The 69,763-nt window shown below is 45.3% G+C and overlaps 5 protein-coding genes and 1 pseudogene across 14 annotated transcripts; 2 read left to right on the forward strand and 4 right to left on the reverse strand.

Moving 5' to 3' along the window:
* Positions 1-2,566: 2,566 nt before the first annotated feature.
* LOC112268647 lies at positions 2,567-9,342 on the reverse strand (annotated as a pseudogene).
* Positions 9,343-19,626: 10,284 nt separating this feature from the next.
* LOC100822775 lies at positions 19,627-36,104 on the reverse strand. 7 transcript variants are annotated; one of them, XM_024455147.1, is made up of 20 exons: positions 35,957-36,104; positions 35,001-35,060; positions 34,217-34,709; positions 33,716-33,826; positions 33,460-33,589; positions 33,242-33,340; positions 32,560-33,124; positions 32,275-32,309; positions 32,054-32,192; positions 31,791-31,910; positions 31,133-31,225; positions 30,926-31,033; positions 30,693-30,848; positions 29,592-30,583; positions 29,340-29,477; positions 28,916-29,134; positions 28,492-28,762; positions 27,909-28,168; positions 27,635-27,816; positions 19,627-19,910 (listed from the first exon to the last, which is right to left on the reverse strand). In XM_024455147.1, exons 7-16 carry the CDS (start codon positions 32,793-32,795, stop codon positions 29,001-29,003), a joined length of 2,151 nt encoding a protein of 716 aa, XP_024310915.1. In that variant the 5' UTR covers positions 32,796-33,124; positions 33,242-33,340; positions 33,460-33,589; positions 33,716-33,826; positions 34,217-34,709; positions 35,001-35,060; positions 35,957-36,104; the 3' UTR covers positions 19,627-19,910; positions 27,635-27,816; positions 27,909-28,168; positions 28,492-28,762; positions 28,916-29,000. The 7 variants fall into 7 exon arrangements, with proteins under 7 accessions (XP_024310915.1, XP_014757377.1, XP_024310917.1 ...); XM_014901891.2 differs by having other exon boundaries at positions 32,054-32,170; positions 32,262-32,309; XM_024455149.1 differs by lacking the exons at positions 33,242-33,340; positions 33,460-33,589; positions 33,716-33,826; ... (1 more) ...; positions 35,001-35,060; positions 35,957-36,104 and having other exon boundaries at positions 32,262-32,309; positions 32,560-32,702.
* LOC112268887 (protein FAR1-RELATED SEQUENCE 5-like) lies at positions 23,524-25,983 on the forward strand. The gene is made up of 2 exons (XM_024455151.1): positions 23,524-23,978; positions 24,219-25,983. The coding sequence occupies exons 1-2, from the start codon at positions 23,807-23,809 to the stop codon at positions 25,187-25,189; spliced, it is 1,143 nt and encodes a 380-aa protein (XP_024310919.1). The 5' UTR covers positions 23,524-23,806; the 3' UTR covers positions 25,190-25,983.
* Positions 36,105-39,974: 3,870 nt separating the features above from the next.
* On the forward strand, positions 39,975-43,711 carry LOC100837518 (phosphoserine phosphatase, chloroplastic). Of its 2 annotated transcripts, none has more exons than XM_010239336.3 (8): positions 39,975-40,133; positions 40,780-41,014; positions 41,123-41,255; positions 41,348-41,455; positions 42,003-42,096; positions 42,475-42,624; positions 42,715-42,768; positions 43,386-43,511. In XM_010239336.3, exons 2-8 carry the CDS (start codon positions 40,786-40,788, stop codon positions 43,509-43,511), a joined length of 894 nt encoding a protein of 297 aa, XP_010237638.1. In that variant the 5' UTR covers positions 39,975-40,133; positions 40,780-40,785. The 2 variants fall into 2 exon arrangements, with proteins under 2 accessions (XP_010237638.1, XP_003577451.1); XM_003577403.4 differs by having other exon boundaries at positions 40,003-40,133; positions 40,776-41,014; positions 43,386-43,711.
* LOC100823088 (pentatricopeptide repeat-containing protein At4g14850) lies at positions 43,692-49,468 on the reverse strand. Of its 3 annotated transcripts, none has more exons than XM_024454843.1 (3): positions 47,847-49,468; positions 45,717-46,252; positions 43,692-44,957 (listed from the first exon to the last, which is right to left on the reverse strand). In XM_024454843.1, the coding sequence occupies exons 1-2, from the start codon at positions 49,448-49,450 to the stop codon at positions 45,787-45,789; spliced, it is 2,070 nt and encodes a 689-aa protein (XP_024310611.1). In that variant the 5' UTR covers positions 49,451-49,468; the 3' UTR covers positions 43,692-44,957; positions 45,717-45,786. The 3 variants fall into 3 exon arrangements, with proteins under 3 accessions (XP_024310611.1, XP_024310612.1, XP_003575959.1); XM_024454844.1 differs by having other exon boundaries at positions 43,692-44,969; XM_003575911.4 differs by having other exon boundaries at positions 44,504-45,546.
* A 3,000-nt stretch (positions 49,469-52,468) lies between these two features.
* LOC100837824 (long chain acyl-CoA synthetase 2) lies at positions 52,469-57,438 on the reverse strand. The gene is made up of 19 exons (XM_003577404.4): positions 57,148-57,438; positions 56,933-56,996; positions 56,757-56,846; positions 56,587-56,643; positions 56,436-56,484; positions 56,051-56,127; positions 55,744-55,783; positions 55,558-55,652; positions 55,266-55,430; positions 54,894-55,004; positions 54,721-54,808; positions 54,571-54,637; positions 54,408-54,483; positions 54,203-54,320; positions 53,766-54,011; positions 53,488-53,627; positions 53,206-53,388; positions 52,957-53,076; positions 52,469-52,820 (listed from the first exon to the last, which is right to left on the reverse strand). The coding sequence occupies exons 1-19, from the start codon at positions 57,297-57,299 to the stop codon at positions 52,770-52,772; spliced, it is 1,989 nt and encodes a 662-aa protein (XP_003577452.1). The 5' UTR covers positions 57,300-57,438; the 3' UTR covers positions 52,469-52,769.
* Between the last annotated feature and the right edge of the window lie 12,325 nt (positions 57,439-69,763).

Below are 69,763 nucleotides of genomic sequence, written 5' to 3' on the forward strand. Positions count from 1 at the left end.
CACCATTCAAAATAAATACGTATCCGGATTGAGACTTAAGAGTCATCTGGATCAGTGTCAAAACTAGCATCGACGTAACCCTTTACGACGAGCTGTTCGTCACCTCCATAAACGAGAAACATTTTCTTAGTCCTCTTTAGGTACTTGCTAGTCAAACTTTGATACCTGCTAGTCAAACTAAGAGCATGAGACACGTCCGGTCTAGTACACAGCATAGCATACATAATAGAGCCTATGGCTGAAGCATAGGGAATACTATTCATCTTTTCTCTATCTTCTGCCGTAGTTGGACACTGAGTCTTACTCAATATCTTACCTTGCAACATGGGCAAGAACTCTTTCTTTGTTTGATCCATTCTGAACTTTTTCAGAACTTTGTCAAGGTATGTACTTTGTGTAAGCCCTATCCGGTGTCTTGATCTATCTCTATAAATCTTGATGCCTAATATATAAGCTGCCTCACCAAGGTCTTTCATTGAAAAACTTTTATTCAAATAGTCTTTAACACTTTTAAGAAGTTCTATATCATTTCCAATCAACAATATTTCATCCACATACAGTATCAGAAATGCTACAGAGCTCCCACTCACTTTCTTGTAAATACAAGCTTCTCCATGAGTTTGGACAAATTCAAACCCTTTGATCACCTCATCAAAACTGAGATTCTAACTCCGAGATGCCTACTTCAACCCATAAATGGAACGCTAAAGTTTGCATACCTTATTAGCATCCTTAGGATCGACAAAACCTTTGGGTTGCACCACGTACAACTCTTCCTCAATGTGACCATTAAGGAACGCGGTTTTGACATCCATCTGTGAGATTTCGTAATAAAAAAATGCAGCAATTGCTAACATAATCCGAACAGACTTTAGCATCACTGCGGGTGAGAAAGTCTCATCGTAGTCAACTCCTTGAATTTGCCGAAAACCTTTTGCGACAAGTCGAGCTTTATAGACGGTAATATTACCATCAGCGTCTGTTTTCTTCTTGAAAATCCATTTGTTCTCAACGGCCTTTCGGTCATTGGGTAAGTCTACCAAAGTCCATACTTGGTTTTCGTACATGGATCCCATTTCGGATTTCATGGCGGCTAACCATTTTTCGGAGTCTAGGCTCATCATCGCTTCCTCATAATTCGTAGGTTCATCGTTGTCTAACAACATGACATTCATGACATGATCATTGTGCCACTCAGGAGTGGTACGTGTTCTTGTCGACCTGCGAAGTTCTGTAGTAGTCTCATTCGAAGCTTCATGATCATTATCATTTGCTTCCTCTCTAGCTGGCGTAGGCTGCACAGGAATAGTTTCTGGCACCGCGCTACTCTCAAATTCGAGAGAAAGTTCAAGTACCTCGTCGAGTTCTACTTTCCTCCCACTCACTTCTTTCGAAAGAAACTCCTTCTCTAGAAAGGACCCGTTCTTAGCGACAAACACTTTGCCTTCGGATCTGTGATAGAAGGTGTACCCAATTGTTTCTTTAGGGTATCCTATGAAGACGCATTTTTCCGACTTGGGTTCGAGCTTATCAGGTTGTAGCCTTTTGACATAAGCGTCGCATCCCCAAACTTTAAGAAACGACAGCTTAGGTTTCCTGCCAAACCATAATTCATACGGTGTGGTTTCAACGGATTTAGATGGAGCCCTATTTAAAGTGAATGCGGCTGTCTCTAATGCATAACCCCAAAACGACAGTGGCAAATCAGTAAGAGACATCATAAAATGTACCATATCTAATGAAGTACGATTACGATGTTTGGACACACCATTACGCTGTGGTGTTCCAGGCGGCGTGAGTTGTGAAACAATTCCACATTGTCTTAAATGCGTGCCAAACTCGTAACTCAAATATTCACCAGCACGATCTGATCGTCGAAATTTAATTTTCTTGTTACGATGGTTCTCCACATCATTTTGAAATTCCTTGAACTATTCAAAAGTTTCAGACTTGTGTTTCATTGGTGAAGATTAGGAAGTAATGATATCCACCGTGCGTTGTAATACTCATTGGTCCGCACACATCAGTATGTATGATTTCCAACAAGTCACTCGCCCGTTCCATTATGCCTGAAAACGGGGTTCTAGTCATCTTACCCATGAGGCATGGTTCACATGTATCAAATGATTCAAAATCAAGTGATTCAAGTAGTCCATCAGAATGGAGTTTCTTCATGCGTTTTATACCAATATGACCTAGACAGCAGTGCCACAAATATATGGAACTATCATTATCCACTTTGCACCTTTTTGCATTAACATTATGATGTGTATCACTACCATCGAGACTTAATAGAAATAAATCATTCCCAAGTGGTGCATGACCATAAAAGATATTACTCATATAAATCGAACAACCATTATTCTCTGATTTAAATGAATAACCGTCTTGCATTAAACAAGATCCAGATATAATGTTCATGCTCAACGCATGCACCAAATAACAATTATCGAGGTTTAAAACTAATCCCGAAGGTAGACGTAGAGGGAACGTGCCGATGGCGATCACATCAACTTTTGATCCATTCCCGACGCGCATGGTCACCTCATCTCTTGCTAGTCTCCGTTTATCCTGCAGCTCCTGTTTCGAGTTGCAAATGTTAGCAACTGAACCGGTATGAAATACCCAGGCGCTACTACGAGCACTAGTAAGGTACACATCAATAACATGTATATCAAATATACCTTTATTGAGGTTGCCGGCCTTCTTATTTGCCAAGTACTTGGGGTAGTTACGCTTCCAGTGGCCAGTTCCTTATAGTTGAAGCACTCAGTATATAGCTTAGGTCTCCGATCAATGCCTAGTTCATTAGGAATCAAAATTCCAAGATGAGCTAGGGGTTCGGTGTACCCAGACATTCTGGGCACGTGCTCGCTAACGGAGCTGTTCTCCTCCATGTTACAGTCAAAGAACTTTTCGGAGACCTTATACCTCTCCGCACGGGCTTGGGTTTGAAATATCATTTTCAGTTCCCCAATCATATCAAATGCCGTACGGTGCTCAAAACGCTTTTGGAGCTCCAGTTCCAAAATGCACAAAATGGCGCACTTTACTACAGAGTGGTCCTCAGCACGAGTCTGCCAGACGTTCCTAACATCTTCAGGCTCATCTGAGTGGGGTTGATCACCAAGCGCTGCATCAAGAACATAATCCTTCTGAGTAGTAGTGAGGATAATCCTCAGATTGCGGAACCATTTCCCAAAGTTGCTTCCATTGGACTTCAGTTTATCTTTCTCTAGGAACGTATTAAAATTGAAAATAGTGCGAGCCATTGATCTACAGCATATTTGCAAAGACAACTAGACTATGTTCATGATAATTAGTTCAATCTAATCAAATTACTAATGAACTCCCACTAAAATCAACATCCCTCGGGTTGTTTAGTGACACATGATCCAAATCCACTACACCAAGTCCGATCATTCGTGAGATGGAGTAGCTTCAATGGTGAACATCATCATGTTGATCATATCATTCATATGACTCATGTTTAACTTTTCGGTTCCTTGTGTTCCGAGGCCATGTCTGTACATCCTAGGCTCGTCAAGTTAACCAAAGTATTTCTGCATGTGTAAAACTGGCTTACACCCCTTGTATGCGAACATAGAGTTTATAACACCCGATCATCACGTGGTGCTTCAAAGCGATGAACTTTTGCAACGGTGCATACTAAGGGAGAACACATTATTATCTTGGGATCATCTTAAAATGCTACCGTCGTCAACTAAGCAAAATAAGATGCATAAAAGAGATAAACATCACATGCATAAATAATGTGACATGATATGGCATTTTCGTCATGTGCCTTTGATTTCCATCTCCAAAGCACGGGCATGATCTCCATCATCACTAGCCTGTCGCCTAGGTCCTCGGGCGTCAAGTATAGTTGCCTCCACCAACTATTGCTACTACAACTATTGCTACTACTAGCGATAAAATAAAGCAATTACATGGCGATTAAAACGTTGACACGAAGGTCATACAATAATTAATGAGACAACCATACGGCTCATGCCGGTTGCCAAACTCATTGACATGCAAGTCGTGAGATATTACAAAACATGATCATCTCATACATCAAATATATCATATCATATCTTGGCCATACCACATCACATGCCCCTGCAAAAACAAGTTAGACGCTTCTACTTTGTTGTTGCATGTTTTACGTGGCTTTAGGGGCTGCACTAAATGAACCGTTCTTAGTTACGCAAAAGCCACAATGGTGATATACAACTTGCTTATTAACCATATAGGCCTCCCATTGCAAATCAAATTTCAACTATAGTGGGAGAGACAGACACCCGCTAGCCGCATATGCAATACAAGTTGCATGTCAATTGCGGAACCGGTCTCCTGTGCGATGACAAGTAAGGTTGGTCCGAGCCGCTTCATCCCACTATCCCGCAAAATCCGAAGTGCACAAAAGAGGTAGCAACATGAACATCAACGCCCACAACCAAGTTGTGTTCTACTCGTACAAAACATCTACGCATAGATCTAACTCTGATACCACTGATGGGTTCGTTGCGTGGAAAACAAAAAATTTCCTACGAGATGTGCGGAAGAAACCCAAGATCATATCTAGTAGATGTCAGTAACGAGAGGGATAATGAGCATCATACCCTCGTAGACCACAAAGCGTTACGATCACGGGATCGTTGTTGGCATAGTGGAACTTTCGATGAGATCAATCTCAGTGTAGAAACGACGGCACCTCCTTGGTATCCACACGTTCAGCTTCACGTCATCTCCTCCTTCTTGATCAAGCAAGCAAGGGGAAGAGGTCGATGAGATCCAGCAGCACGACGGCGTGGTGCTGGCTCAGGGGAGAGAGATCCAACTGAGAGCTATGTGTGTCCTCTCCCCTTGGCCCTCCCCTCTATTTATATAGGGGGGGGGTGGCCAGGGTTTGCCCCTCCTCCAAGGAGAGTCTACGGCTGGCCAGGGGAGGGAAAGGAGTCCCGGGACTCCTTCCCACGTATGTGGTTTCCACCTCGTGGTGGAGTCCCCCACGGTTCCCTCTCCCCTAAGGCCCATTAGGGGATAATTAATTAGATTGCTCCAATTAATTCATATAGAGGCCCAATTAAATTCTCAGGAATATTCCGTAACATTTCAGAACCTTCTGAGAACTTGCGGAACCTTCTAAAATATTCCCGGTCAATACCGGAAAATATCCCGAACTTTTTCGAAACCCTGAAACAGCTTTTCCATATATAAATCTTTATTTCCGGACCATTCCGAAGCTCCTCGTGATGTACTAGATCCCATCAGAGACTCCGAATCAATATTCGATATCACCATCTATTTATCTCATCGAACCCTAGCAACATAAAGCGTTAAGTGTGTGACCCTACGGGTTCGAGAACATGTGGACATGACCGAGACACCTCTCCGATCAATAACCAATGGCGGGACCTGGATGTCCATAACGATTCCCACATATTCCACGAAGATCTCATCGGTTGAACCACGATGTCGAGGATTCAATTAATCCGGTATTCAATTCCCTTTGTCTCGCGATATATTACTTGCCCGAGATTTGATCGTCGGTATCACCATACCTAGTTCAATCTCATTACCGGCAAGTTCTCTTTACTCGTACTGCAATATAATATCCTGTGACTAAACACATTACTCACATGCTTGCAAGCTCATTAGGATGTTATATTACCGAGAGGGCCCAGAGATATCTCTCCATCACATGGAGTGACAAATCCCCCACTTGATCCATACAACCCAACAAGCACCTTCCGAGATACCTGAAGAACACCTTTATGATCACTCAGTTACAAGATGACGGTTGATGTCCACAAAGTATTCTTCCGGTACTAGGGAGTGGCATGATCTCATGGTCTAAGGAAATGATACTTGACATAATAAAAGCATTAGCAATTTAAACTTAAGTGACACGATCAAAAAGCTATGCTTATGTTTGGGTCTGTCCATCACATCATTCTCCTAATGATATGACCTCGTTATTAAATGACAACACATGTCTATGGTTAGGAAACCTTAACCATCTTTTAATCAACGAGCTAATCTAGGAGAGGCGTATTAGGGACACGGTATTTGTTTATTTATCCTCACATGTATTTTAGTTTATTGTTAATACAATTATAGCATGGATAATAAACATTTATCAAGAACAAGGAAATATGATAATAACATATTTATTATTGCCTCCAGGGCATATTTCCAACACTTCTCTTCTCATTAAACCTGAGCAATTCCTTTCAAGAGGAGGACCGCAAAGACCAATGTTGCGGTCGTACATGGACAGGTTCTCAATGTAGACCGTGTCAAGCTGACGTCCTAGTGGAATTCTTACAGTAAGATTGTTGTATGAAAGTTCCAAGGAGCTTAAATAAGTTAACTGCGACAAGCTCGGTGGGATTTCACCTGAAAGATTGTTCCATGAGAAGTCAAGCGATTCGAGAGATTTCATATCCCCAATCTTCACCGGAATTTTTCCGCTCAGGTGATTCCAAGATAGATTCAAATTCAGCAACCCGTTCAGAGAAGTTATCTCGTCCGGAATTCCACCAGTTAAGTGGTTAAGTGACGAGTCGATGCCTACCATCTCACTAACTGCAATCGCGCTATACTTAAGTTCTTGCTGCTTCATGACCACAGACAGAATATCCATGAATGGTCTATCTGCATAGTATTCGGACCAGTAAACCTGATGCCTCATAGCATGTCCTAGATTCATTGCTGCTAACTTTGACTAGGACTGAGGAATTGATCCTGATAAATTGTTGCTCGCTAAACTGAAGTGTTGAAGTAGTTTAAGATTTGTGATGTTCACAGGAATGTCCCCATAAAACATGTTATGGCTTAGCTGCAGAAATTGCAAAGACCTGAAGTCTCCAATCCACACTGGTAATGTTCCATAGAACTTGTTCATTGCAAGATCAAGGAAACTCAACATTGAACTGTTTTGGAGCGATGATGGGAAATTTCCAGAAAAGTTATTTTCACTTAAGCTTAGGAATAACATGTTTGGCATCGAAGAACACTTCGGAAATTCTCCCACAAAATGATTATGGGATAAATCCAACAAAACAAGGTTATGCATGTGACAAATATTTCTTGGAACGTGGCCACTAATATAATTGGAGGATAGAATTAGTACTTCAAGATTTGGAGTTCCGGAATCAAACGGCAATGGCCCTGAAATGCAATTCATGGAAATGTCTACTTCAGCAAGGCTTCGCGGTAAAGTTGGTATCTGGCCTGTTAATTGGTTTAAATTGAGCTCAAGTGTTTCCAAACTAGTAAAATTCCCTAACTCTGCTGGTATAGCTCCAGTAATACTGTTGTTAGAAAGGTAAAGATGTTGTAGGCTGCTCAAGTGCCCCATCATGTCTGGCAGCATTCCTGTTATATTGTTGTCACTCAAACTTAAGAACTGCAATTTTTTAGAAGAACATTGCGGCAGCTTTTTTACTATCTCTGTTATGTTTGCAAAGGCAAGACTGTTGTCAAGCCATAAGCTTTTTAATTCGCATAGATGTTTCAAGTCTACTGTCATAGTGTCATTGTGTCTAGATTACCGTTATTGTTAAATGCTAGGTTTTGAACGGATGTCATACCACCTAGCACATTAGGGAATGGACCATAAAGATAGGTTGCAAAAAGGGCTAGGTCCGTGAGGCTTGTTATGTTCCAAAACCAGCTGGTTTCAATCGGATGGCCCAGATAGTTTCTCAAGTTTTGTGAGGTTTAGGTGTCTGAGCGACTGATTTGCATTTGGAAGTGAGCAGTTGATAAGAACGATGGCCTTCAGAGATGGGATTTTGTTTGCGACAGAAAGCACATCAATGGTGCTGAGATTTATATCACTCATGTCAACATATTCCAGGAGTTGTAGGTTACTTAACCATGAGATATCTGATGTGTGTGTATCTTGCATGAAACTGAGGCCAAGGTGTCGCAAGTTTGAAAAGTTACCCAGACGAGGCGGCAGCGCTCCCGACAAGTGTGTTTCAGAGAGGTCGAGATACTCCAACTTTGAAAGGTTGGCGAGCTGAGGAGACACTCCACGAGAGAAAGACGTGAAGGAGAGATCGAGATGTCTCAAGTTTTCTAAAGAAGACAAAAACTCTAGACCATGACCATTAGGCTCAAGAAGGGATGTCCAACTGAGGTCGAGGTACTCCAATTTCGAAAGGCTGGCAAGCTGAGTAGGTACTCTACCAGAGAATTCTGTATAGGAGAGATCGAGATGTCTCAAGTTCTTTAAAGAGCCCAAGAATGCTGGGACATGACCTTTGGGTCCATATAAGTAGGTGGAGTTGAGATTTAGGTACTCCAGATGCTCGAGAGAAAGCAGGAAAGGACTTATCTGGTCCTCCAAATTTGTATTACTGAGGTCTAGCTCGATGACATGGCCGGTTATGTTGCTGCAGGTGACGCCTCTCCACCGGCAACAATGTTTGTGCCGTTTCTGCCATGATGCGAGGACGTCGACGGGGTCGCTGGTGATGCCTCGCTTGAAGTCCAGCAACGCGTCCCTCTCCCGTTGCAAGCATCTCGCACCCGCTGGCTGGAGATGCACCGCGTCGGGGACGAGAAAGAAGATGCAAGCCACGCCCGTGGTGAGGAGGAGCAAGACGAGTTCAGCAGCTGAGCGATGCATTGTTCTACAGGTTGTTTCAGGGGTTTGCGATTTCGAAGCTACAGCTCTAGCTCCTTTATTGACAGGCAGTGGGCTACCGGCAGTTGTACTTTGAACTTCAATCTCGTCCAGAACTAATCTGGAAATGTATCATCGTTTATCGAGTAAATTTCACGGAACCACAGGTTTTGGGACAAGATTTCAAAAAAACACTGATCTAGAGGTTTGTAACAGTTATCCACATGTTTTAAGATCAATTTTTTTCACTTTACCCAAATTGCTCAGATTAGACATGACATGAAAACTGACAGATCGGACCCACCTGTAAAATCATATGCGACTATTTTTGCCTATTGCCAGCAGGCCCCTAGGCTTCTCTTAATTTATTTTCCCATCCTTCTTCTCCTCTACCGGTTGTGGTCGGAGTCGGGGAGGAGAAGCGCCACGGAGACCCTGACGGAATGACCGGCCGGGAGAGGGGCGCCAGAGAGGGACATGGCGGCACTGGGGGCGGCTCCGTGTAGTCGTAGTAGAGCGGGCGGGGGACGGAGACGAGGTCCTCGACGCAGCGGTGGATGAGGACGAAGCCGAGCAGGAGGGACGCGGCGGACAGGGCAGCGAAGGTGAGCGCATGCCGGACAAGGGACGAGGCGGCGCGGCGGAGGGCGCCGACGAGGGAGGCGCTGGGGAGGACAGGTGACCCAAGGCGGCGGAGCTCCTGCAGGGTCGTTGTTGGAAAATTAAGCAATTTCGAAAATAACAATATAATGAGTAATTCCAAAATATAGATCACGACGACAGTATCAACTAACACATGCATCTCAAAAATACTAGAAGTATTTAGCAGCCCAACGAACAACAAAAAAGAAACTCGCATATCATAGCTAAACCGTAGATCGGATCACGGATTACGTACTGTTTCGATGAAAAAGAAGAAGCCGTGATGATGATCGAGTTGACTTGACGACGTTCTTAGCGACGAAAACAGCGGCACATACCACCGCCCGACTTGGACCGTAGACGACCCGTGGTGACGGAAGCGAGCAGTCACGCGGAGCACTTCCAAAAACATTATTTTCCCTCTCCTGTACAGCATCGCAAAGGCGAAAGGTTCCGAAGACCTGCTCTCCCGTTCGTTGGTGCACGCCAGTGCTCGGGATGGAGTAGACTACGGTGATGGCGCAAAAGGAAGAGACAGACGAAACCCTAACTCGGTTGTGTTGCGTACGGATCGAGGGACAGGGCGGCTGTATACATAGTCACGCAGGTATAGGTCGGTTAGGTTTACGAAATCTGAACCGACTCCACAAAATCTGCACCCATCCGTAATAGATTCCAAAAGTACCTCGCACACGTGGCAAAAAGATAGGAAGTCCGGCCCCACACCGACATGACACGGCTCGAACTCAATCAACAAAGCGTGATGCGCGCGTCATGACGAGGCAAGGCGAGCGGAGGAAGAGGAGGAGCACGCGTGGGGATTTCCCTCGCTGACTTGCTTACTAGGTGAGAAGTAACGTCTCTTATATGTTGGTCTCACTCATTCTAAACTAGCAAGGTGGGACTGTTCACACTCCCCTCGTCCCAATTCGGACGGGCTTTTGAGATTTTCATAATTATTAAATATTAGGTCTTGTGTTGATCGGGCCACCCAAATTCTAACAGTCGCGCCGACCTCGAAGGCCACGCCGGCGAAATTGACGACGGCGATATGCTGAATTGAGGGCCGATTTTGTCTTCCCCAAACTTGATTCAGAGGGGAATTTGGTCGGGGAGGCTACCAGCGGCGTGGTCAGGACGCGAACGCGGACAGCCATGGTCGTCGGAGGAGCTCGGCCTCGCTCTCCACCAGGGCAACCGTGCCGCCATGTGGCTCGCCTGCGTCGGGAGCGTGGCTCCCAGAGCCGGGGGACGGGATGAAGGGAGGCCGACGGAGATCCTCGGTGGTGCGCGACAGCAGGAAGACGCAAGAGCGGCTGGAGCAGCGGAGAATCCTTGCCGAAGGGGAGGAGATAAGAGAAAAAAGAGAAAAGAGTGGGTTGATTGGATAAACAAGATGGGTAAAAACTGCCGCCTAGGATCTTACGGGTGGGCCTTTCTTGTCAAATTTTTCTATAATAAATGTCTAAGCCGAGCAATTTGGGTAATGTGAAAAAACAATTACCCCAAAACCACTGATTCAGTGAAATTTACCCTCTTGGATTTCTCATCTTCACAGGATCCACAAGCAAGCTTAGCGTGATATACATTTATTTAGAAATCGATCTATCTGGCAGTCATGAACTTAAAGTGAGGCCTGACTCATGTGTGGCAGACAGGAACAGTTGGATTTGCATATGTTAAAGAAAATAGACTTTTGCATGAATTGATGCACGCAACCGTTTTTAGTTCAACTTTTAGCAAGTGTATTAATAAAAAAGTTTGAACTACCTCCTTGCGAAAAAAATTGAACTCCACTCAAGACTAAGGATATCTATCTTGCTTCCTTGCACTCTCTATCTTGTGCCCTTAAAATTTGGGTTTTTTATTTCTGTGTCCCTTATCCCTTAGCTGTACTCAGGAATACAACTTCCTCGCAAATGCCCTCACGGAGCACCTGCTAACGGTCAAGCCCCTTTGACCGTTTGCTTCCGACGGGTGGGCCGCGGGGAGTGCTGACAGGTGGGGCCGGAGCCGCGTTTCTGGCACGTGGGGCTGCGAGGAGACAGTGCAATCGGGCAGGTCTTAACGGGTCTGGTTACCTTACATGCGGACCACGTCCGTGCGTCCTGACAGGTGGGGCGGTCATCGTTAATGACAGGTGGGCCGAGGAAAGGTGGACCGCTGGGGCCGAGCCAGAGGATGACAGGTGGGCCGAGGCTTCAGATGACAGGCGGGGCCAGTGTTATCTTTCCTTACATGTGGAGCTTACTTGCGCTCCTTTACTCTTGCTCTCCTTTACTCTCACCCAAATCCCGACCAGAACCCTAAATCGGCGGAGGACGGCGGTGGCGTTGCGGCTAGTAGGTGTGTAGAAACGAACGGGAGGCAGCGATGGTGAGCAGTAACCCACCTCCGTACCACAACGTCGGTAGCTGCCGCCGATTCGAGGAGGAGATATTTTGCCACAGGGAGCCTGATATCCGGCCCGATGTGGCCAGGATAGTGATTTCCCACACCTCCGGAACGAAAGAGAAGGCGGCGAGGCTGTGAGGTAAAGCCATCGTTGCTACCATCCATACAGGATCAGCGCTCAATCTGCCGGCCACTTCGGCTGAAGAGGTCATGGCAGCTCTGAAGCAGCGCTGCAACTTCAAAAGGGGAGTGCGCATCACAGTATGTCCTGCGCCCGGCAACTTTCTAATTCGCTTTGATTCGAGTGATGATTGCACGGCAGCGGTGATGCAATCGATGCGCATCAAGTGCCCTGCCGGCGACATCTCGTTTCGCCCCTGGAGCTCCATCTTCTGTGGAGAGGAATCAAAACTGCCTTTTAGCTGTGTTCTTAGCTTGGATGGACTGATGGAGGATGCGCAAGAGCTTGACTTTGTGAAGAATTTGATTAATCAGCTAGGAGGCGAGTTCGTGGCAATTCTGCGTAGGACTGATCCGCGCTGCATGAAGCTCAGGGCATGGATGCGTGATCTTTATGCCATCCTGAAGCGGTTGCTGATGAGAGTGCCTACTTCGGCCACACAACCAGCTCCTGAAAATGCTGATGAGCTCATTGATGATTCAATTGCAGTGGGGGCAGCACCAGAAACCAGACGTGCTGTGTCGTTCGGGGTCATCGTCCACGTCCATGAAGTGGTCGATAGGTTTCATCTTCTTACTGATGGTTCTGACCACAACAACAGGGACTACTCTGATTCTTCTTCAGATGATGAAGCTTATCTGGACTATGGTGGTTCTGGAATACCGCGAGGAGATCTCACTCGCATCCATGAGTTCCCCTGTTTTGCTGGCGCTGTAGATGGCTCAGGTCCTCCAAAAGGAGGGGTTAATCCATGTTGATGTTGTGTTCTGTTTAATCCATGTTGATTTTGATGTATGTTGTTCGAAGACTACCTATTTGTACCGATCAAGAGCAGATTGTTGCCTTTATCTGAACCTGGGCATGTACTGTTATCGGCACTTATCATTTCCTATGATTTTTTTTTTTGCAATTTCACTTCCTCAAATTGATTTCTAACTGCACAAATGTATAGCGAATGGAAAGTTATGTAAGATTACCAAATTTCAATATGTTTTGAGAAGGTTGACTTTTCTTAACCAGGGAATTTATACCGACATTTGGCTGTCCTAGCCCACCCAAATGGACAATTTTGGAGGAAGCTTAGAAAGTGAACTTGCTCCAACTTGATTTCAGACTGCACAAATGGAATCCGAATGGAAATTTATGCAAGATGACCAAATTTCAACTTGTTTTGTAAAGGTTGACTTTAGTTGACCAGGGAAAAAATAGCTACATTTGGCTGTTCTAGCACACCAAAATGGCTGCAGTTGAAAAAAACCCCAAGATTCGACCTTGTCCAAATTATTTTCTAATTGCACCAATAGAAAATACATCAAAAGTTAAAAACACTAGTGAAATTTCAAACCCATTTGAGAAAGTTGACTTAGCGTTGACCAGGATTTAAATCCATTCAAATCCATTCAAATCTGCAAAAGTAAAGAGTTTTTTTAAAATTTTCTTTGAGGAGTCAAGTACTAACAATGTTTGCATACTTCTAATAGCTGTTCCACAACTTCAAATCATGTATGTCATATCATTTTGGCCCAAACATAACAAATTTAACTGAATTTGAAATTCAAAAAAATATGAAAACACGTCCAAATTGAAAATGCTTTTGCATACATGCAATACATACCAAATGTGCTTAGTGTGCCAAATTTTACAAGATTTGGACAAAGTTTTAAATCCAAATGTCAAAATGAGTTAATTTATCCAACATCTCCCTGAGGTGTTTGAGGTGTTTCAGAAACACCTCAGGGAGATGTGGTGCAATATACATGAAGTACATTGTGAAATTTAGATAATGCTCTGATTTTTTTACGTGATGATTGTATCACTAAATATTGACACTTGCAGAAAATCATAATTTTCGGACAAATATTTCATATTATTAACATTATTATACTATTGAGTTAAATGTAAATCACAGTAATCAAGGTATAAAACATTTAATATTCATTGAAACCTATGTGTTTGCGTTCTAATAGGTTACAATGGGTCCAATGGACCTTTCTTAAATTAATTTCTTGTCGTAAATGTATTAAAAAAAGTGATTTCTCATTTAATGCTGAAATGTGCTGAAAATCCAAAATATGTACGAAATATAGTAAAATTGCTCCAGAAATTATGAGATTCTTTGAGAAGAACAAGTAACATGTAAGTTTACCGAACAAAAATTATTATATGTTCTAAACCTTTATTTACAAACGTTTTGGACCCAACACCTGAAAATTGGATAAAACTCTATGAGTGGCGGGTCAAGAAAAGCCCGCCATTGATGTAAGCCCGCCACCCGACACTGATAGTTATGGTCGGTTCGGACATGGATCCCCTGACATACGTTACCCTGCAGTTTGGCCACTGACAAGTGGGCCTCATGCCTAACAACCCCACATGTCAGTGACTCTATGTCAGGGGAGGCTACATCAGAGGATCTCCTTCCGGTTCTTGTAATCAAACTCACTTTTTTTCAGTGTTTGTTGCATTATTATTTTCAGTGTTTTCGCATTATTATTTTCAATGTTTGTTGCATTATTATTTTTAGTGTTTTGGCATTATCAACGATTCTTGCGGGTCATATAGAAATTCGAATGGATCTTGAAAATACATATATATATAGTTCATCTCTCTAGCATTACATATAGAAATATATAAAAAAGGAAAAATACATATGGAATTTTATTCCACGCTCCTGGTGATCTTCTCCAAGGCCTTGGTACATGTCTCCAGTGTACCGATCAACGATCGGAACACTTCCACGGAGACTTGTACCGTCGACGGTGGAGGCATCGAGGGTGGCGGGGGCGACGGCGGTGGCGGGGACGCACGGCGCGACGGCGGGGCCGTAGGAGCTGCTGGAGGCGCTGGCGGTGGAGGAGGCGGTGGCTGTGGTACAGGTTGCGGGGCCGGTTGATGTACCACCGGTGGAGGAGCAGGCTGGGCCGGCGATGGAGATATGGCCTTCCTTTTACGGCCACCTCGCTTGACGCCAGACGTTGGCGGAGGCGGAGGCGACGTCAGAGTTCGACGCCGTGGTGGAGACCGGCGGCGTCCACGACCACGGCGGCCAGTGCAGCGCCGCCTACTACGGACTTCACAATGAAGTCAAGAATGTCGTCCGTCGGTACGGACTCTCTCCGTCGAGCTCCGTATTCTCCGCTTCAATGGAGGAGCACTGGAAGGAATCCCCAGACCACCGCGCCATGTCGATGGATCTTTGGTATCAGGGAATAAGGCTAGATGAAAGGCCGTAATGATGGCACGGAATGTATAGGTACGGAGCTCTTTCGAGAGACTTCCGCACACCTCCGCAAGTCAAACTTCCTATTAATTAAGGAATATTGAAGGCCAGAGGGCACGCGAGAACACATCAGTTTTCCATGCAAGTCCCTGCAACTGCCCACGCACGCCGGTTTTCCATGCAAGGCTGCCGCGCATGCCTCCGCAAGTCAAACTGCTCCGGCGTACAGTCCCGGAGCATTCATGCAAACCGCTTTCAAAGCCCACCACCCAACACTTATCACCGGAAACCACTCCCCTTCCCCTTACCATCACTATTTAACCCGGCGCAATGGAACTACTTCTTTCTATTCTTCTCCTTCTTCTACACATCTTCACCTCTCTCCACTTCTTTTGTGCGGTTAACTAACGGGCAATGGCGTTCCAAGGCCGCACCTTCAACCCACCGCCCCTCACCGAGGAGCAGTTGTTCCCACCGGGCGTGCTTGTGGAGCGTACGCTCCAGGTGTGGGCGATGTCGCGCAACAGGAGCCCGATGGTGCTTCCTCCACACCGGTTTCTTACACTAGGAGGCCGTAGGCCCTCCAATGTACCGCGTGGAGCAGCTCCGAGAGGATGGCATCGACACGGCCATCCTCGTGCACCTCACCAACAGCCATGACACAGAGTACCTCCTCGGCCGCGTGTACTGGTGTGGATGCAAGTTTATCGCATTCACGCTGTACAATGTGTACACCAACACGGCGAACACGTTCCCCCACACAGGCCAGATGCACGGCATCCCGTACGTCATGCCGGAGGTGGCACCTGTGGAGGGGCCTGCCGAGCCTGGCGTGGCAGCGGTGGAGGAAGCCGGCGGCCAGGAGTGATCGGCCGCGTCGTTTTATATGAATGCCGTTAATTGTTAGAATTTGCACTGCATGTTCTATGATGATGAATCGCTTTATTGAACTGCATGTGATGTGATCACTTTCATAATTGTGATTGTAAAGTTTATTTCTGTGCAAAACGAACAAGTGTAGCCTCGGGTAGAATTTGCTTTCTTCGATTAGGCTATGTAGACGCCGCTTCCCTTCGCAAGTCTCGCCGACGAGCCCACGAAGACGTATCTGGCGGCCCCGTTGCCAGGGCGAGCACAGAGGCGTATTTGGCAGGGGCGGCGGCGTATCTGGGAAAGGGATGAGAGAGATAGGCTTCCCTTCGCAAGTCTCGCCGGCGAGCCCACGGAGGCGTATTTGGCGGGGGCGACGGCATATTTGGGAAAGGGATGAGAGAGATAGGCAACGGACCCACCTGTCACTTTTGTTCGGAGCCCCACATGTAAGTTAAGTGGACCGACCCCACCTGTCAGGACGTGGCCCGCATGTAAGGTAACCAGACCCATTAAGACCTGCCCGCTTGCACTATCTCCTCGCAGGCCCACACGCCAGAAACGCGGCTCCGGGCCCACCTGTCAGCACTCCCCGCGGCCCACCCGTCAGAACCAAACGGTCAAAGGGGCTTGACCATTAGCAGGTGCTCCGTGAGGGCATTTGTGAGGAATGGCGAAACGAACAAGTGTAGCAGCGAGTATTGTTTCTGGCCTCGGGTATAACTGAGTACAGCTAAGGAAAGAGGGGCACAGAAATAAAAAACCCTTAAATTTTTGGCTTAACTACATCTAAAAGCCACCGCTCTACATAGTCCTGAAGTCTGGCCGCACACTAATAGAGAGAGAGAGAGAGTTTAAGGCACGCAACATCTCTTGGTGGCTCAAGAGTTTAAGGCACTGCACTGTATCAGTTCACCGAAAAGTTCAAACTGATGGGCCGTGAAAGGAGAGCAATTCACTTATATTTCAACAGCTAAAATCTGAAAATTGATGTCAAGTATTTTAGGTTTTCCACGAGAGCTCTGCCCTAGCCGTCACCGTTGAAGCTTTAGCGTTCCCCTCGCCTCCGGCTGCCGTCTTGGCGCTGCGACGTGTGAGAAACCTCGGTTCCTCCTAAGAGTATCCAGAAGTGTTTGTCTATTTCAATTATTTGGTTCTGATCAGCAACACAATGGCGGAGGTTGCGATGCCGTCGTGAAATCATCCCCGGTCCAAGTACGTTCAACACTCATGGCTTCTCATCTTTTTGGATGAACGACTCAAGGGGCTTTTTGAAACATTTAAAGGTAGTCAAGTTCGTGCAGAGATACCGGTAATGATATGGTTGCTGCAGTGTGATTGCAGTCTCTATGTTGAAACCTTGGCAGAATTTCATGTTGCAAAGTATGATATCACGGTAGTTTTTAAGAGATATCACTGTAATTCTTAATTATAAGAGTTTCCTTGTAGTTTCTAGAGTTTATGATCCAAACCACTGTACCTGTAATGGTTCTCGTGTTTGAAAAACATTACAGGTTTGTCTCAAAAAAAAAACTTATATTTCAACAGCTGCAGTGGCCACGTACACCATGAAGTTGCTCCGCACGACACGTCTGATGGCACTGCCTCCTCCCCTCCCACTGTCTTCCTCCTCCGAACCCTAGTTGTCAAATGCCTTAATCCAATAGAGTCAGGTTAAGTGAAAAAAAAAATTAGCCCAAAACGTATGGCAAACTAACGAAAATTCGATGTGTTACATTGAAACACTAGCCCCAAATAGTGAGGTCTTGTGAAATTTAAGAACAAGAAGAAGGTCCCAAATCTTAATTGGAGTTCAGTGAAGCAAGTTGCAACAATCAGGTCACGAAAGGGTGACACACATTGATAAATTTTGAGTGTCTATATTTAGTTAAAGTGTTGCTATGTACTCTGGATTGTTTTTCAAAACTCTAAAATTTGTGGTCTCTTTGCACATACAATGCAATGTACTAACGATTATTTGCTTTTTCAAATGTATGTGATTATAAACATCTCACACTATTGTTTCAATTCGTGTGCGGTTGAAGGTGCTAAAAGACCGATTTTTTTTTTTTTGAAAAGGGGGTTGAAGCCCGGACTCTGCATCAAAATGATATGCACACAACCAATTTTATTGATTTATTGAACAAGTCTGATAAAATGAATAGTCTGTTGAACAACCTAAATCCACCTAGCCTGATGAACCGCAGACCGGGCCAATACGTCGTAGCTACCTAGTGTTATAAAGCACCGGAGTTGTTTTCAATTCATGGGCGAACAAGGCATGGCCGCGCATGGGTGCGTCGTAGCTAGACGCGATGCGTGTGGATGGATCAGGTATATATATTAATTGTCTCAAATTTGTTGAAATATGAATGCATCTATGCATAAAAAACGTCTATATACATGTAATATTTCGACGACGACTAATATGAATCGGAGGGAGTACTATAGTTTCTACTGGGTATATAAGTGTGGCTATAGTTGAAGTCATTAATTTGTTCCATGTGTGGCACGGCAGATGTGTTTGCAGATGCGCGATCAAGTCACCCCCGGCCATCGGTTATGGACTGGACTACCGCGCGACGTTCGTGTTGTAATCCCGCCGCGCGACGCGGCTTGAACTGCGGCGATACCACATTGGATGCCACGTCAGGTTGCCCCGCGAGCGCGTGTGCGCGGCAGCGCGCGAGCACGAGCTGGCCTCGTTCGCGCGGCGGCGTTCTGGCACGAACGTAGTTGCTAGGCTTCTACGAGCCCGCGAGCGCGAGCTGGCCTCGTTTGTGCGGCGGCGTTCTGGCGCGAACGTAGTTGCCAGGCTCTGGGTCCCCCCGAATTGCCAGGCCGTGTCCACGAGTTGCCATCTTCGGAAACGGGATCCTACTCCGGCCCAAATCCTACTCCAGCCAAAGTCCCAAGCAGGATCCAATTCGATTCGCTTACCCGTTTGTCAACTGGAGTTGCCGTAGTGGATAGACAGAATTTGCCCTGGCCCAGCCCACATGTAGATCCATGGCGGCTGCCGCCGTGTAGATCCCTCCCTTGCAGAAGGCCAACTCCAGGAACAAACAGGAGGAATTGCCACCCCAGATCTTGAAGAACATGGTTGAGCATTGGTGATCCCAGCGGATAGAGAAGAACAGGTCACCCAAACCCCCCCCCCCCTCCCCCCACCCCTCCAAACTTCTGTCCATCCCAGCAGTTAGAGAATAAACAGGTCACTCAAGTTCTCTGTACATCCTTGCCCCTATCATGTTTGTCATCGTGTACCAACCAATCCATGTTGATATGGGACGAATTGGATAACGTATGTTTTGATCATGGATCTTGTGCAAAATGTCTATATAGAACCTGTTTATGGTTGGATTCTTAACCCTAGAAAAATGTTCTATGGAAAATTCACATCACTATGATGTTTGTTCCATAGTGTTTTTACGAAATTGACATCCCAATTCTGCAGATCCATAAATTGCCATCATGTTTCTAACTGAAATGCCATGGGTTTAAATGCAGAGCTGCCACATGCACGTCCCATTGGTTTAAAACTGTGATGGCTGTAGATTCTGGTCCCAATATTCTGGGAATGAACTCCTACTTAAGCACTATCACATGGCCATATTGGCAGCTAAATTTTCAGACCTGAAGTTGCCATCATGTTTGTTACTAAACTGCCATGTGTTTAAGTGGAAAGATGCCGCATGCACACCAATATGCTGCCATGTTGAGAACTATAATGATAGTAGATTTTGGTTACAATACACTAGGAACCGGATATCCATTTGAAACTGCTAGCACGTGACCATCTTTGGTAGCATTTCCCACATTCATATATCTGCTAGACTACATTTAGGGAGTATAAAAAAGCATATTAATATGTACAGTACATATCTGGCCCATTCATGTTTGTTCGCTGCCCCATCTGTCTTCCGGACAAAACGGTCACAACAACATATCGTGTCCCCCTGCAAAAAAAAATTGTACAACACTTGGTTAATTTAACTGCAGCCATTGAAAAAATACAGAGTAACCGTGTAAAATTGCAACCTACAGAGCTGTTACAGAATTTGCGAAATAAGCGATGCTCCAATTTGTGCATTTTTTATCCTCACAGGAGATTGTGGAGGGGATAGGTTTCAAGAGCATGGAAGGGGACATCGGCCAGATTTTTGGTTCATCATGGGGCTTCCCATCATTGACACCAAGTGACGTTATGGCGGCCGACTAAGATGCATTGCATACATCGTACCCGCTGCTACCACTACTGCATCAAGTCATTTCCCTATCACAAGGTTTGAGTAAAAACTTGTAACATCCCAAAAATTCAAAACCTTTCATATGCATTGCATCCATAAGCATCATGCCACAATTGCATGTTTGAATTCAAATTTGAATCTCAAAAGGCTTTAAAAGTTTTTATTTCAATTTAAACCTTAGGGTTTACACCCATTTGAGCTTTGGATCTTCAAACCAATAGGTTTTATGTATAAAATGGGTTTAATGCATATATAAGCTATTCCATAATTTTTGGATAATTATTTGGAGTTGAAAAAGTATTTTATTTAAATAGCTATATAGCCCTAAAGGCATTTATAGGGCAAATGTATTTTTATATATTTTATTTTGAGGGGAAATCACTCCCAAAAGTTGAATCATGGTAAAACATGATTTTACAAATTTTCTGGAATTTATTTGGACCAATTTGGAGTTCAAAATCAAAAGATATCAAAGAAATAGGAAAAACAGAAAAAGAAAAAAAAAAGAGAAAACCGGACCGGCCCGACCAAAATGGGCCGAACCGGCCTAGTCTGACCGCGCCCGAACCGGGCCGGCCACCCCAATCCGCCCCGCGCGCGCGCCCGCTGCCATTGGCAGGTGGGGCCCACCTGTCAGGGCTTTCTTCCCCGATGGAAAGCGCCCGCGATCCCCACGCCGCTTTCCTTCTTCGCCGCCGCGCGCTCACCGCCGCAATCTCCTCTCCCGTCCTTCCTTTTTCAGCCCGAGTGCGTCCATTTAAACCCCGCGACCTCCCCTCTTCTTTCCCCTTGGTTCCCCTCTCTCTTGCGCGCCCACGCCGACGAAATTTCACGCCGGAGTTCGTCGTTGCCCACCGCCGTCTCGAGCTCGTCGCCGGCAACCTAAAGGTCGAGAGCCACCCCCACCTACCCTATCTCCTCCCTCTCGCTCTCGCGCATCTTTTGACGCGAATCCCGTCGTTTTTGGTCCACTGCAGCGCCCCAACGCCCGAGCTCGAAGCTCCGCCGCCCGTCGCCAGAATTCCGCCCGCGCCGCCGCCTCGTCTTCGACCTAGGCGAGGACTCCGACCGCCCGACCCCGCGCCAACTGCGTCACCGTGTACCCCGTGCCATGCCACGCCTCCCCGTGACCTCCCCGTCGCGCCAGCCTCGCCAGAACCGCCCGCCGCCGCCCGCCCGTGCTGCGCCCCAGTCGGAGAAGCTCGCCGGAACCCTAGGTTTCCCGGAGGTGAGATCTCGTCCGTCCATCCGTCCTCAACGGCCCAAATTAGATCCTTCTTATTTCACTTAAACGAACCGGTACGCACCAATTAGATGCTGACACGTGGCACCCTAGTTATAAAATGAAAATCTAATTTTAATCCCCCGGAATAATTAAATGGCACTTTTGCAGAAAAGCCCCTATAACTTCAAATGATCATATCTTTTAATCTGTTTGGCCAAATTTGTTGATCCACACCTTTTTGGAATCCTTAGGAAATGTAGAATCTTTTGGCACTGTCCATTTTCAAATTTTGAATATTTAAATCACATTCAAATTACAGAATAGGGTTTTATGCCTTTTAAATAATAACTAATTATTTAGAAGTCCTTTTTGAATGAAACTAGTGGCCAAAATTTAATTTTATTATCCTCTGTCCATTAGGAAAGAGAAATAAATATTTTGAATTAAATTGTTTTGCAGATGCAAATAAAACCTTATTTTAGGGTTTAAACCCTATCCTTTGCCTTTCTTTTTAAAACCCTAATGCTTTTGTTTTAATTACTTATGCTTAGGATCAGTAGATCACCCAAATAAAATAAACCAAGCTCTTGTCACATGTTTTGTATTGCATCATGGCATACATATTCTTTTGTTTGTATGGTGTGTTTATGTATGCATTGTTTGTATTGTTTAGTTTTCTCGGAGAGCGAACTGTGTGACTGTGAAGAGTGTCTGAATACCAACTACTATCAAGGCAAGTTCACTTTGATCATTCACCTATTACCTTATTATGCACTAGATTTTATTAGTTGCATTATTAGAATTATTATTGTATCTATGCTATGCTATGATTCTCCTAGTAGTATAGGATACCTTTGCCACGACCTTACCACCAATTGCCATCGTAGTAGTAAAATGCTATGCTATGATAATATACGAGGGTGGTATTTTCACAATGTGATACTATTGAATTACAGTATAGTTTTCCTAGTGTATGGCAAAACAAGTAATTCAATGAACCGTCCTGAGTGGGCTGCTTTGAGGAAGTGGAGATGTATGCGACGTCAGGTCCATTTCTATTGGTCCATTTCTATGAGTCGTCTCGCCATTTCTATGGGAGCGCCTGCGTTGCAACCGAGGAATGCTACCCAGGGTAACCAGAGACTGGACTAGTTTCCTGTTTAGTAACTTCCAGTACAACCACATGGTATTATGGGCTCTGCCAGGATGGACGTAAGAAATATGAATCTGGATCCGAGGTGACATCGGTATGTAGCAGTGTAGGTTGGAACGCGTCTCTCAGGTGGTTTGGGGGAATATGTTCTGAAAATTCCTGTAATCGATGCCGTTGCTACTCCACCTGGAGGACGGCAAGGGATTAACACACCGATTTCTTGTGGGTAAAGTGTACCACCTCTCGAGAGTGTCAAATGAAGTACTTAGCCGTGTCCCCAGTTATGGACAATTATGAGCGACTAGATCTGGGGGCTGTAAGGAAGATCTCACTCATTCCAATTTTCTAATAAAATGAATGGTTTGAACTGGGTAGGAGCATTGATGTTTCTACTCAATATCCTAGGTTAATAGGAGCATGGGTGTTTTTACCTCGTGTCCAATAGAATTCAAAACTAATTGTTTAAAAATGATAGGATTGAACCATGATACTTTTATGCAAACAGCCAAGCTCCACCTAGCCAAATTATGCATGTACTTGGTAGGTCCTTTATAACTCTGGCAATCTTGCCAATACATTTAGTGGCTGCAATTAACAATGCAGGTGGATCCGACGATGAGTGAGGTTCATCGTTTTGTCATGGGTCATGTGCTTACATTCCAACATGCACTCACCTTGGAGTAGTTGAGGCCCTTTTGTTCTACCCTTTTCCGCTGCAATTTTGAAACATTGTTTTATGATGATGAAACAATATTTGTTTTATGCTGGCCCAAGAGGTCATGCGAGGTTGTAAATACTATTTAAATTCTGGATGATGCGATGTAATAAAGTACTTTTGTCCTTTGTTTCTGTATACTTCATCATGAAACTGTGTGTGCTAGTGAGTCGATTCAGGGATTAGCACAGTAAGCACAGAGATCGAGTCCTAGTAAGGGAGGGGATCGCTTCAAAACTATTCCCAGTTAAGATAGTTAGGTGGTGCTGGTGCTGATAATTGTCATGAAAGTTAAGAAAACAGAGCACCCATATATATTTATATTGCCGTACATATTTATATTGTACTGCATGAAGTGACAGCAGAGCACCCAGTTTTTCAAATCAACTATCCCCCATTTATCCCAGGTCAGCAGAATATGGATCAGGATACAGAAAAAAAATCTAGTGCAAGATGATCAGGGTGGTCCAGAAAACACCGTAGTGCTGCTGCATCCAGTCTTGCCTGAAGGTATGAGATGCAAAAAAGAAAAAACAATAGAGTTTCTAATGGTTTCGCCAAAGCTATGCTGGGTGGATAAAAACTATTGTGCTGCACATCCAGGTACTAATGGACGACATTCACAATCAACCCGCTTGAGTGGTGCTGGCGCCCATGATAATCTGCTACAAGCTACTGCAGGAGGTAAAACAGCCTTCCAGCTCCGACCAAACCCTAGCCTCCCCTCCCTTACTCAAACCAGATAGCTGCATCTTAATTTTTATTTGTGTTCTAAACTTTCATGATTAGCTGTTCTAGGGGAGGTGGGGAGTTGCCATCATTATTTTATTGAAATTACCACACTGTACTATTAGAAGTTGCCTGTGTGTTTTGAGTTAAATTGCCAGCTGGTATGAAACTAATTGCTTTCGTATAATTCTGCAGATCCACCTGCTATGATGGGCCCTACACACAATGTACCTAGACCCGATGAACATATTGGAGCAAGCACATCGGCAGCAGACCACCCATTACACGGATCGAGCGGAGAGAGGGCGGATGGAGATAACAATGAGGATAACGATGATGCTGATGATGTGATGTCAGCTCCTGCGAAACCAGCGCTCAGCATGAGGTTCGAAAGCACCGCGGCAGCTAAGAAACACTATCAAGACTATGCAAGGTGGAATGGGTTTGGCATGAGGACTGATTACCAGAGGCCTATAAAGAGTGGCGAAACAAGCCGAGCTCAGTTTGTGTGTTACTTGGCAGGCAGGAACAAAAAGGAGAAAGATGACCCACAGCGTCCGGAATCTATAGTCCCAAAAAGGAAGAGAAACATTACAGAAAGGACTGGTTGCCAAGCAAGAATGAAGGTGAAACTTGACGGAGCAACATATATCGTGGATCAATTTGAGGAAGAGCATAACCACAGTGTGTTAAAAAAGTTCGATCTCGGCAAGTACTTGCGATCGCACCGCCACATGCCGAGGGAGGAGAGGGAGTTTGTGAAGCTTCTGCATGCTTGCAACCTTCGAACCAGCCAAATGATGCAGATCCTGTCAACCCTGCACGGCAAGCTGAACGATTTGTCGTACACAAGGACAGACATGGCCAACTTCAGAGCAACGCTGCGCAGGGAGCATTGTGTAATGGACATGAAGTACACGCTACGGTATTTCAAAAAGCTGAAGAAGGATGACGATGACTTCTACAACTTCGAGCTGGACGATGAAGATAGGGTAATCAACTTGTATTGTTGGGTAGACGCAGAAGCTAGGAGGTCGTACAAGTACTACAACGACTGCATTTCCTTTGACACGACATATTTGACGAATAAATATAACATGCCATGCGCACCTTTCATTGGAATAAACAACCATGGCAGTCTGTTCAATTCGGGTGAGGGTTCCTGAGAAATGAAGACACCCTCAGCTTCGTATGGTTATTCAATACATTCTTGGAAGCCATGGATGGGATTGCTCCGGCAAACATCATAACAAATCAGGACTTTGCAATGCGGAACGCGATAGCTGAGGTTTTTCCAGAGGCAAGACATAGAAATTGCCGCTGGCACATAATGAAGAAGGCACAGGAGAAGCTGGGTGGATTCATGGGCAGGAACCTGGAGCTGCACGCAGTTTTTGAGGACTGCGTAGACAATAGCTACACGCCAACAGAATTTGAGTTCAAATGGAGCGCAATGATTGAGAAATACCAAGTGCAGGATAATGAGGACCTAGCGTCCCTATGGGAAAACCGAACAAGTTGGGTGCCTGAATACTTCATGCTCAACTTCTACCCCTTCTTGCAGTCAACGCAAAGGAGCGAGGGGTTCAATTCAATGCCGTGTTGAAAAGATATGTCAGCCCTAGCAATTCAATATACAACTTTGCGCAGCAATACTCGGCTATACAGGCAAAGATATTGGGAGCAGAGAAGCAAGCGGAGGCTGAAACAGCGCCCACCGTGCCGAAGAAATGGGGGTTCAGCCCGATAGAGGAGCAAGTGAAGTTGGTATACACAAGGAGAATGTTTAACAGGTGACGCATAACCCCCCTCGCAGCAGCACCGCGTTTTGCGCACACAAAGTCTTTTTTTCCGTTTTTATATACATTGCATTTGGCTTCTAAAAAGTTGCCAGATTAACACATGTTTAGTTGCCAGTGGCACATTAGTGAGTTTGCCACTGTAACACATGCAAAGTGGCCACTGGATTGTGGGCAGGATAATGTTGTTTTATAAATAATACTTACCACTGTCACGTAACAAAAGTTGCCCCCCATTAAACATACAAAGTTGCCATTGTGAGATAGTTGGGTTTGCCAAATTTGAAGATGATTAGTTTGAAATTCTCACATAGGTTGTTGAGATTTGGTATTTGTAATAAATAAAGTTGCCCATAGGTAATGCTAAAAGTTGCCACATGATTTCAGGTGCTGTTGCCTTGCCATAAAATCACATATGTTTGTTGATTTGGATTATGTATTAATTAAAGTTGCCACATGTTGCCAAGTGTTGTTGCGTTGGAGAAAATCATATTAGCTGTCTTTTGATTTACATGACCATGCAGGTTTCAGGAGGAACTCCAAATGACCTCCTCTTACCATTGCGCGTGGACTGGGCAGACCACGTTTGAGGCCATCTCGATGACCGGCTATTCCGGACAGTATGGCAGCAGAACATTCAGGTTGGCTGCTGATATAGCGGCGGGCATGTACTCTTGTGAATGCTGCAAGTCTGATAGGGACGGAATCGTGTGCTGCCACATTCTGAGAGTTATGCAGCAAGAAGGCGTCAGGGTCCTGCCACAACACTACATCCTAAAGAGGTGGACCTGGAACGCAGATGCCATACTTGGGCCGCACGGCACGCAAGAGCTAAACGCCACGCAGCAAGAGATGCCAGAGAATTCTAGGAAGCTGATACGATATACAACAATGAAAAAGGGTTTGGGTGACATTGTCAAAGACGCTTGTGATGATCAAGATGGAACTAGGATAGTAGAGAGGCACATGAAAGCAATGAGAAGCGAGATGGCTTCACTGAGGAAGAGGCAAAAAAAGGATGCGAGAGCAAGAGAAGTGATTGGAATGTCTAGGAAACAAGGTATTGTACCACAGGGGTCTGCTTCGGGGGCTGCACAAGAAGGATCGACATCAACGCCGGGGGGGTCTGCGACAGGAGCTGCAACGGAGGGTTCTGCTGCTGAAGCGGAAGGTACAGGGGATGCCATGCGAGGGCGCGCCACAGAGGAAACTGTTACAGATGCGGGTTCGGCTGCGTCACTAAATCATGCGGTTAGGGACCCGCCAATTACAGCAACAAAAGGGGGGCCCAGGGAAAAGCGTTATAAATCACCGGTAGATATCGAGCCAAAGGCGCCGAAGAAGAAAGGCCGCTGCAGCATTTGCAGGTCAGCCGATCACGACGCAAGGACATGCCCGCAGAAGATGGCAAGTCGTTCAGCTTGCCGTTAGATCACAGAAACTTAATACTATGTGATGCTTGGGAGGAGACAGCCATGATTTCGAAAAGTGTGGTGATTAACATGATAGTGTAAAGTGTGATACAGACTAGTCGTTGAATTGCCATACTCAAGAAATTTGATTGCTATTTTCAAGATTTTAAGGTGTTTAAACATTCGCTGTTATATATGTCATTTACTTGTCATGTGTACCATCATTTTCACTAGAAAAAATGCCCCCCAAAAAACAGCATGAAAAAAAATATAGAGTTGCCACTCAAATGTGGGTACAGTTGCCATCACTAGTTACGTAAAGTTGCCATCACTAATACGCGAAGTTGCCATCATTGATTATGTTGTAAGTCACAGTTCCAGGGAAAAAGTCATTTCTTACCTCATTTTGTGTTTTCCTCTATGAAGTCCTTTGCATTCTTTTTCTCATTGAAAGGCTGTGTCACAATCATCTTGTAGGTCAGAACCTTCCTCAATTCAACTATGTCGTCCAGCTCCAACGCAGGAACAACTCTCCCATCCCACTTCCTCATGAACTCGAGCATATAAAACCCACAATCATCGCTGCAAGTAAAAAAATGGGGATATGAATAAGCAGCACAAAAAAGCAACCAAAAAAATAGAAATGAAAGGAGGGTATATCAGAACATGCTTACAGATTATTCTGCTTTGGCACATCAATGTGCTGCGTGGTGAAATCCTCTATCTGCAACTTGGCACCACCATAATGCTCCTTCCAGGCACGTTTAATGTGCGCTAACATAACGCGGGAATGGGACTGAAGATCATCATTATCCGGCCCGCGCAATGAATCAAGGATCTCGAACATCCTTTGCTTGGTATTTATCGAAATAGTATACCAATGACCGACTTTGTCTTTCCCTACACCCCATGTCTGGATGAAGGGGAACATGATCTGTACATAAAAAAATATATGGCTTAAATTCAGAATTCCATTCAAGATCTCTTAGTTATAACAACATGGTAATTTTAAAGCTTCCATGCACAAAACAATAAAATTGCCAACATGGTTCTGTCTAATTTGCCAGCATGGTTATCTATAATTTGGATATTGCTTTAGTTGCCTACATGGATCTATGTAACTTGTAATTTGGTTATAGCTTAAACTGCCAACATGATTCTGTGTCAGCTTCCATGCATGAAACAATAAATTTGCCATGAGGTGGAACCTAAAAAACACACACAATGCGGGATTAAAAAAAGCAAATAATAACTTACAATATATTTCCGAGTGAGCTTTGAACCAATCTCCTGGCTGAATGCTGCCTTGATGACATTGTGCTTGACGTTCCCTTCCGATATCTTCTTACCGACAACGTACGACATCAGGACTTTGTCGTCAGGGCAATCATACAACTTGATGTACTCTATTGCGGCTTCGGCAACATTGCTTGTCAACTGGCCCCTTGGCTTGACACATGCAGCAAGCTCCCCAAGCTCGATCCATGTTGCTCTGCATTGGATTACGCGTGCGTTGCGTACATCGGAACTGGCCCAAAATCCGAAAAAAAAGATCAGTGAACAAACAAGTTGAAAAGCAGGTGGCATATGGAAATGAAGCTGGCTGGCTGGCATTTAAAGGAAATAAAAAATGGAGCTATCTTTCCAAATGTATCCATGTAAAGGGACGGGGGGTACTTACTCCTTGCTCTTTGATGTCTTCCTGCCATCGCCAAAACGCCTAACTTTCTTGTATAACTCGTTCTCTGCAACAGAAGCTTTGATCGTCACATACGCCCCCGCACATACTTTGAAGGGTGTACGACCCTCTTGGGAACAATTGTTGACGCTGGAGTGGCACTGCACTCGACTCCCTCAGCGATTGATATATTTTTCATAGGGGTCTCCAGACTGCTGGGGCCTGTAACGCGTAAAAAGGAAGAAAAATACTTTGTGACCACACATATACATGAAGTTGCCACCTCCAGCATATAAAAAGTTACCAAAATAAAAAAATCACAAGTTGCCATGAATTAAAAAAAAAGGTTATGGAGAGATGCCATGTAAAAATCAGTATAGCTATGTGTGTGGGTGTGAGAGGGGGGTGTATTATTGATTTATAATACCTGCAGAACCAGACATCACGGCCACGTTTGCTTTTCGGTATTCTCTGTCGTATATATCAAAAAGTTCAATTTCTTCTTGTGACACAACGACAGTGCCGAGATCTACAAAAGCTCCCTTGTTGATGTCTATGTCCGCACCTGAGGAAATGAAAAAAAAATAGATATAAAATTGACAGTAACAACATAAATAAATGTCACATGACATTGAAAAATGCGTTTTATTAAGGGGGAGATGGGCAATAGAGTGCACACCAAGCTGCTCGTCTGGGAGTACGAACGACACATGTTTTTGTTGCTTGGCAACAGGTTCTGCATCTTCCCCGAAACCAAGATCAAACCCGGGTGGGGTGAACGCCATACGATGGCGAGTACTTTTATGCACATCAACTTTGTTTCCCCCGAGTCCGTCGCTTGGACCAGCTAGTGCATCACCTACTTCCTTCTTATCAACACATGCTGACTGCCGAGATGCACTCACGCTTGGCCCACCAATCCCTGATTGAGTAGCAGCTTTTGTTCTTGTATATGTCTTCACTGGAGTTGTATACTTTAGGCCAGCATTGGGGTTCGCAAACAGTAGAGATGCAGGGAACATGCCTGTCTGCAGCCCAATCAGACCCTCTGCAGCTTCTTGGCCAGTTGGCGATAGCTTGTCAATCAGATCTCCTCTTGTTACACCTGCATGTGCCATTACAGTTGCACCGCCTATGTTCAAGGGTGCAGGCCTGGCTGCAGGATCAGCAGGAGACCCGATTTCGACCGGCCTTGACGCTGAACCAACAACGGGCGACACAATATCAACCGGCTTTGCCGCTGAACCGACAACAGGAGACACAATTTCTACTGGCTTTGCTGCTGATCCAACAGCAGGGGACACAATTTCTACTAGTTTTGCTGCTGATCCAAAAGCAGGTGACACAATTACTACCGGCTTTGATGCTGAGCCAACAACAGGGGGCACAATTTTTTCTGGCCTGCTGCCGGGAGCTGTGATAACCCCTGCGTCACTTAGAACACCAGCGTCACCAGCCGGCATGGTCGAACTTGGAGCATCAGCAATAGGCTCATCTACCGCCTTGTGATATGACACTTTAGGGTCTACTGCCTTCGGATCAGCCACCTTGGGATCAGCAACATTGTCAGCATTTATGTTAAGCATTGCACGGAGTCTACCAAACACGGCATTGCTTTTGCGTAATCCATCGATGGCAGTTCCTCCCTTCATAGGACGAGAACGCGCTACCCTGTGCATGAAACAATTAAAATTAAAACAAAGTTGCCACAAGACACATAGATGGAATTACCATATAAAAATGCAAATACAGAAATCAGTAGAGTTTTTTTTTATCATACACTTCAGGAATGCAGGCTGCAACATCTTCTGATGTCCCATCCATTTTTCGAGCAATACGAGTAGCTGCGACTCTTGAGTCAGCCCCCTTTGCCATGTCCTTGTTTGGATACTTCATTGCAGGTATAGTGCTTTTGGCTGGAACCAATTTAGTAGCTCTGGAACCCCCAAAAGGTGAAAGAATAAAAATAAAATAATGTGAAAATTGACGCAAGGTGTATGTGATGGAACATACCTTGGTTTCTTGCACTTCACAAAATCACTATCGGACGATGACTCACCCCTGGTTGCGCAAAAATAAACTTTGACTGTTGATTGCTTCTTAATATGAGCGCGTGGTGCCCTATAGATGAACACAAAAAACAAAAAAGTAAACGAAGTTGTTTCATGTTGACATGTGAAAAAACAGTGAAACATCAGTGAGTAAGGGTGTCGATCTTACAATTCAGGAATACAAAATGCAGTGGTGCTTGCACCAACATTAGTGTTCCGAGAAACACGAGGAGACCTCCTTGTGGGTTCCTTCTTAGTGACTCTGATAAAAGAAAAAACAAGACCAATCAAAATCCTAAAAAAATAAAGTTGCCACATCATGTATAAACAGGATGCCAGCATAGTAGCTACTAGTTAACCACAATTGCCACCTGTGAATAGTTGGGATTGCCACATCAAGTATAAAAACAGCAGGGGGCTCCTAAAAAAATAAAGTTGCCACATCATGTATAAACAGGATGCCAGCATAGTAGCTACTAGTTAACCACAATTGCCACCTGTGAATAGTTGGGATTGCCACATCAAGTATAAAAACAGCAGGGGCTCATAAAAAAAATAAAGTTGCCACCTCGTGTATAAACAGGATGGCATAATGGTGGCTACTAGTTAACCAGACTTGCCACCTGTGAATAGTTTGAATTGCCACATCAAGTATAAACACAGCAGGTGCTCATAAAAAAATAAAGTTGCCACATCATGTATAAACAGGATGCCAGCATGGTGGCTACTAGTTAACCAGACTTGCCACCTGTGAATAGTTTGAATTGCCAGGACAGAGAAAAGAAAGGGAATAAAATGAAAAAGTACAGAAGGGAAAATGAACATACTTTACAGGAATGCAGGCTCCAATGGTAGGATCATCATTTTGTGCCCCATCTGGTTTTGGACAGAAACGAGGAGAACTCCCTGAAGGTACAGTATGCTTTGTAGATGCCTTTTTTGACACCCTAGCAGAAATAATAGAAATGTAACATTCGAATAAATATACCGCATGGTGGTAGGAAAATAAATTGCCACAAAAAGAGGAATGTAAAGTTGCCATGACATTTCGTGATATAATTTCCATAAAATCCTTCAAAAAATGCCATACTTTTCAATAGCAGGCACGCCAGCGGTTGGATCCTCTCCTGCCCCACCCTTGGTTGGAGAAAACCGAGGAGACCTCCTTGCAGGCCTGGTACTCTTTGTTAGAACCATTTTGGTGGATCTGTGGTAAGAGTAAAATTGCCCTGCCATTTTATTTTAAAAAGGGACAAAATCCCTTGAAACTCATATAGATACCGTCAAGAAAAACATACATCGGTTTCTTACACTTAACAACATCGCCATCAGACAGCATCTCACTCCTGATTGGGAAATTAAAAATCAAGATTTCGTGAAGGGCATAGGAATAATTGCCATAATACGTTTAAACTTGCAATGGAATGATAAGTAAAGTTGCCGCATTATTGCCATAAAAGACTGCAAATACAAAAGGCTATCAAAATGTACATCTGCCATACTACTTTCATAAAAACTGCCATGGAATGACAACTAAAGGTTGCCATGCAAAAAAATAATAAAAATTGACATGCAGTGCTAGCAAAAAAAATGTACCTCTGCCTCTTTAAATTCAGTTCCCCAACCACGTGTTTGGCAATTTCACGGTGTGCGGCATTCGCAATACCTTTGTCGCTAGCATCGGATTCACCCCCGCACCCCACGCCACCAGATTCATCACCAGGCTCATCGTTGGGTGTTGCCTCATTGTTGTCGTTGTGGCCAGAGCTGTCATTATTATTCCCGCCGTCATCCCCGGTACCTTGACCCTCATGAGCATCGCCCTTGCCCATCTCCCCATCTTCATTATCGCCATCCTTTTCCCTTCTCTTTCTCCTCCTCCAGGGTTGTTGGGTGGGTCGTCATCACTGTCGCTGGTGTCACCACTGTCTTGAGCATGTTCATCTTCATCATCCGTGTCGCTCGGGTAATTGTAACCCTCAAACCTACCCCTAGCAGTACGAGAGCGCATGGGCACGCCACCGGTGACCATAGCAAAACGGCGCGACATTTCTTCACTTTCAAGAGGGGTCAGACCAGTCCACCCTTGCACAAGATTGCCCAGGAGACAGGTCATGCCTGACGCAAACTGACCCACAAGAGTTTCAACTTTCTTCCACTCCTACAGAACAGTAAAAAGGTAAGATAAAGCATGGTGACCAGCAACAAAAAATGGAAGGTGAAGAATGATGTGAGGCCACATTTGATGCAACAAAAACAAAATAAAAAATAAAGTCACCTTCGGTTCGATATCAGGATGGCTATTCATATCAATCCACCTGGAAAACTGCTCAGGACCGCCAAAATACGTATTGTTCACAGCATGGTCAGAGATTAGCTGTGACAAGAGACGAAAAATTGTAGAAAACAGACATAATTAGCACGCATCAAACAAAACTGATACACTTGCCCCATGCCATCTGACAAACACACGGAGAGATGACAGGGGGGATAAACCTGGAGTTTCCCAAAAGATCCATCTTCTTTGGTGTCTGCTTTCAAAACTTAATCAATCAAGCTGTTTGTCCACACGGTGACTCCAAACGGAGCAGCAGGCACATCTAGCCCGAGCTCGCTGATATCCAAACTATCAACATACAACAGTTGCACAAAAGGAGATTTGAAGAAAAAGTGAGTTATTTTATTGAAACAAAACAAACAAAAAATCGAAAGTTGGAGACACAACACACGTGAAAGAGGTTTAATGGCATACCAAAAGGTAAAGACGGCAACCCTTGTTTAATTTCTTCTTAGACAAATTCTCATGAAGTTGGTCGAGAACAAACTTGCAAAAGTTGTACTTGTGCATGTTGGCAATATGATCCTTAAAACAACAAAATTGCTGTTAAAAATATGAAGAATACATGGACATTAAACAGATCTCTTGGAGCTACATACACAAAAAACTGAAAGAAAAAGTAAAAAACATAGGACATGAAAAATTGCCATCATGAACTTTTATGAGTTGCCATAAAGAACTATTGTAAGTTGCCATGCACATACTGTGTGACTTGTAATGGAGGAATATATGAGTTGCCATACAGAACTATTGTAGGTTGCCATGCACATAATGTATGACTTGCCATGGAGGAATATATTTACACTATTACATGTAAAAAGTCAGTTGCCACTCCCCTGCATGTTAAAGTGCGTGCTGCATGGTAGGGAAAATAAAAAATACGGAAAATATAGGCGACAAATAACAAAGACATACCAGAACAGGATAGCACCTATTGCTTATCCTGGTGCTAGTGGTTGGTGCCAATATAGTGCTCATGATGTATATCAGGGCGAGCCTCTTGAAACTGTCGCCGGACTCCGTCATATCCTTCAACATGGTGTTCACCTGGCTATGCAATGGGGCTTTGGATAGATCCATACCAGGGAACATCTGTGGTGCAAGACGGGCCTCAATGTCCTTGTCCACCCTGTATGAACAGGCAAATTACCATGGGGCACCCCAAAGCATTGTAGACAGATTCTTCGGTCATTGCAATCCTGCCCCTGGCAGGGATAAGAAGACACCTGGTCGAAGAGTCATAACAACTCGCAAGCCAATCAATCGCTTTATTGTGTAGCTTGGTGGTGTTGATATGCATGAAAGACGTAAACTCCATGTTCCTGAAATCCAGCTTTAGTGCGACATTGAAATCCTTGTAGAGTTGGGTCGGACCAAATGGAGAAGCCCTGTTCCTTACAGCGACATGCTGATACATATAAACACAGCAAAAAAGGATGTGTCAAGTGAATGAGCAGAAGATATCAGCAAACTTGTAGTACAAAGTAGTCCCTAACAGAAATTAAGAAAAAGGCGTATAACGAGAACCATGTACTGACATAGCAGCTACTGCATGAAACTGCAGTTATCATGTGGACAGTAAATTAAAACAAATGTGGATGATAAAGTTGCCATCAGATATGTTTAAGAATTGCCACCAGAGAGAGAAAACAGTAGCCATCCCAATGTAAAAATGGCAGTGAATGTACATTAACCTAACCTTCATGTCTTCATCACCCAAATCAACATCCTGCCGTTTCCTAACCATGGCTCTTAACACCTGAAAATGAAAAAAATAAACGCAAAGTATTCGACTCAAACAAATCTTGTAGTCCATCTTGCAAAATGACAATACGAATAATGGCCACTAAGATACACATGTTCAGTATAATACAGCAGTTGCCATCCCTAAAATAACTTAATTTACCACAGAACATGACTGTCCAATATGCATCACAGGTTTTGATATGCTATAACGCAACTTACCAGATTGTAAAACAACCGCACCAATGTGCCAGAAATTAACAACTAAAACTACAGGTATATGGGTGCATCAACCACCTACATGCAGTCCACGAACACAAACAAAAAAAATTCCGAATTGCCATTCCCATAAACTTCAGAATCGGAATTACACAATTCAAAATGATCCCCCCAAAACACACACCTGCCCCCCTGTCACCCGATACCCTAGTAATTTCGATCACAAACTATGTTGTTGACTCGGGCGGGTTTGAACTACATCATCGCCTGGATCTAGCATGCATACCGACCCGCGCTCACAAAACATGACCCTCGCGGAGGGGAGATGCCCCAGAAATCAACACCACCACGCCGCGCCAATCTCATCGGATTCGTTGAAAAAAATCAAAATACAAGCGCGCGGCGGATGGATGAGGCATCATCTTACAGGCGCAGCCGCCGGGCTCGCTACCACGCAACACCAAAAGACAACGGCGAGATTGCCTCATAAATTCCGCATAAAAAATCGATTCACGCTGACAAAACGACGAATCAGCCTGTTAATGTGTGTCCCTTGCCACCCATCTAGACAATGCCTAGGCGAATCGAAGTCAGCACGAACTGATTTCGAGTCACAAATCACCGCTGATCCGAAAAGATCCCCACCAAAATCTACCGCAGAAATTCAAAAACGGAAGCCTCTTCGATGGGTACCTGATATTGGGGCGACTTGATCAGAGCAGACACGCGATTCCGGCGCAGCAGTCGTCGGAGATGCCCACGAAGATGGGATGGAGAGGGACACGCGCCAGTAGACTGAATGAGGGGGTTACGAGCGGCAGTTCAAACACAGTAATGGGGATTAAACGCGGCCGTGGATAGCAACAGGCGCGGCTCCCAATGTTCGAACCACCACCTTGCCACACTGGCGCTGACGTGGATAGACTGGACAGCGTGGCCCCGGAGCAACAACTCATCGCCCTCTTTCTGTCTCGATCGGACGCACGAGCGCGCGTCGCGCAACGAGTCCAGCGAGAAAATGTTCACGCAGTATAAATTTCGATCGGTTATTCGTGCCGATCAAAGTCACGCTTCCTTGAGCAAATCTGTAGACAGATGCTTCCTCCGTTTCATAATTCTTATCGAAATTTTACATGTATTCAGACATTTTTTAAGAATAGATATATGACAAATTTAAGACAAGAATTACGCAAAAAAGTCTAAGTAGCCAGCACGGATAGTAACTCTGTGCATGCCCTTGAGTCGTACGGAGTATATACGTGCCGTGAGCGCTAGGTCATGCGTGTAGGCTAGCTAGTGGCACACGGAATGCCACGCCTGCGCTGCATGCCACGACTGCCCGGAAATGCACGCCCAAAATTTGTGTGCATGCACGCCGGACGTGTCGCGTGGGCTTATTTGATCCATCGGTGTCTAGCACGGAAGCACCCAAGCACAATCTATTATATTCCGTTTTTTTATACGGAGTAAAAAACCTGTCACGGACAAAGGGACCTTGTATGCGGATTTGCATGGTTCGTTCGAGTGGCACCACTACGGCACTACTTTGACCTGCTGCCACCGACTGAGAGTTAGATTTTCCCTTCAAACCAGCACGGTTTTTTGGCATGATGTAGTATATCTCACTCCAACATGAATAATTTTGTGGCCGGATACACTAGCTAGGCATCGGGAGCACCTTAATTCCATAATGTTTTGTAAAGGGACTCTTTTGTAAACAAGGAAAACTTCTTACTACTAACCCATAGCAACTCACGTGCTTTGGTCGTAAAGTGGAGTAAAGCTCAAATGAACACCGCAAATTACACGGGGCGCTGACCCTTTTTGTCTGACTAGCTTGGAAGTACATACATATACTCTAGCCCAACCTTTTCGCGTGCCAATAAACTAACCCCATCGATTTAACTAGCTCCTGACACCTTTTGGGAATTAATGCACGAACAAATATACGCGCTCGTGTGCATCTCTTGTGAGACAAAGAAGCCACTTTCCAGGAGCAGATGTACATCAAACCTGCGACCAAGTAAAGCACTCGACATATTTCTTAATCCCATTAGGTACTTTAAACCATGGCATTGGCGCCTAATCCAGGGGGCCAATGGGCTAATTAAACATGGTCCATACTTTGGGCAGACACACTTCTCCAAAGCATCACAAATGTATGATAAACTATGGCCAACGTCCTGCATTGGTGCTTCAGATATTGTCTTCGTTGCAGACAAGAGAACACCATTCGCAGGGTGGGGCCAGGGTGGTCTTCTGAAGCCAAGACGTTTATATACATGGTCTCTTGGTCAAATGTTCATTCCAGCAGCAAATTCCGTAGCTTTTCCCACTGCTCATTCCATCCGAGTTGACCTGAATCACACTTTGTCTCTGCAATCTTCCAAGATCCTCTGAACAAAGATAGCAGATGAAGATTTCATCGCCACTGGTCGCAGCTGCCATGGTTCTGCTCCTGACGGTGGCAACAGTCCAGGGCATCAGGCTGGATGCAGAGATTCATGCAGCACTCAGCAACCAGGAGCTCAATGTAAGTGATTACGGCTAGCATTTGGCATTTATTTGGGTGTTTCTGTGTGCACATTGCGGCAAAAGGTTCTAACCGGTTGTGCGTTCTTCAGTTACAGAGATCCGGGGACGAAGGAGCGGTGAGTTCGCTGGATGCCGTTTCCGAAGAGAAAGAAAGAGCGAGGCACCGGGAGCCTGAGAATGACATCCATGTGGACTACTATGGCCCTAGGGGCCATATCCCTAGCCACAACTGAACAGATCTCTTCCTGCATTTTTTTCTTCTTCTTCTTTCATTCTTTTCTCCCTTGGATGAACATGATCACTTACTGATCGACCAATGAGGCAGGCGGCGGCTGCTGCTATTGCTGTGGCAAGACCCATGGTGATGTAATTCATTCATTTATTTTCCTCTGTTGAAGAGGGGAAGAAACACATCAGCTGATGTACTAATTAAACTGATGACAGATTTTCAATAGAGGAACTGTAACACTCTGTTGATTGGTACGATTCGCGCTGCAGACTTTGAATAATTTCACCTGTTCGTGGTACCAAAAAAATTTCAACAGTTCGGTCTTCAGAACAAACTAAGCCCCGTATCGAGCCGAGAGGACGTGCTCCCTGGATCCATTTTGCTGCCTCCACCAGTTGTGACTTGTGAGTGTACATGCATCGCACGCATTTGAAAGGCAAAACAATACTTCTGCCGTTTCATAATGATTTTCACGGGTTTGAACTAGCTCTAGTTTAAAACCATGTCAATCTTTACGAAACAGAGGTAGCAATAATCAAAACCACCGCAGAAATACTCTGATCAACAGAGGATTGGCGTCCTCAGCGCGGCCATGCATGGTTTGCGTCCTGCCTGGCTGCCTCCTGGTATCCTGTATCCACGGACAGAGGATTGAGGAGGGTGTCTCGGGCACGGATGGTTCAAATCTGCTTCATGGGCTGGTAGTTTTTTTCAGAACAGGTGGGCTCATTGTTAGAACACAGGCCCGAATGCTGGCCTTCTGGGGATGTGGGCCGCCCAGCAGCAACTCGATATCTTTTTTCACTAAGGTCAGCCCTTTCAATTCCTCTAAAAAAAAGGTCAACCCTCTCAAAAGTTTCCTCGTCGTGGTGTTCTCTTCCCGTTATAGCTACCCGTCGGTTGATGTTGTCACAATGGTGTCCTCATTGTGGCTGTCGTAGGCCCGCAATGCCAATGCCCTACTCCTGCCTAGTTTCTTCTTCACCGGTAGAGGTGTACCCGGCGATAGTGAGCGCCAGCCAGCACCATCACGTCCACTCCCACGTCGACGATCGTCTCGTGCGCCCTTTGTCAATTTGTTTCCTTCCGGCAGTGTAACAGAGGAGACAAGGATCCGATGCTGTAACAGAGGATCACAACCGAAGGTGGTTTTTGGAACAAATCACCCCTGCCGCCTCTTCCTAGCGCCTCAAGGACCGTGGGTTCGAGACCTATTTGTTCCCGGGGGTTGAACGGAAACATCCACAACGCGAAAATTGCAAAAAGGACCCCACCGAGCCATGCCAACTGCGCTTGTGGCCTAGTTATGCCCGAAAATGTAAATTTGGACTAAAATGTACCAACGTGCCAAATCTAAGGCTGCGGTTTTCAAATTCGCTAGTTTATGAATGAAACTGAACATCACTGCCAAATTTAAAGTCCACTGATGTAATTTCCTCGAATTTGTTAAGTCTTAAGTCATGATTTACATCTCGTTGTGATCGCATGCCAAGTCTATTGGGCTCTTGGCAATGGAGCATGCCATTCAAACTAGGGATGCAAATGGGTGTCCCACGTATTCGCCGTTTTTAGGCCAACCTCTAAATTTTAAGCTTTTGTTTTTGAACTAGTAAGTTCCTCATAGCCTAGAACGACATCTCGCTTGCACCTCTAATCCAAACATCACTAAATGACATCATCAAGGCTTCAACTTCAATTGGAACGGGTGGAGAGCTAAGCTGACTACTCCCAGGTTTTGTCTCTTTAGAGCTTGTTGGTAAACATGAGGTTTGGTGAGGGTCGAAAGAAATTAAAGGAGAATTGGAATACAGTCTCTGTCATTCTCTCCGTCCAGGAGAGCTGTACCAAACGAGGGCTTTGGGTAACAAGAGCCAGTCAGCAGGTCCACCTGTCATTGACTGCCAAGTGCCAACATAGCTCCGGAACGTGGTAGGTAAAGGAAGAGATCTCGTAAAGGAATGCTGCTACTACTCCCGCTAGCGCATCCCGTCACCAACCCATTCGGGCAGGAGGAGATTTTTGGAGCAGATCCTTCGTATTTGGTACACAGGCCTCCTGGGCGCGCCAGTCGACAGGACAAAGAGAATATTCTTCTGTTCTTCAAGCGTGAGTCCCCGAATCCCGACCCGATCTTCTGTTCCTCGCTAGATTTCGTCTCATGCCGCCGCCTTCTCCCTGGATTCCGTCCGCCATGGGCGTGCCGTGCGGACCCATCCTCTGGGCAGAGCGAGGCCGCCGTAGAACATCTGCCCTGCCCTGCCCTGCCGCCGTCGGAGGTCGCGTACCGTTCATCTGGTCCGGCGGTGAGCGAGGCGGGCTGCGGCGGAGTGGCATAGCTGCAGAGCGTGAGGCGGGCGGCTTGGGCGCCGTGGAGGGTGGGGACGGCGGGCTCGGTGTCAGTCAGGAGTCCTGACTCAGGACAGGAGTCATCGCTCCGGTCTGGGGAGAGAAGATATGTATTGCAGGCCGTAAATGCTTTGCTTGTTTCCCATATAGAGTAGATGTCTTCGTGATCGACGTGCCCAAGCTTAGTCCAGCGTGATCTTTGCCACTCTGTGCCGCGTGATGGAAATTGCCCACAAGGTGTTTGACGGTTTGCATCAATGAGCTCGAGCAGGCCTGGTGGACTGGGGTCTGGGGCCATGTCCTTGTGCAACGAATGTTGTCTTCTGACTGAATTGCCTAGATTAAAGCAGGGCCTTTGGTGATCGTGTTTCTAGTGATTTGGTGTTTCCTTTTGATGTGCAGGCAGTCGTGTATGGGTATGGCGGGTCTGATCAACACACGCACCAGCCTGAGACATCCTTTTTCTGTTCCTCGGCTATTTTCAAATCAGTCATCGCAGGCTTCACAGTTGGCAACAAGGGCTATAAACCCATTGTTCCCTTGTGCCAAACTCTCTAAAGCTGGTGCTGTGGTGATGGCAGCGATGGAGGTCTCCAAGGCGCCCTCCTCTTTAGATTTAGCCAACCGCCAGCCTTCCAAAGGTTAGCATTAGTTACTGAGAAGTGCTTCAATCGGTTAATCCATGTGCCTCTGAAAGATGCAGTGTTGAAAAGGTTAGTTTATGCAATGATTTGCCTCCTTATTTCCAGATGTTCTTGAGATATGGCGCAATGCTGACGCGGTCTGCTTTGATGTGGATAGCACTGTATGTTTGGATGAGGGTATCGATGAACTTGCTGATTTCTGCGGGGCTGGGCAGGCGGTTGCTGAGTGGACGGCAAAGTATTTTGTTATTCTATTATATTTTGCAGGAGGATGTTTGGGTTTAGGCTATGGTTCCATCAGAAGAACTAATCTTAGCCCAATGTTCTCAGGGCAATGACGGGGACCGTTCCATTTGAAGAGGCTCTAACTGCCCGGATGTCTTTAATCAAGCCATCCCTTTCCCAAGTTGAGGACTGTTTGGAGAAGAGGCCGCCCAGGTAACCTCACCCAAGGCATGACTTCAAGTTAATTCGGCATGTTAGTCACTATTTTGCTGTATTATCTTGCGTTCCTATAATGAACCTTTTCAGATTCTGTACTCCTTTTATTTGCATTTTGGAATGACTAGATATGTTCCACTGGATATACAGGCTGTGCTTAAGAACTGTAACTGATTTAGTTACGTTCTCATATTGTGCCATATGGAAAACGGTGTAACAACCTTGTGTGCATAATCATTTTGGTAACACAAGCAAAACACCACTTCAGGACTATACCAACATACCTGGTTATACCATTTCAGTCTTCAGTGTTACTTCCCCTGCAACCACAACATAATCCTTTTTAACTTACTCACCTTGTGTCTTATGTAGAAATATCCTAACTTGTAAGATCTCTTACTGCAGAACAAAGGCAAGATAGTAATCACTAATCATTTTTTAGCACTGTAAAATCGGAGTATTTGATTTTCATGTTAGATATACATTATGTTTGTTTTCTTCGTTTATTCATGTGTTAACCAAAAGCAACACTTGTTTTCTGCAGGATTTCTCCTGGGATCGCTGATTTGATTAAGAAATTAAAAGCTAATAACACTGAAGTATTCCTTGTGTCAGGAGGTTTCCGGCAAATGATTAAGGTACACCTTTTCACTCAAAGGTTGTGCACTTATGGTACTTCTGGAATTCCAGAATATGGTAATTTTGCCTATCTTTTAGATATTCTTCGAAATTTCGTGCTTGTTATATTGGGATGCCGCACCAAGCTTTTATTTGTAGATACATATAACGAGAGTGCTACAATTTCAATCTACATTAGTTTTCCGAACAGGCGAACAGTAAATAAGGATATGCTTCTTTTTGTCAATTTATAAACTATAACTTTTTTTCTTCACTTGATACATTGGTGAATATTATGTGCCACTGACTTTTCACATACATGAATTATCCCCGAATGGTTCTAGTTTGCTATTTGATATAGCATAAAGCATCCCTCAATTTCTATTTCTTGTTTCCAGCCTGTGGCATTTGAGCTTGGTATTCCTACTGAAAACATCATTGCGAACCAACTGCTATTTGGAACCTCTGGAGAGTATGTTGGATTTGATCCTGCAGAGCCCACTTCTCGAAGTGGGGGTAAAGCACAAGCAGTGCAACAAATAAAACAGGTCTACATTATAGTTTATCTGTGACTTCTGGTATTACATTTTGTTTTTTGAATTTCGAGCTGTGTTAGCGACTCTCTTCTGTGTGTTCAGGACCGTGGTTACAAGACACTCGTTATGATTGGAGATGGTGCAACTGATCTTGAGGTATATCTTTGGATAATTCCTGTGAATCTTCTCTTGACAATAGAGATACAATATACATGTTTATTTATGTATGGCAGCTTTCGATACAAATTCATTTCTCTGATGCTATGGTCAAAGATGGGAGTGTTCAAGTGGCCAATTGTTATAGCTTGATTTGTTGAGCAATACCTCGTGTTGCTGCACGTTATTCTCTTCATGTAATGTGAGATAGAAATAACAGGAGTGAGCTTCTGCAATAAATTGCGGCTGCAAGAAGGGCTGCAAGTGAACTAGTTCCTCGGCTTGGTAACTAGGAGTAGGAAAATTTTCTGTTTCTTATGACATTTTACTTTCAGCTATAGCTTTTGCTTTACCATGCTGTTGAAATGAATGGTTTAAAGACTTCCATGAAAATGGCATTGGCTTCTCAAGGATATGTCAAACAGAAGTTGGTTTATTGACACATGGCCTTTCATTTTTGTCAACAAGTAAAGAATCGTTTTGGGAAAATTGCACAGCACAGTTAACCTATGTCGAGTGCTATTAATTTATATACCCAAGGCCATAGGGGAGTAATCTGTAAAGATGAGTAATAAACAAAGACTTCTATATCTTAATTTATACTTCTGTCTTTACAGGCTCGGCAGCCTGGCGCAGCGGACTTGTTCATCTGTTATGCTGGTGTCCAGATGAGAGAAGCTGTTGCAGCCAAAGCCGACTGGGCTGTCTTTGAATTCCAAGATCTAATTGCTGAATTGCCATAGTTTAATTCCTCAAAGCAGTTGTGAATCTTGCACTGTTCACACCGTGACAGAAATTGTATCTGGCTTTTCAAAGTTGTATTTAGCTGCCTTACTTAGGTACTTCATATTTCAGTCATTCCTGGACCTCTTTGTCACGATATGGTGCTGGCAACTGTAGAGAAACCTGACATGTGATGGTTGTTTTGTTTTTCTTCCTGCTCTGAAACCTGTCAGTTGTGACTTGATTTTTAAAAGCTGTCCTTTTAAAACAAAATGATTATGTGCAGTATTATTTAAATTTGATGGTGATGATTTCATATATAAAAAACAAAGAGCCTATGGGGAAGGAGCCCTCGAGACATCACAGGAAAAACTCAGAAGATAAATGATACTCCAAGTAATATTTTACTTGGACTATAAAATATAGGGTGTCTAATAAAATTCCGTACACTACATGTCCACAGCCAACTCCAAGTAAAATCTAGTTAGTATTAAACATAGATGGACAATCCAAGTTGCCAGCAGTCCATCCAAACATCATAAACATACATGACAACCAAGGTATCTTCCATCCAATCACCATAACACTAAAGCAATAGTGGTTTCACTCCAAGAGCCCATTAAAACGATTTTTTTGTTTGACGAATTCATACAAGCTCATCAATACTAGAACAATAGTGGTTTAACTCCAAGACATGCTTGGTATATCGATAGCCACCCTTATGTGAGGACTAGCTCGCAGCAGTACATAAGGGTAAAACATCAGACAACATCACAAATCTGTAATAGCTACAGAAGCATCTAATGTACATAATCATTAGTTGTATTGCAGTATGATCTTAATTCAGTTTGATTACATATTCCAACAGATTCAGCCTTTTCTATATAGATGTAGAAGGATCTTCAAAGAAGAGCTCAACATGGTATTCCATAGGGCCAAGAGAAAGAAATACCATGCATTCCGGGATGGATTGGCAACTTTAGATAGAATTTTCTTTTTACTCTTTCGTAACTTACACTGTATATATTCATTTTAATAAAATGCAGTAGGTCAATTGACCTCCTGCTTACCCTAAAAAAAATTTCAGTTTGACACAAAAAAGGATCATTAACTCAGTGAAATAACTAACCATTGTAGTAGCACAGGCTATTGAGGCCCTTGTGCATATTACCTTGCTTTGAAACTTGTCTTTTGTACCACTTATCTCTACTTCGCCATCTTCATTTTGTTCACCATCTTTTCAAATACTCATTTCTTCTTATGAGTATAGGCACAGCACATCCACTGGAACTGATAGCTGACAGAGCTTTGATTTGATCTGCACAGCAGGATCAGTAGAACCACCATTGTTGACTCCCCACCAGCACCGCCACCAACCACCTGTAGTGGGTTAGTGGTCATGGTCCGTCAGAACAGACGACCCTCATGTTCATCACCGTGGCTGCTGGTATGGTGGTGTCGGTGGCCTGAAATTGGGACTTTGGAACATTGATACGCTACGATCATAGCTCATAAGAGAGACATGTACAGATTAGGATACATATTAAGAGTATCAGGAGCTGATTGAAATAGAAATTAATCCTGTGGAGCATGCTGTGTGCAAACATGTAATAGCAAAGGGCAATTTTGTTATACTTGCAAATATTTTAGACTTTATCATGCATAAATTGAGTGTTCTGTTTGCACATATGAGATGCCTATATCCAGGTGCATGTAGAAAAAGCTTATCAGAACAGATAAGAATCATTTATCTTTCTGATTTCATGTTCATGTATCGATCAAATCTTTCTCATATTACTTAAGCAATTAATTTCTACATCTCCATTTTTTAATGCATTGTGTATAGAAATGATCAACTTTATAGTAGTAGATTACAAAGTTTTTTTGCAGCAGGTTATAACTCTGTTCTAGGCAACACTAATATATACACACCAAAAAGACACTAGTAACAAGTGAGCCTAGTTCTTGCCAAGAAAGAAAAATAGCATATGCCTCTACAGTGCAATTTAACAAGACGGCAACATTCTGGACTTTCTTCAGAAGAATATGTAGCATCTGGAACAAAGGAGAAACAAAAATCAAGGTGCAAATTAAATCCTTGAAAGTTCAAACTAAGGGTTTCAAAGTAATATAACATTAGTGACAGAAGCTAGATAAAACTTTGTGCTTCTGGGTAGATAATTACAACATGGCGTAACAATTACACAGGAACTAATGTTGCATACCTTTTCCTTCTATCTTTGTAGAAGTGATTCTAGAGATGCCAAAAGAATGAGTATCACATAGATATAACTTTCACCAGTAATCCTTGCATGAACACTCAAATTGTTTGAAGTAATGAAACCTATTATTGTCCCTCACAATTATCTCCCTACCAACAATACCAGATACGAACTTGAAAGCTCGATGACAATCCACGCATATTCTCAAGTTCTTTGTGATCCTTATAGGTACACTAGGAGGTATATGAATGAGTCCAAAAGCCAGAGCAAGCTTCTCACTGTGTTGAAAAACCTCCGTTTCTTTCTCTTCTTCCTCGACATCATAAAGTGAATACTGTGTGTCTGGCATGTACCCAGACGCCTGCATTTGTTTTTTGAGCTTGGCCAATAATGCCTGGATCTCACTATTCCTGTCATGTTTGGTGTCCTTGGCATAGAAAACATGAACAACATTTTTCCAAGTGATCCAGCTGCACCCTGGCTCTTTCTTGATTCCGACATTCTTCATCTCCTTCCTTACATCTGTTGCTTCTGCCCACCTGGACAAGTTGAGACATTACACAAGGTCAACATATAAATTGTTCGGTAGTGTGACTGGTTGGAAGGCCAAGTTCCAAAACATGGCACAATGTGGCAGATATTTCATCAAATGTCTAATAAAATATTGACATACATTGTTTTGTTATTTCTGCAACATAGTACTTCACTAGTCTAACATGTGAGTCGTGACAATTGCAGATGCATGGGATTACAATGAGCTTCACCATTCACTTTAATGATAAGACTTATAGCATGTGACTTGAGTTGCCTCAAACTGTGAGAAGTATAACCATCTTTGATGCAGAAGATAATCATGTATGGTTGTACCACTCTAGGATATGCTATAAATCCTTTATAGAATAGCTAATTACAGTGGTCTAGTTCCTGCTAATTCTCCTGATGTGTGGCAGCTGACAATACCTCCTAGGATTAAAACTTCCGTTTTGGCTCCTTGCCAATAATAGGTTATGAAGGAGGAATAAAGTCAGTAAACACAGGCCTGTTAATTATGTGGCTCCTTCTTATTCTGCAGTTAAACTGAAACTAGTCCATACTCATTCTTTGATTGTATGATTGCTAAACTTATCGGCTTAATTGCTGAAATGTTCTCTATTTACTATGCTGGCTTTCATTGCTGAAATGATCGCTATTACTGAGGAAGGTACCTCTCAAAGTATTTCTTGTTGGTGGGGAACTGGGAAATCTAATAAAGTGCTGCATGTTTCTGCTCTGCAGCTTTATAGAATTTGCGGAAAGACGTATTTTTTCAGGAGAGACGTGAGCAGGGATGAAGGGGATTGGTCCAAGATGATTGGCGTGTCGACTGAGTGGAAGGGTCTATGCACAGGTTCTCAGCCATGCCTGTTGGACAGATTTTGTGCTGTTGGAAAGTATGGGATAAGAATTGCTGCGCATAGCTTGGACAATGTGATGATGGAGAAGCTAGCACTACAATCTAGAGGCGACAATTTACAGAAGTTGAACTAGAAAGATTCTCTGCAGAAGTTATCCCTGAAAGTCCATCTACTGAAGAAACCATCTGGAACAGGACCTATGCAAGCCTGAAGATCATCAGGATCGTTAGTTTGTCCCTTGGGGGAGATTGCGTCCTGAGTTTTGACCCTGTATTTATCATAAGACAAAACCACCTTACTTTTGTTGTTCTGATAGGACATGTAGACTACTCCCTTGTGAACTGTACTCTGAAGTCTAAAGTTCGTTTCATCAAATGAATGGAACCAGGGGCTTTGCCCCTGTTTTAGTGAAAAAAAACACAACTCTACAGTTCAGCCTTTGTTTAATTTACTCTTGCATGTGAGCAGTTGAGGATATCTAGAACCAGAAAGCTTAAGAACATTCCACAAACATAATAGACCAATAGATTATAACATATACTTAAATAGTTATGTTAACCTTAGTGCCATGAGAATACGTGCAATTTACTGACAAACTCCACAAAGATATGTTGGGAGCACCCATTTTGTATAGTACATTTAGAGATGGGCTGAACTCTTTTGGGAATATTTCTCAAAGCATTCCTATCACCACAAACTCCTAAGTGAGGGAAAACATGAGTAAGGTAGTTATTTTTACCTGCCAGCTGATGCAAGCATATTTGAGAGCAGCACGTGATTGCCGGAGTCCTGAGGGTCAAGTTCAAACAACTTCTCAGAGGCAATCCTTCCCAACTCTGTCTTCCCATGCATCTTGCATGCCCCAAGTAGTGCTCCCCAGACAGAAATGGAAGGCCTCATTGGCATCCTCTGTATAATCTCATAGGCTCGCTCTTCCATTCCTGCACGCCCAAGCAAGTCAACCACACAAGCATAGTGCTCAGTCCGTGGTTCAACCCCAAACCTCTCCCTCATTGTATCAAACAACTCATACCCGTCCTTCGTCAAACCTCCTCTACTGCATGCTGTGATCACGTTTACAAGTGTGATGTGATTAGGTGATGTCCCTCCGCTCCTTATCATAGCATCAAACACTGCAAGTGCATTCTGAGCATCACCAATGTGAGCATACCCTCCAATCATTGCGTTCCATGTGACAAGATTCCGTTCTGGCATATCTAAAAAGACTTGTTCAGCATCTTCAACGCCCCCGCACTTCCCGTACATGTCGACCAACGCACTTGCAACAAAAATGTTTGCATCAATGCAAGAGCGTACAGCAACTGCATGAAGAGCACGCCCAAAATTAAGGCCTAGCAGGCCAGCGCATGTAGTGAGAACGCTAGAGACCATGAAGTCAGTTGGCTCTTCCCCAGTGTTCCTTGCACCCATGTACACTGCCAAAGCATCCTCCTCTGCCCCGTGCTGTGCGTATGCAACAATCATAGAACACCATGACACGCTGTTCCTGACTCTCATCCCATCAAACACCGCCCTTGCCTTCCCTGCACATCGGCACTTTCCATAGAAATCAACCATTGCATTCGAGACTGAGACATCCATGTCAAACCCGCAAGTTACCACAAACCCATGGAATTGCTCTCCAAGCGAGAGGAACATCGCCCCGGCACATGCGTTGAAGAATGCACAGACCGAGACCACATTAGGCATCCCGCCAGCCTCTCGGAGCCCAAAGTACGCCTTGAACGTCTCGAGGGGCCGGCCGTCGATCACTGCGTTCGTCATCACTGCGTTCCACGCTATGACGTTTCTATTAGGCATTTCTTCGAACAGGCGGCGAGCCAACCCGAGGCAGCCTGTCTTGAAATACATGTCCATCGCGGCGCACGAGACAAAGGGGTCGCCGGGGAGGTAGCCGAACCTGAGGGCGAGCGCGTGTATCTGCGGGCCGACAGTGGAGCAGCGAGGCGGCGCGCACGCGGCGGCCTTGAAGGCGGAGGGGAAGGTGAAGTCGTTGGGGCGGAGGCCCACGCGGAGCATGGCGGCGAAGGCGGAGAGTGCGGCGAGCGGGCGCGCGTGCTGCGCCGCGCCGGAGATGAAGGCGGTGAAGGAGACCACCGTGGGGTTGGGGTCGGAGGCGAGCGCCGAGGCGGCGGCCGCCGGGAGGTCGAGCTTGGAGTAGAGGTTGACGAGGTGCGCGCAGATGAAGGGCGGGAGGCCCGGGGAGAGCAGCCTGAGGGCGCGCGCGTGCGCGGCGCGGCCGAGCCGCGGGGAGCGCGACGAGATCGCTGCCTCGAACGCCGCTCCCAGGAGCTGCGGGTCGGCCGCGGCGGCGGGGCGCATGGGGTGTTTGATTTGGGTTGAGATTTTGGCGCGCATCTCCGAGTTAGGAATTTGCCGGGTACATTTAAGAATGTTCACTTTTAAAAATTACTCGCAGATTTGAAAAACATACTGAACTGCAAGTTAGTTCAAATTAGTCCAAGTTACTGAATTTGACCCAACTATGCCACATTGGCTGTTGACATAGACAAGCGGGGTGTTATTTGCAATTATGCGTGTGACCGAACTTTGCACTTAACCCCCTGCCAATCTTAGCTCGTCTATATGTGGTCCAGCCCGCTATGTGGCTCGAAAAATTTGCACTAAAATCTTTATCTTCGTTTTTTCTCGACCATGGGGTCCATCTTTCTCCGGAGCAAGCTCAATTTCTAGCCTCAGCTTTTCGTCCATCTCAATCTCCAAATTGATAGCAACGTTCTCATTCAACGAATAAACTATCAAGGAAAACACCCAGAAAATGCACAAAAACAAGAGGCAAATGGGGAGACAAACTCAATGGAAAGGAGATCAGCAGGAGGGATGCAGTCTTACTTGGAAACTAGAACTGCTCTCCTGACGTCTCCCGTGGAAGAGATGCTCTATGTTCTCTCCAGACCAAGACATGATGGAGTCGCCTCCCTCACCGGTGAACCCGTTTCGTCCCGGCACCGACGAAGGGTTCGGCAACGACCACTCGAACAGCGATGAAGCCTTCGGCGGTGACGGCTTGGGCGACCAAAACTTCGGCGGTCGGCGCTTGCTTAAGGAGAAAGAGGAGGGGAAAGGTTGGGGAATTGGGGATTTACCCTCCCCTAGGGTTACGGGCTTAAGGTTTTGGTGGGATGGGCCATGGGTTGGGTACCAGGTGGTTAAATGCAAAATTGCAGAACCACAAAATAGCGAAAAGACCCCTCCCGTTCCGGCCAACTCCACGTCGGAAGACATCATGGCATAGTTTGGGCGAAATTAGGCAATTTTGGACTAATCTGAACATACTTGCCAAGTTCATGGATCCACTTTTCAAATCTGCGAGTTAATGTATGAAAGTGAACATCCTTGTCAAGTTAATGCACTCGTCATGCAATTTCCTCAATTTCCGGGCATGTTCCAAACCTGGGCTATCCACACAATTGGGGACGGGCCCTGGATTTCATTTAGCCTCTCAGACCAAACCTTCAAATAGTCAAAACCTCAAAATTAACAAGAAAAAAAAACAAACTCTACGCCCCGGCAGTCCGGGGCGTGGCTCAAACGATCTCCGTTCTCTAGCAATAGTGCTAGCGAAGACTTTCATGCATCAGACCGTTCACCCAAAAGTTCAAACTGATGGGGAAACTAGGGCAGTTCACTTATATTTCAATACACCCCTTCATGCATGGCTCTCGCAGGTCCAAAATGGACCGAAAATGTGTTGCAATTTGATTGTGCCAGCCAAGTCTCGAATTCAACACCTCTTGGTTCTGGTACCATTCAAAAATCGATGCAAATTCACCCAAAAACTCACAGTGTCATTTCTATTTCACGAGGATTTACTATCTTCTTTAAGCATGCAAGGGCGCGAGGCTCCTTATCATAGTCGGTCACAAGTTCATGACACCCCGCGAGTTCCAAATACCGAACTTGGATCTCCAAACGTACGGTCTGCTTGGTTTTAACCTAAGTGTACCTCACCAAAAAAAATTAGCTACTGCCAATAGTTTGGATAAAACATTGATTGCCCAAGATTTGGTTGCCCATGATTCAGTAAACGTGGGCAAGAAAAATGAACCGGAGTTGGTCATGACACATGAAGCATTGCTTCACAAAATTTAAAAAAAAAACCCAAAATTTTGATCATAACTAAAATTTTCGTTAGCTAGGGTTTGGAAGTGAACCAACGAAACGCACAATACCCGCCGATATAAGCGGACGCCGTCTCAATTTATGTCCGGCCGTCTCCTCCGCGGAATGCCCAAATATCTCGGATCTGATCCGATCGCTCGCCACGCCATCTCGTACGTCGTCGATCGACCAAACAACGAACCTCGCCGGCTTCCGTGCTAACAGTTCGATGCCGCGCGGCTGCGGGGGCGTCGTCGGCTTCAGGGGCGGCGGCTTCCTACGCGATCCGCGAGGCCGCAGCTCCGTCGGCGGCCCCGCGGGGGCGGGCGGCAGCGACCCCGCGGAGGACCTCACCGGGTCCGGGGGCCACTTGCTCGTCCGCATGATGAGCACTGCCGGCGGCGGCGGCACGTTCCGCGTGGGCGGCCGCAGGTGGCAGCTCGCGGTGCAGCGGATCGGCGGCGGCGGCCCGGCGGAGGGCTTCGTGTACGTCGGGCTCCGCCGCGTCGAGGACCCGGGCGCGTGCTGGCCGGCGAGCGTCCTCGAGGGCGCCGGGATGCCGGACTACGGCCGGATCGCGGAGCCCCTCTGCGAGCGCCTCTCGGAGTCGCGGGCCTGCGTCGAGGAGCTCGTCAGGAGGGGAGAGGGCGGGAAGTCGGCGCATCTCATTGCAGGAGGGCTCGGTGTGACGACAACGATGTCGCTCTACATGATGAGTTGAGAACATATACCTTGGATCAAGATACTGTACAGCATTGCTGGTTTTCTAGTAGTAGTATAATAGAAGAGTAAATTTGACCAGCTTCCAATTTGGAGTTTGTTGCAAAGTGAATTCGCCGTTTGAATTCAGATAAATTATCATGTTTGTCATTGAAAAAGTTTCGATTTCAGAACACTTCCGATCCTTGTATTTTGATTTTAATTTTTGTTTCAGCATTCTTTGTTGCTCAGACTCATACCATACACAGTGGCTAAACCTATACACAAGGTCAACTGATGGGTGTAGTTGTTAGTTTGGACAATGCTGCAAAATTTGAGTGGTAGATTTGTAAGACATAAATTCTGAACGGTATTTGAACATTTGGGTAAATTCTAAATGTTGGTATATATGGAATTCCTCTAGTTTTTATGCAGTTTGCAATTCCGCCATCTGAGACTTGGTGCAATAGCCTAGGGATGTCACCTCGTGGTCCACTATGTATGATCGACACATCAACATCTCAGCTTGACCAATCCATGGTCTATGGAATAGCCAGTATATGGGTGCCGTATATTGGTGTACATTACATCGAAAAGTAGAGGATCGGAACAAAGAACATGACTGAAATGCGCCCCAAGAAAACCAAAAGTACGCTGTACTAGTACAATTTAAACTATCACCATCTCCAGCCGTGACGAACTCAGTTGTTGTTGCCACGTCTCAACTATTAAACCTTGGCTTATTGATATGTACATGCTTCTTCCTGAAGAATCACTCACAAAGTTCATACCCACTTGATTTATGGTGTTTCACCATCATTCATGGTGCAGTTGCCATCTTGGCATCCTTGTAGAGCTGGTCGACGCGATCCTGCAGAAAAAAGAGAGGCTGTTTCTGTTAATAAAAACTACGCAGAGAATTTATATCTTAAAATAAACCAGAAGAACAATGTCAATCATGAAATTCATGCGCAGGATGAGTTATGTATTTATGTTCTCATTCTAACCTTGTAATATTTGAGAAGTTGGGGCCTCTTGAGCTTAAAAGTTGGCGTGATCAAGTCCTTCTCTATGCCGAATGGCACTGGCTCTAGGTGAACTGCTCTCAGCATCTCAAATCCTCTCAGCTGTATGGCACAGCATTGATCATGTTCTTGCGCTTACGAATTGTGTGCTTATCATGGAAGATGGGTACAGATTGACCATATATAGCTGGCTCAAATTTTTTTTTGTATCGAGAGTTCTAGACGACGTACCCCGAGTTTCTTGCCAGTTTTGTTCAGCTCATCCTGGATGTACCTCCTTGCCTTGGGATCATTGCACAACTCTGCAAAGTCACTTGTCTTATTGTTCAGTGCAGCCCAGTCCTCAATTGCCTGCTTCTCAGGGACAACCACAGCAACCAGGAAGGACTCAAAGCTGTTCCCATAGACCCAAACCTGATTCAAAGAGGAGCCTCTAGGTAAGTTGAATATGAGCAAAAGTATGGATCCAAGGACAGTAATCTTATCTATTATTTTCTGTTTCGGTTGTCATACCGATGTGACCAGTGGAGACTGCACGTATGCGCTTTCAAGGACCTCCACTGCTACATACTCCCCCTGGGACAGCTTGAAGATGTTCTTCTTTCTGTCGATGATCTTCATCGTGCCGTCTGGTTGCCATTCTCCAATATCACCTTAATACACAAGTTGGTTACAATTTTGTTACAATTCGTCTTCAAGTTAATATACTTTTTGACATAACTTTAATTTTTTAATGTAATTACGTTAATATACTGTTCAGGAAGCTTAGAAATGTAGGAAAATGGCTGCACCTGTATGGAACCAACCATCTGAGAACACTTCCTCAGTGAGGTCAGGACGCTTGTAGTACCCAGAAAACAAGGTGTGGCCCCTCAAGCAGATCTCACCCCGGGGCACATTGGAGAGCGCGTCATAACCCATTTCAGGAATGGACTCCAAGCGTGCCTGAATCGCTGTCACTGGAGGGCCAACCGTCCCGATCATTGAAAAGATGTTGGCGATTGACGTAAAGCATCCTGCACAACTCTCAGTGAGCCCTGCATAGCAACATGGCAGTTATAGACTTCTCATTTCTATCATTATCAGATTATTAGTATTGATTTGGGCACATGATTGCAAGGGATAACTCTTGGACTGAGTCGTGATCAGATAAACTAACGGTGATAAACGGCTAATATAGTTATGGACTATAGTGTGCAGGGAGTCATGAGAATTCTGAAAGTCTCACCATATCCTTGTGCGAGGGCGCAGCAGCCTGTAACTCGCATGAACTCTTCGATGTGTCTCGGTAAAGGTGCTGCTCCCGATAGCATGAGACGTATGCGGCCTCCAAGCCCTTCTTTTATCTTTGCAGTCAATGATAAGAAATTCAATGAGATGCTAATAAAGGCAACAAAAACACAAGAGAACAGAGAACTTAAATATTGACGTACTTTGCTGAAAACTATTTTGTCAAAAAATGGTGATGCTTCATGCTGTTTGAACCCTTTCCTTAGATTGGCAAGTTTGCTGATGACATTGACGGGTCAATTACGCTTGACGATAAAACATGAAAGGAATTAAAGAGTGGATGTTATAATTTGTAGTAGTACTTACTAGTTGTAGGCATACTGAAAAATCTGCTTGCCTATCAGCCCTCCAGACTGTATTTTCAGGTTAATACCTTCAGTTCACGGGGTCACAAAATTATGACTAGGAACAAAACGTTGTTGGAATTTTGAACAATTATTTAGGTTTGCATTACACCTGTGTATATACGATCATAAACGCGAGGAACGCCACAGAATATTGTTGGTTTCATCACTTGCACATCCTCCATCAGGTACCTAATGTCCTGTTAAGATAGTTTTACCTCTTAATTAGATGATCAAGGAACAGACAAGACCGAATTATTTCTCTTACAAGATATAGCTCCATACCCCTTGCCAGAAGCCAATAGAGGCCCCTTTAAAGATGCAGTAATTCTCAATTACTTGATCAAATATGTGGGCTAATGGAAGGTAGGAAAAATATGAATCATCTTCAGACACCTGCATATATATTAGGATTCAGGATATAAAATTATAATTAAACATGATATTATGAGGGAAACATCACGAGAATGTAGAGCTTTAAATCATTGACGAAGAAGCCAGATTAGTTTTTCACTGATAACTGATTGATGCATATTGTTTTATGAAAAAGTTATGAACTAAGAAACTTTTTTTACACACAGTGACAATGGTACCATACATGGCACAGGAAACCCCCATTTTGATGCATATAGTAAAAATGATTTAACTATTATTTACCACTTTGTCTGTCAATTCAAGGAGGTTTTCTGTGGTCATAACCCCGGCGATGATAGCCCTGTTTGTGATGATGACACCCTTTGGATCTCCTGTTGTTCCACTAGTATACATGATCGTACAAATGTCATCCTTTTGTTTCCTAGAAATATCTTGGGTTTCTGTTCCCTATAAAATAACATTATACAAGTCAGACAATCTATGATTTCTTAGATAAAGGTCACAGTTTACGATATTTGAATGGGGTAGTTATTTGAGGTTTAGAATAAGTAGCTTATTATGAAGTCAGACTAACCATAGTAGAAAATTCTTCCCAGGAAAAGCAAGATACTCTTAATTGTTCAACTTCCCTTTTCAGCTCATTTGTCACGTCTCCAAAACTAACAATGGCTAAGGAAACACATAAAGCGGGGAACAAATCATAATAATTCACATATAGGCATAAAATGGATGGTTTATGTCCAAACTCCAGTCAGCTTACCTTTGATGTGGGCTGTGCACTTTGGGAGTATGGCTAGTAGCTGAAAATAGCAATGCCGACTTGTTAGATATGTACACGAAAATGAGGTATAACAGTGATTTTCACAACTAGTTTCAAGCTCAGTAATATCAAATTTGCAGGCTCAGGGCCACCCTTTATCTGAGTTGCTTTTACTCAACTCTATAGAAACACATGTTGCATTTCTGGAGACATGCCAATCTTTTTATTGTGCAGAAGAAAGTAATATTTTATCGAGTTAAGGTAAATGCTCAGATTCGACAGAGTGAAGTTAAATGGTGTTGCTTACTGATTTTATCTTGCTCGCCTGCACAAAGGCTATGGAGATTTCAGCATGGTCCAAGATGAACTCAACTGCATTTGGTCCTGCATTGAGTTGCAACTTGTCCAGTCAATACTACACCGTGAGGTGCAGAGGAAAACATTGATAGAAATCCAGACATCAATCCATGGACTAATGCAAGTAATGATTGTTTTTAAGATATGTTTTTTCATTGATGTTGTTCTTTGCCACCTCGGACTTTTCAGACATCCATGGTAACTCAAACTGTTGTTCTTCTTAGAAATGTGTTTTTTTCTTGAACCTTTATGCATTCACAGTGGGATATAACAAATTCCTGGTTTGACATGCCTTTCTCAGTGAGTGTTTGTGGAGACAAGCATAAAGACTTTACCAAGGGTGTCGTACAGTGGGACATAACAAATTCCTTGGCTGCTGCAAGCCTGCAGAAATAACAATACAATCGAAGTGAAATCCCACATGAATTTATTCTACAAAAGATTCCTGAAATATATCTTTTTCATGAACACCAATTAGGAATTCACCTGCATGGCCATGACCCATTCTGGACAGTTTGATCCATATATGCCACAGTGACCCCCCTAACAGCAGATACCAACAGATATCTTCAGTAAACACTCATTCTGCCATACATTTCAAGATCCAATAGAAGAAACTCTCAACATATTCAGACAGATCAGCATCCTTTACTCACCGGCTTAACGCCGAAGCTTCTGATGGCTGCTCCAATCTTGATGACCTTCTGGTACACTTCCTCATACGTTTGCCACACATAGTCACCAGCCTAAATTCCAAACCAAAATTTGCATCCTCTGAAAATATCCACAAAATAATCATTCCGCCCATCACATATGAACTGCTCTGCTTTACCTTGCCATCTGAAACCTGACGCTGGCCGAGCATGCGGTTCTTGGGGTACTTCTTGACTGCCTCACTGCAAGAAGAGAAACAGAATGGGCAAAATGGAACAGAATTGTCTGAAATCTCAACAATTACAACGGCGGGGTCACTGGAAAACTTTGTGCAGTGTGATGGATGATTATGAATGCAGGGCCAAAGAGATCAGCATGTTGCCATGGACGGACCTGAAGAAGTCCCATGGGGACTGGATTTCCTTTGGGAGCGGCATGAGGCCGTCCTTGGCGTAGATGCTCCGGTAGACGGGTCCGGCCGATGGCCTGCCTCCACCGGCCGGCGTCGGCTCCCCAACCTTCACACTGTACATCTTCTCCTCCATCCTTCGTGACCTTGGTACTTGCTGCGAAAGTGAGAAAGCAGATCTTTTTGTGCTTGAGCTAGCTGAGATCGGATTGGAGCTGGAGTGAGTGAGTGAGCTCCCCGGTGAGATGCGAGGCAGTTAATGGTGGTGTCTGAAGGTTGGTAAGCAATTTAAAGCTTGTGTTGCTATTCTGGTACCCGTAGGTTTCCACATGTAGGTGTGGGTTTGGGCCAAGGCCATGGTGCTGCTCAGCCTCCAGAAACATTATGAGATTTTTACTACTCTGTATGACTGTATACTTTGTTTCTCTCAATTTGCACTGCCTCTGTCCTGGTCAGAGCCCAAGCCCACAAGCCCCCCCTGGCGCACGTCGTAAATCTGTCGTGCGAAAGATATCGTACGCCAAGCAGTGTTGGTCAGCTTATTCTCAAAAAAAAAAAAAACAGTGTTGGTCAGCCTAATGCCCTAATCTAACATTTTCGAACACTTTTAAGCGTCTTTTACAATCTGACAAACTCATGTTTCATCCTAATTTTACATAAGGACACGCATTAAATTTACCATGCTACACATAAAAGCTTGGAAATTTATGGGCTAGTATTTGATGGTTTTTACATGTGGAGGCTAGGAGGTGAGAATTGCAGCTTGGATTACAAGTGGATACAGGGAAATAAAGTTAGGTTACAGAGTTGTTCTTTGGTTTGTCTGTTCAGACAACGATGCATTTGGACTTTATATTAGATCAATATGATTGAAGCGTGATATAATATCAGATCGATATGCAAAATAATATTCATATCGCGCGCCCAATCGACTGAATCTTGGTTTTTACTGAATTTGTAGGTTGGTTTTATGTGATACCAAGTTAGTGGTACAAATTGGTCGATCAGTCGTCTTTTATTGTTTAGTTATAGCTGTGAAAATCTATTAGCGGTGGTGTATTTTTGAAGATATATCAGTTATGATTTAATTAAAAAGATGGTAAACTGATAGAAAATCTGGAATAATACAACAAATTTCTTATTTTCTCTATTAGGTCTTGGCGCGTCATATATAAATTGAAATTTTCAATCGGTATTGTTTTGGGAGTGAATTCATGACAGTTTTTTGGAAATTTCGGTGACATTTCATACTAGTCGATCGCACGGAGATTGCACACTGTATGTACGCCTTAGGGCCATTAATGCACCGAATACGCCCCCCCGGAAGATCTGGTCAGCTGGATCGGAAGGCGTAGACAAGTCAGACGCTGCACAGAACAGGTCCAGGACATGTTGGCCAGGAGTAATAATTGAGGAAATGGCGGCAATTGAGGGCGCTGCTTGGGAGGTGGAAAATGAGGCTCAACGACTTCCGGCAGCATTTACGCCTAGTACAGTTTAATGCCACGATCTTGATCCATCTGACAGACAAAATAATAGCAGTGCTCCAACGTACTAGCTCATCTCAACGTAATAGCAGTGCTCCAACGTAGCTCATCTTTCGAAGGAAGCTAGCTGCGAGGAAATTCTTGCTGCCATAGCGGCGTAGCTGACATCGTCTCGGGCATCTTCAACAACAAGCTGTTACTAATTTTTATTTTATGGTTTTTTTTTATTCACTTCTATTTTCTAATGAATCCACACGTCATCCTCCTTTTGTTCTTGGTTCCCGTGTAGATGCTGTTACTTCTGCAAGTAACAGGTACTATTTCTTTTTTTCTATCTCTCCACCACATATGACTAGTACCTGCTGCTTAGTGTCAACCATTGGAGATGTCCTCAGAGCAAGAGTAACGTGGGAAGTCTAGCAATGTAACAACCCTAGTTTTGTAAAATTAAATAAAGTGGCTTGTTGTGCATCATATACATCTCATGAGCATCATGTTTTCATTCCTTAAACCTGAAATTGAGGGGAATTTAAAACCTCGGTTTAAAACATTTGAAAGCAAAGCCACACTTGCAACTCAAGTTGAGTGTTCTTCAAAGGCTCTGGAATTTTATAGAAGCTTTGTTTCTCTGTTGCAAAGTTAGCTGCAAAGTTTCAGAATTGTTGAAGCAAGTTTGGGCGCTCAAACAATTTAAGGTTGTTTGAATTCAAAAGGGAAACAGAAAAAGAAAAAGAAAAGGGAACCCTCTCCTAACTCGGGCCCAGCCGGCCCAGTCTCTCCCTCCCCTTCTCTTTCTGTGCGCAGCCTAGTTCGGCCCAGCTAGCACCGCAGCCACTGACGGGTGGGACCCACCCGTCAGTGCTTTCTTCTCCAAGCAGTTGCGTGGCAGCCATGCCGTCGCCGGCGCCACCTCCTGCTTGCCGCCGTTTCGATTAGCCTTGCGACGCGCACGACCTAGCAATAGAGTCCCCAGCTCGCGCTTATCCCCTAGCCGTACCTCGCGCCGCGATCCGCGCTCTGCAGCTGCCACGGGCGCGCCGCCGCTTCATCTCGGCCGTCCGCCGCGCGAGCGATTCCAGTGGATGAAGTGTCCCATCCTCGAAGCCGCTTGCGCCTACAAGTTCCTCTTGCCGAGCTGCGTCTCCTAGCCCTCGCCAGTTTCCCCATCGCGCCCTCCTCGCACAGAACGCAACCGGCGTCCGCCGCCGCCCTCGCCGAGCACCGCCGTAGCCACCGCCCATCATCGACCTCGCAAGCATGTCAGGAAGATTCCGTGGACCCCGAGGTGCTGTCTGCAGTGAGATTGGCGTCGTCCTCCCCAACTCCGGCCGTCGCTCCGTCGCCGTCGCCCTTCCGCGCCTCCCCGAGCTTCGCCGACACGCCCACTAGCTTCGCGGTGAGCCACTGAGCGTTTTCCCCTTCGTCCCGTGTAGTTTAGTGCTCCGTAGCGTTGCCTAGGACGAGCGCCGCCCGCCGCCGCCGCTGTCCCTCGTCGCCGGCGATGCTCCAGTGAAGATTAGGTCAAGCCGCCGCCACGGTTGAGTCCGTGAAGTCGCGGGGATCGCGTAGCACCAAACCGCGCTCGAAACCGTGGCCCGTAGCCGTTTTCCGGCCGGTCTCTGGCGAGACCTAGCCGCGCCGCCGCGTTCTGATCGCCGCCGGCCGCCGCCGCCCACTGGGCCCGCTTGCCAGTGCTCGGGCCCGCTTGCCAGTGAAGTTAGCTCTTTTTGGTAAAAGGTGAAAATCTTGACAGCGGGGCCCACTCGTCAGTTGACTGGTCAACCCACGTGGCAACACAGTGGACTCTGGACCCACCTGTCAGTAGCTTGGCCGGCACTAAGTGACAAAAGTTAACTATAAAAGGCTAGGTATTTTCCTTGTTTGGATAAATAGCTTATTTGGTTTCCAAACTTGTAAAATTCCTAGAAAATTCATCCGAACTCAGAAAAATACAAGTGAGTACATGAAATTGATCAGCACAATATTATCTACCTGTTGGTGGCATGTTCATGCATGTTTGGACAACGTAGCTCACTGTTCTTAGTAAAAGAAGAGTGTTAGGCTTATTTCTTAATTAAGGAATTCATTGTTAAAGCTCTATAAGTGGCTTTAGGAATCCTTTAACTTGTGCATGATACATTAGGCTTGTTTCTGAGTTGTAGATTGCCATGTCATATCATTGCAAGCATTACATGCTGGTCTTGAGCATAAACGTAATCGTAGCTTGTTTCTTTTTGCCGGTGTTTTGGTTCCTCATCGGTAGATCCAAGTTACGAGGTGGAACTCGAACAAGACACCGCCGACCTTCAAGAGTTCGATCAGCAAGGCAAGCAAAACCCCTTTGTTCATGCTGATCTCCAGTATTTGCAAATTATCTATTTGTTTTCAAATGTCAATACATGCATTCGATTCAACTACTATTTTGCCTCAGTTGGTAGTTAAGCCTATCCTATGCGGGAGCTATTACATTGTCGCCTCAATGCCATGTATCCCCTCCACACCCCGCATGACTAGAGTCGCTTGTTTAGCATAGCTGGCCTTACATATTGTAACTTGCTTAGCCATGCTTAGGCTGTCTAGTCTGTCACATCAAATGGTTTGATGTTGTGGTTAAGTATTGGAGAATCCTAGCTAGGATGGGTAACAGGGCAGTCAGAAGGCGGGGCCTTTTAAGCATGAACAAGTAAAGGTTTCGATGAGAGGCCACGTTGGAGAGCGTGGTGGGTTGTCTCGTCTTTACTGATTAAGGACCGGTTTATGGTCACTTTGATCCAAGACGAGCGTACTACCACACATCGGGTTATGGGGCCTGCATCGACTTAGTAAGGTGTCTAGACTTGGTCCATGAGCTGCATTAGTTCGCCTTTCTCGATGAGAGTAAGAGTAAGGGAGTGAGTAAGGGTGGCCGTGCAAGGCTTCTCCGAGAGAATGGTTCCTTGACCCGCACACAACTTTTTGGACCATGTCCGAGCGACTGTCAGACTCGTGATCATGGAACGGCCCATCAGGGTGGCTCAGGGATTAGGTTGATGCATCGTAACAGTCGTAGACAACCTCCTTCTGTCGACACACCCTGAGTGTGTTGCTCGGCCAGGCTTTGGCAGACGGTTGGCGTGTGTGGGTAAAGTTGTACACCCCTGCAGGGTTAAATCTATTCGAATAGCCGCGTCCTCGGTTATGGACGACTTGGTGATCTTGTCTTGAATTAGACAGCTTGAACCTTCGACTAAAATTGTCAACATAGGTGTGAGTGCTATGAGGTGCTTCCTTGGGAATTGGATAAAGGGGGTGCTCATAGTGGGGTTTGAGTGGAGATAGAGAGTACTCAAGTACGCCTCCGTACCTCGTTTATAAACTTCTGAGAAGTCTCTTTACAAAAGTATTTACTATTGCAACGTCAAAGTTAGCTTTCTGCAAAGTAAGTCCACATAAAGCCCCTTTGACACCTGTGCATCTATTATTAAGTTGATGTAACTCTTGTCTGAGTACTCCTGTACTCATTTCGCTTTCTATTGGTTCAGAGGAAACCCCTTCTTATGAGGGTGGTATCTTCATAGAGATCGACGCCGCCGCCTAAGGTGAGAATAACCAAACGGTGATCTGGTAGGTTGGTAGAAGACCCCGCTGTTTATATTCCGGCCTCTTAGGCCTTTTGTTAAACTCAGCCTTCCTAAGGCTTAACTTACTTCCTCGTGTGCTTTGCACTTGGTCGCGAGATCATGGTTTGTAATAAACTCTGCTATCTTAATACTCAGAGGAGTATTGTCGTAGCACGGGGCTCAGACACCGGGGATGCGCGAGCACCCCCTTTTAGGTTCGGCAGTGGGCGACGGGGATCGCTCCGGCGATCGCCGGCGAGGCCAATGTCAAGCGTAGGAGCACAATGAACACAAGAATGTTTTTACCCAGGTCCGGGCCACCCTGAGGTGTAAAACCCTACGTCCTGCTTCTGAGTTTGTTATTAGCCAGAGAACCAGGGTTTACAGGTTGCCGGGGGGAGTCCCTGGGTGCTCTCTCTTTTTAGCTAAGGGCTACTTGCTACTTCGAGCTATTGCTAGTAGTGAACTGGAAACTGATCGAACCCTTTGACCGTTGGCGGGGGTCCTCCTTTTATACCGAAGGGGATACCACAGGTGTCACGGTGCATGGGTGACAAATGGCGAGCAAAGAGCTAGGGCAGCTCCTCCTCGGTGCGCTGGCTTGCATGCAGGTTGAGTAGGCCTGCAACTAGGGGCCTAGGCGCCTAAAATTTACCCCAGGCCAGTCACTGTAGGCTGAATGGACGGGGAATCCCCTTTCTGTCGGTGCATTTAATGCTCGCATGTGCTTCACTCCTTGTCCTGACGAACCCTGTGCACAGGGAGCCCGCTGAGTGGCCACGTGGCGTCGCTGTCCTGCCCGCTCCTGTAACGGACACTTGCGTCCAGGAATCTCCCTCCCGGCAAGGAACCTCCCGGGAAGCACCCAGGCGGGAATTCCCTTCCTGCCCTCCAGGGCAATCCCCGCAGCCCCGCTAGTCCTTCCAGGCTGGTGACTTGCCGGGAGGCTTGTGCAGTGCTGCCCGGGGTGCGGTCCTTCGGGGGAGCAAGCGAGGTGGCCCACGCGTCATGCAGCGGTGGTACCCCGGGTGCCACTGGTGCGACAAGTATTGTATATTATTGCTCTTGTGTCGTAGAGGAATGTTGTGGTACCTGTTGTTGCAACATACGTCGTGCGTGCTGCGTGTATGTTTATAACGCGCACGGTGTATGTAGGGTCATAGAGGTTGGTTCATACTTTGTTAAGCTGTGATTTGATGATGTCCAAGCGATCCTACTTGTCAAGGAGTTGGAGCTATATCACCCCGCACAGTCCTTGACTGTGATCGCTTTGGGTTGACGCTCTGCTTGGCAAGAAGGAAGAGGGAGCTATATCACCCCGCACAGTCCTTGACTGTGATCGCTTTGGGTTGACGCTCCGGGCTCTCTAGGACCATATCACCCCGCATAGCCTATGGCTATGATCACTTTGGGTTGAAGTCCTAGCTTATCATCTAACACATCTTAATACTCGTATGGGTCGATTTCTAGGTCCGACAAGCAACCTGAGAGAAGCACCGATGCTAAGAAACAAAAATCTGGTCCAATGTACAAGTTTTCTTAGCATCTGTTTTGGGACCCACCGGTTAGAAATCCTCCACTATCTTCCTCCCGTTTCCACGTTTCCTCCCCAGCCTACCTCCCCAATTCTTTCCCCAACTACCAAAATCCCCAAAATACGGACCTCGTCAGATCCCGATTTGCTGCCTCTTCCTCCTGTACGAGATGGTGACTAGGCTGGAGACGAGGTTCTCGGCCACCGGAGTCGGGCGCCCGGACGACGGCGCAATCTCACGCTCGAGCGATGGCCAGAATCGCGCGCCTAGAGTTGCGCCTATGCCTCCACGCACCGGCGACGACCCTCAGGTAGGTGGCGGCGGCGGAACCCCATGGCTTCTCTTCAGTTCTCCTCTCCGAAGTCCTCTCCCACCGCTGCTCCCTCCCCCATGCCATCTGGATCTGCGTGCGGCGACGTCGAGGGCTGGAGAAAGAGGGACGAGGAAGGAGGCGCTCGGGGTGGGACCTACCAGGTCAACTATCCACTAGAATCGGTGCAAGTAGTTGATCCGATTCCACAAAAAATTTCTTAGCTAGCACTGCTCCAATGGCTAGAAGCGGTGCCTGGACTGGTTTTCCTCTTCTTAGCTATGGTTGTTGACCAATGTTGTGCATGCTCTACACGGTCTAAGGCTAGTCACAGTGGAAAGTAACGTAAAGTAGTAACATGTACTATTACCTGCACCACATATTAAGTGACTTTTATTACATGTATTTAGACGCTTTTTAGACATAGATACATTCATATTTGGGCAAAGTTGAGTCACTTAATATGAAACGGAGGGAGTATATGTTACTAGTCTATATTACTACTCCTATTTGTTAGCATAGAAACCTCATGAATTGTCTTATAGACTCATTCTATTTTGAAAAGTGTGGTGTGATAATAACATATCTAGTCATCACATCCTTCTCTTTCTTCATTAATTACCATGCCATGCCATCAAAATTCCTAGTTGGCATCTATGTTACTACCTAAGTTAGTTGCACTATGAGTAGTCTAAGAAATGCCCACGCCTTCGCAATTAGAATTTCTACTATACTGTCGGTATCCTTTTGGTCTCTGAGTATAAAACAAATACTTTTATGTATCTAAATATCTATACATTCTGTCTTTAGAGTCAAAATAAGAAGAGACAACAGTTATCTGTCCTCCCTTAATTTTTTTTTTGCAACTGGGTTGTGTATTAAGAAATAAAGATAGGACTACAATCTCGCATGACCTGGCACATCACGCAGGGCGGCAAGGAGTTTTGCAAAACACCGCCACACAACACACTACGACCCCAACTAGCTAACCCGTGAGCAACTTCATTGTCAACTCTTAATTTTCCGAAAAGCAATCCCCGGATCAAAGATCTTCATATGTTCAATAATGCCACACAAAATGAACGATTTTCATAGGGTCATTGATGGCAAGAATCACTAAAAGGCAGTCGCTTTTAATGGTAGTTGGGGATTAGTAAAAGAGAACAATAGCTTAACACCTTCGATGCAGGCAACCGCTTCAGGCGCTTCCGCACTCGGGCAGTCGGTAAAATGATTCCACGTCGAGGTGATGAAGGTACCGCGATGGTCTCGGATGCCAGCTCCCCAAGTCGCCAAGTTGTCAGTAGCAAGAAAGTTGGCATCCACATTAACTTTGACAACACCCTGTACAAGAGGTTGCCAATCCGCTGAATTTTTACTATGGCAATGTGATTGCTGAATTAAAGGCCCCCCCCCCCCCCCCAAGGATCTTTTCACTTTGAGGTACGTCTGCTGCATCAAAAAGTTGGTGTCTGAAAGAGAATTAACATAATTGAATAGAAAATGAGCTGAAAATTCAAGTGAGGCATCTCCCTTCTAAAATATGACATCATTGCTGAGATGCCAGGCTCTCCAGCACAAGAACAGAAGTTCTATTCTCGATTCGACACTTCACGCGGTCCAGAAGGACAAGGACCAAGTCTGTACCAGTGTAACCGAGGTCCTGCTCAGGTGGAAGATGCCATTCTTTACAAACACTGACACGGAGTGCCCGCGTCTTATTGTAGGTGGTAACAGTGATAGCCATCTTCAGGCTCCATACCACAAGTAGAGCAAGTCAGAAAGACATCCATTGGTCTTCCTCCCCCCCCCCCCCCCCCCCGCTGCTCGCGTCGCTCCCAAGGGCGGCTCAGGAGGAACCCTAGCCTCCGCTCCCCACCCTCCTCGAGCTCCCCTCTCCCTCGCCGTTGCCGGATGATGATGTCAGGCGAAGCCTGTATGGCAGACGGCAGCGGCGGGGTGCTCGCGATGCGGCCCGGTCGGGCGGTGCCAGCACGGTGTTGGCGGTGAAATGGCAGCCGGCGGGGAGCAGCTAGAGGCGCGGGCTAGCCGCGGTCCACAGCTGGAGATGCGGCGGCCTACGAAGCAGCGGTGGTTGCGGTGGCCACTTCGGGCACGGCGGCCGATGCGTGCTCTCTGACTGCTTGGAGGTGCTTCGGTGGCGTAGATCCAGCGGTTGCGCTCGTCGGTTGGGCTGGACCCGGCCAGGTCTAGCCCAGATTGGTCTGCTGTCGGCGGTGGTGGTGATGTGTGGGTGGTCGATCGTGCTATCGGAGTGGCAGCAGACGGTGGGTCCTCTGGTTTGCTGGATGTGCTCTCTATCTTCCCAGCCCGCGTTGCAAACTTTTGTTCCTTCCGCTGTTCTTGCAGCTTTGAGGAGGTTTGGCATCTGTGGGTTGGGTGACCTCTTTGGCTATGGCCTTGTGGCGCCACTCCTTCGTGGGTGTGTGGCCCTGTTGCATATTTGGGTGGCCGCTGGTGTGTGGAGTGGGTGGAACAGGTCTCGACGAAAGTCGTGCTCCAGCCTTGGTCGGGGCCAACGAAGACAATGCCTGTAGGCGTCATTCCCCTCCTTGGAGGCATCGTTGCTATGGCCTTTTCTGTTCCTCTCCGTGCTAGCCGAGCTCCGGGGGGGAATCTCAGATTCAGTGGCTTGGATCGGCAATGGCGGCGCTCTCTGCGTTGCTTTCCTCCTTGGTGGCGTCGCTTTTGGAGTTTGCACCGGCCGTGGGACCAGTGGTTGTGGGGCTTCGCGTGGTTCGTAGGCGTCTTTTGCGGCTGCGACGACGATGTTGGGAAGTGTTTGGGCTGCGGCGATGGTCTTGGTAGTCGGTCCTTCTGATGTGTTTGGCAATTCTCCACTGTCGATTTTTGCTTCGTTGTTGGGAAGTCGGAGTCGCCATCTCAAGGGAGTGATGTGCGATGACGATGACTTGGTGATGGTTGGTCCGGTCTATGGGTGTCCTGTTCGGCGCAAGCCTTGCATATTGCCCCTTTGAAGCTCACCATCAGAATCACACCTCTTGGTCCATTGCATGATGGCCGACTGTTTGGCATGGGCCGACACGAGCTTGAGCGCCTGCAGGAGTTGGGGCCGTTCTTGGGCGTTGGTGGAGGGAATCGGAGTCGCAGCTCAGGAGGAGTGTTCGTGTGATGACGACGACTTCTGCGTACAATCTCGATGACAACTTTTTTTCAGTAGCGCGTGGAGTGAGTGTGGGTGGCCAGGTCGGCCAGGGTGTCCTGTGTGCGGTCTTTTTGATTGCTCTATGGTCGTTTGTTACAGATTTTTACCCGGTTTTCCGTTCAATTAACTGGGCAAGTCTCTTCATCTTAATTAATGGATTGAGTCCATCTGACTCCAGTTCGGAAAAAAAAACAGTGACCATCTATGCCTGTTTTCTTGTATGGGCGAAGTGTTTGTAGAAAGCTTCCAAGCAAAAACTCTGATTTCGGTGGAACCGATGCTTTCTAGATGTTATACCAAAGTTTTCTCTGGCCTTCTAGGTAGGAACTAGTACTTGAGACTGACAGATTTAGCTTTAGATTGAGAGAAAGACGATAAGCACCACGAGCAGAGAACACACCCGATTTTTCAAAGTGCCAAGCTTCGAAGTCATCAATGCCAGGTGGTAGAAGCCTGATTTTAAGAATTTCATCGGCATCAAAACCATTAGAAGTGTTGCGAATATGCTGGACATCACACTCTCTAGTACCCAGGATAATTAGGTCAGAAGCTCTGCGGATCCAAGAATGATTTAGGGGTGTCAAAGCTTTAAGATTACCATGGGGAATCCAATTGTCTCGCCAAACTTGCACCTGAGTACCTGAACCAATGCGCCAAATGGTGCCTTCTTTACACAAGCTCAAGTCCGTGCATGGGGAAGTATTTTGAATGAAAGTCGTGTCAGTTAAAATGCCATGAGGAAAATATTTGGCCTTTAAAAGTCTAGCACAACGCGAATCCGGGAAGACCAGAAGGCACTAGGCTTGTTTAGCTAAAAGTGCTTGGTTGAACAAACGAAGATCTCTTAAACCAATGCCGCCAAATGACTTTGGCTTGCTTAATTTCTCCCAACTCATCCAATGGGTTTTCGTCTATTGGTCTCATCGCGCCACCAAAAATCCCTGGGGATATGGGACAAGTCATCGCACAGGATTGTAGAGAATTTGAAAACGCTCATATAGAGTCACGATAGCTTGAATGACACATTTGATAAGGACCTCCTTCCTGCCACTGGACAGATACTTTTCAGCCCAATCTGAACAATGCTTCGTCAGTTTCTCTTGTATAGGTTGGAATTTGCCATCTTTCATCCTACCCTCTGGGACCGGGTGACCCAAATATTTGGCTTCAAAACTATTAGTTTGGATACCAAGAATCAGCATGATAGCATTGGTGTTGTCAGCTGAGCACATATTTCCCATCACGATTGAGCATTTTTCCTTGCTGAGAAGTTGCCAGGTGCCCTGCTCATACTTATTCAGAACAGCATGAACCTTACAGGCTTGGTCTCTTGTAGCTCTGAAAAAGAGCAGACTATCATCTGCGAATAATAAATGTGATACGCTAGGAGTTTGCCTGCAGATATGGAGCTTGAATGGCGCCATTGTTGATCTCTTTCTGTAACAACAGCGACAAGCTTTTATCCACAAGAAGGACCAAGTACGGAGACAGCGGATCACCTTGGCGAAGGCCCCTACGCACTTTGCTGGAAAGTCTCCAGCTTTTTGCCATTAAATCTGACACCATAACGGACAGTAGTGACACAAGACATGATCGACTCAATCCATGCATTGACCGGCAAAACCAAGTTTAATCAAGGTAGTATGCAGAAAGCACCAATCTACACGGTCATATGCTTTTGAGAGGTCCAGCTTGTAAGCACAAAAGCGGCCTTTCTCATCTTTACTCTTCTGGATTGCATGAATGCACTCGAAAGCGATAAGTGCATTGTCCGTTATCAATCTTCGAGGTATAAATGCACTTTGCTTAGGAGAAACAATTTCATGCAAAAGAGGCCCAAATCTATTAATCAAACACTTAAAGATAATTTGTAGATTACATTGCAAAGGCCAATTGGACAAAAATCTTTCAGATTTGTCGGATCTTTCTTCTTCATAATTAACATGATGGTCGTGTCATTGACAACTTCAGGCATAATACCAGTACGGAAAAAATTCTCTGACAGCACGACAAATTATCAGACTTTAAAAGGCCCCATTGACGTTGGAAAAATCTAGCCGGCGTACCATCTGGGCCTGCAGCTTTCCATGGCCCGATCTGGAAGAGAGCATCACTTATTTCTTCATCTGAAAATTCTTTACACAGATCCAAGTTCATTTGCTCAGAGATTTTGGGATGTTAAAGTATTGCATGCAATCTTAACCAGAAGACCGAATCCTACCAGTCTATCTCTATCTCGTTGTATTCAAACCATAGATAGGATAGGGATAGAGTTCTCGTTTAACCTTTCTTGTAATCCAAGTCTGTAACGACTACGGTCGATATCTGTTGTACCTGCCCCACCGATGGCTGTTATCGGAACATATAAATAAACATCACGCGGCCCTCTACGGAGGGTAGGAACGCTTAACAAGTTTTCAATAAACACTTCAGTGGCAATTGTCGGATTCCCAACAGTGTTCTGGGTGTATACTTTCTGAAA

This window comes from Brachypodium distachyon, chromosome 4, assembly GCF_000005505.3.
Source record: "Brachypodium distachyon strain Bd21 chromosome 4, Brachypodium_distachyon_v3.0, whole genome shotgun sequence".
Taxonomy (NCBI): Eukaryota; Viridiplantae; Streptophyta; class Magnoliopsida; order Poales; family Poaceae; genus Brachypodium; species Brachypodium distachyon.

Excerpts from the sequence above, each read along its gene's own strand:
- LOC100837824 (XM_003577404.4), bottom strand. The coding sequence starts at position 57,299 with ATGGAGGAGAAGATGTACAGTGTGAAGGTTGGGGAGCCGACGCCGGCC. Across the intron at positions 55,784-56,050 it reads AGGCGAGCAAGATAAAATCA|CTACTAGCCATACTCCCAAA; the intron begins GTAAGCAACACC and ends TGCTATTTTCAG. Across the intron at positions 55,431-55,557 it reads GGGAAGAATTTTCTACTATG|GGAACAGAAACCCAAGATAT; the intron begins GTTAGTCTGACT and ends GTTATTTTATAG.
- LOC100823088 (XM_024454843.1), bottom strand. The coding sequence starts at position 49,450 with ATGCGCCCCGCCGCCGCGGCCGACCCGCAGCTCCTGGGAGCGGCGTTC. Across the intron at positions 46,253-47,846 it reads ATGCTTGCATCAGCTGGCAG|GTGGGCAGAAGCAACAGATG; the intron begins GTAAAAATAACT and ends CAACTTGTCCAG.
- LOC100837518 (XM_010239336.3), top strand. The coding sequence starts at position 40,786 with ATGGGTATGGCGGGTCTGATCAACACACGCACCAGCCTGAGACATCCT. Across the intron at positions 41,456-42,002 it reads TTGGAGAAGAGGCCGCCCAG|GATTTCTCCTGGGATCGCTG; the intron begins GTAACCTCACCC and ends TGTTTTCTGCAG. Across the intron at positions 42,097-42,474 it reads GTTTCCGGCAAATGATTAAG|CCTGTGGCATTTGAGCTTGG; the intron begins GTACACCTTTTC and ends TCTTGTTTCCAG.
- LOC112268887 (XM_024455151.1), top strand. The coding sequence starts at position 23,807 with ATGAGATGCAAAAAAGAAAAAACAATAGAGTTTCTAATGGTTTCGCCA. Across the intron at positions 23,979-24,218 it reads GCTACAAGCTACTGCAGGAG|ATCCACCTGCTATGATGGGC; the intron begins GTAAAACAGCCT and ends ATAATTCTGCAG.
- LOC100822775 (XM_024455147.1), bottom strand. The coding sequence starts at position 32,795 with ATGGGCAAGGGCGATGCTCATGAGGGTCAAGGTACCGGGGATGACGGC. Across the intron at positions 29,478-29,591 it reads ACTCCCAGACGAGCAGCTTG|GTGCGGACATAGACATCAAC; the intron begins GTGTGCACTCTA and ends TCATTTCCTCAG. Across the intron at positions 29,135-29,339 it reads CGTGATGTCTGGTTCTGCAG|GCCCCAGCAGTCTGGAGACC; the intron begins GTATTATAAATC and ends TACGCGTTACAG.